This window comes from Microchirus variegatus (assembly GCF_963457635.1).
Source record: "Microchirus variegatus genome assembly, chromosome: 15".
In the NCBI taxonomy this organism is placed as follows: Eukaryota; Metazoa; Chordata; class Actinopteri; order Pleuronectiformes; family Soleidae; genus Microchirus; species Microchirus variegatus.
In genome coordinates, this window is record NC_139816.1 from 15,739,085 (window position 1) to 15,811,173 (window position 72,089).

The 72,089-nt window shown below is 40.0% G+C and overlaps 4 protein-coding genes across 4 annotated transcripts in view; 1 reads left to right on the forward strand and 3 right to left on the reverse strand.

Annotated features, from left to right (window-relative positions):
* Positions 1–1,244: 1,244 nt before the first annotated feature.
* tlcd4a (TLC domain containing 4a) lies at positions 1,245–16,814 on the reverse strand. The gene is made up of 7 exons (XM_083901565.1): positions 16,532–16,814; positions 11,809–11,978; positions 10,739–10,828; positions 10,099–10,157; positions 9,885–9,979; positions 5,842–5,915; positions 1,245–4,676 (listed from the first exon to the last, which is right to left on the reverse strand). Exons 2-7 carry the CDS (start codon positions 11,967–11,969, stop codon positions 4,358–4,360), a joined length of 798 nt encoding a protein of 265 aa, XP_083757691.1. The 5' UTR covers positions 11,970–11,978; positions 16,532–16,814; the 3' UTR covers positions 1,245–4,357.
* Positions 16,815–21,072: 4,258 nt separating this feature from the next.
* Positions 21,073–57,418, reverse strand: phldb2b (pleckstrin homology-like domain, family B, member 2b). The gene is made up of 25 exons (XM_083901663.1): positions 57,239–57,418; positions 50,349–50,405; positions 50,139–50,262; positions 49,287–49,385; positions 48,782–48,865; positions 41,741–41,860; positions 39,014–39,198; positions 37,149–38,342; positions 33,828–34,205; positions 32,937–33,098; positions 32,625–32,762; positions 30,801–30,929; positions 29,701–29,856; positions 29,488–29,598; positions 29,290–29,364; positions 27,978–28,124; positions 27,638–27,826; positions 26,888–27,031; positions 26,605–26,704; positions 24,906–25,056; positions 22,855–22,945; positions 22,569–22,715; positions 22,193–22,412; positions 21,815–21,900; positions 21,073–21,715 (listed from the first exon to the last, which is right to left on the reverse strand). Exons 1-25 carry the CDS (start codon positions 57,269–57,271, stop codon positions 21,575–21,577), a joined length of 4,461 nt encoding a protein of 1,486 aa, XP_083757789.1. The 5' UTR covers positions 57,272–57,418; the 3' UTR covers positions 21,073–21,574.
* Positions 57,419–63,501: 6,083 nt separating this feature from the next.
* plcxd2 (phosphatidylinositol-specific phospholipase C, X domain containing 2) lies at positions 63,502–68,803 on the reverse strand (the record flags this gene model as incomplete). The annotated part of the gene is made up of 8 exons (XM_083901340.1): positions 63,502–63,661; positions 64,931–65,061; positions 65,246–65,356; positions 66,720–66,875; positions 66,990–67,043; positions 67,653–67,772; positions 67,952–68,088; positions 68,701–68,803. The coding sequence occupies 8 exons, from the start codon at positions 68,801–68,803 to the stop codon at positions 63,502–63,504; spliced, it is 972 nt and encodes a 323-aa protein (XP_083757466.1).
* Positions 68,804–70,353: 1,550 nt separating this feature from the next.
* Positions 70,354–72,089, forward strand: part of mak (male germ cell-associated kinase) — a gene marked incomplete at its 3' end in the record, with an annotated part of 14,852 nt that continues 13,116 nt past the window's right edge. The window contains exons 1-3 of the mRNA XM_083902035.1: positions 70,354–70,439; positions 71,567–71,673; positions 71,870–71,975. Of these exons, the coding sequence (XP_083758161.1) occupies positions 71,872–71,975 (104 nt within the window). The 5' untranslated portion in view covers positions 70,354–70,439; positions 71,567–71,673; positions 71,870–71,871. The remainder of the gene's footprint in view (positions 70,440–71,566; positions 71,674–71,869; positions 71,976–72,089) is intronic.

Below are 72,089 nucleotides of genomic sequence, written 5' to 3' on the forward strand. Positions count from 1 at the left end.
GTTCATGTTCCTGGCCGTGTTTTCTTAACCTTATGAAGGTAAATTAAATACATACTCATATGTGTGGACATAGTTTGGCCAGTACACATGACAGGAGTAAATTTAGTAATTTAAGGCAGTGTTTGCCCAACCCTGGTCTTGTGGGAACACTGTCCACCGAGAAGATTTAGATGTTGTCCTGCTCCATCACACCTGATTCAGGTGGAAATATCTCAGTGTTCCCACAAGACCAGGGTTTGGAAACACTGATTTAAGATACTTAATAAAGAATAAGTGAATGGAGACCAGAATTACTTTAAGGATCATTTAAACCAAGTATTCATTCAGTGTTGTAATGTAACAAAGTACAAATACTTTGTACTGAAGTACAAAATTCACGAATCTGTACTTCGTTATTTACATTGCGAGCAACTTTTACCCCGCTACATTTCCTCTAACTTTCTTTGTTGTTACTCCCAAATAAAATCAGAAGAAGAGTTGGTAACGGTCTGTATTTATATAGCGATTTTCTAGTCTTGATGAGCTGCTTTACACGACAGTTTTGCCATTCACACACTGCAACAGGGGGTTAAGTGTCTTACACAAGGACATACATCAACTAGAAGGAGCCACATTGAGCTAACTAAGTAAATTTTATATCATTAAATGAGTACAGTAAACATCATATACTTTAAACACTTCTACTTAAGTAATATTATAAAAAGTGCCTCCAACTTCTACCAAAGTAATTTTCTGGTAAGATGCTTGTACTTTTACTCAAATACTCCTTTCAGGTACTTCATACAAGACTGGTATTATTGCACTACTAAGTAGATCATGACAGAAGTGTGACAGTCAGTTCAGATTTCCCTTTTTTGTTCAATTACAATATGACAAAGGGAATAATAGAGAGTTTTCTCTGGATGGTAAGAACAATGATAAGCGTCACATTTGACATAAAGGACTGTACGTACCGACTCCTGGATTCTGAACGTTTCTCCCTGATGAAAAGAGGAAAAGAAAAGAAAATGTGAATGACTATTATTTTCTTCAACGCATTCATAGTCAATGAATCCTCCACCTACTCACATCTTTTCTCCATACAGCATTCACAGCAGAACCATTGACACTGTGTCAACCAGCCGACAGCAGCGCCTCGCCGTTACCATGGCATCCATCCTCATGGAACAACATATAATTATATATTTTTTAAAAAGTACACATATGATGCAAGATGCTCATAGTATTAATGTTTATTTGCACTGCCCAGTTTGTTAAAAATTGTGTCGATTAGTATTCAAGTATTCTTACTGATTACCTCAGTGCTGGAGATTGTACTAAATATCCACTTTAAAATGTTCTATCATCATCTCTGGATTACATAAGGTGACACAGTACAAGAATAAAGTTTAAATAAACATTATGTACATGTACTAAGGAAAAGAACAAAATTCGTATATGCTTTTTTGTTGTCGTCGTCGTTTACAGTGCAATCCCCATGCAATAGGACATGCAGTTATAGAGAATGTGTGAAGACCATTTGGACCATGCTTGATGATACATACAGATCTTCACCTATATCTGACCAGGAGTGGTTGTCTGCTGCTGTCCACAAAAAAAAAAAACAACCAAAAAAAACAAAAACATAAAAGCTGCTTGTTTTCCTATTGACGCGTGTGAAACACTGACAGACACCACTTCCTGTCTTCTAAGATGTGAGAGAGTGATATACATGTGTAATGCAGATGACACACAATGACTTTACATCATCCATGATGGTGTGATCCAAAGAAAAATGACCATGGCTGCATTTACACTGCACAACTTGATGCTCAACATCTGATATCTGCATTTCCACTGGTTAACCTTTTGGGGGCACTCATCAACTACAGGGTGTGCATGGCTACTGACTTGAAAATTAATAAGAGGCAAAAAAAAATATTTTTGTAATTTAGAAATCAGCCAAATCAGTCCAACAGTTGTATCAATAGTCCTTCATCACACAGGTTGAGTCATGTGATCGTAGATAAAGCGTCTTAACATCATTAGCCACCGTCCCTTCTTTAAGGACGCTGAAGTCGCGTTGACAGGGGAATATCTGTTTACATTGTATATGCAAATGCACACATGAATAAAAAGCCAGGTTTGGGAGTTCTTGCAGCTTGTCCTTTTTTTCCCCTTGTGTGGTTTGTCCGACAGCTATTGTGCGATTTGCCAGAAATTTGAAGTAGGAATGATTAAGGCGTAAAACGTTGTCATTTCTACCCAGAAGTTCTACAGAACTAACTTTGTTCTTGCTCTTCTAACGAGGTGGGAATAACAAAAACAGTCCAAGTTCTGACGACATCTGAATCATATCTGATTTAAGCCACATGGGGGGGGTGGGGGGGGGGTGGAAATAGAACTGGGTCACTTGCACCATGCAGTGTAAATGCAGCCTTCGTCTGTGATTAATCACAGCACACGCTATGAACACAGTTGATGTGAACCAATGAAACATGTTGGCAAGTTGGCACTGATTGTTATTAAAAGAATTAAAAAAAACTATGATGACAACACATTTTTTTCTAGATTGGAAAAGTAATGGCTCGAGCACTGGCATGTATACATACAGCATAAGTAAAAGCATTGAAACTGGCAGCCTCTTGGTTTTACATTTGAAATTGATCTGGTACAAAGGCAAGAAACAAAACAAAAAAAAACAATCAGATTGGAAATGGAAAACACAGTTAAATCACAGTGCAGCGAGGACTCGAGTCACAAAATATTCACTGTGCAGTTACGGTTTGTTTTTACAAAGGCAACAAAATGAAATCTGAAACACACAGCAAGGCAAACTAGCAGTCCCTGTTTTCTGTTGTGACAGCGTTTGATGTACAGCGATAACGATACACCGACAGTGAAAATTCAAGTAGGTTTTTTTTTTTTTTTTTTCGTAAATCATCTGTGAATCCTAACTATTCATTTGAACAAATGAGACATGAACCCTTAATACCTTTGAGCGGAGTTTTTCCCGTATGTTCACTTTGTATCATGGTAGAAAAACTTTCAACAGACACATGGCAAGCATGAAAGCTAACTGTATAGCACAACACAAGCCCATCGCTCCTGAACAATTATAAAATATTTGACATGTGAAACACTGGTTATTTGTGATTTTACAACCAACTTAAATTTGCAGAAATCAACCAGGGAACACAGAAGCATGCAGCTCGGTGGCAAACGTTGTCTGGGATAAATAAACCTTTCTTGTGCCTAAAACATAAGAAACAGGAAGTGAGGTGAATATAATAAAAACATCTGATTAAAACTAGTACTTGATGGAACATTGGGTTCGTCTACAAGTTCAGTTTTTTTTTTTTTTTTTAAACATACAATGAGAATAAATATAATGCAGACTCTGAGATCGAATCTGAACAGCATATTCTTGTTTATATAAATAAAACTTTTCTGTTTGCATTCGGTGAAAAATCTGACTTGTACACAGATTTACAGGTCAGATTTTACTGTGGACTCCCTTTTCTTTTAGGAAATGACTTCTTGCACTCCTCAGCATCGGCGTAAAACCACAGTATAGACATTCAGTTTCCCTTTGAGCACTTGTGTAGCTAGTACATTACATCGTTTAACCATTTGTATCCCTGCAAGTCCAAAGAAACACACTACATACATGGTGCCAATGCCCTTCAACCCTACATGTTTGATTTATCATTCAAATGCGACAATAATTCACATTAAAGGCTGGTTTTTAAATGAAACAGCTTGAGTGATTGACATAAATGAGTGATGTTAATTTTTGGTGATTACACTACAAATCTGAATCAGGTATTTGGATTTTTAAGAAGCATGGCAAGAAGAAGAAGAAAACAAAAAAGATGCTCGAGTCTTCACCTCCACGAGGCAGCTCACAATGATTTTATGGCACTGACCAATAATGTGGAAAGTGTTCTTCAAGGTTCCTCTAAATCGTTGCTTCCATCGTCAACACAAATGCAAAGTGTTCATTCTTTTATTGAGCAATAAATATGTAAAGAACGGTAAACTTTTTTGACAACTTGTGGTTGGGCTAACAGTCCATTATCCCAGGACGACTTATTTTTGTGTCGTCGTAAAATTGTTTGAGAGTGAAAAAAAGAAGTGGCCATGCACACAGAGTATTGCTAAGACGTCATTTCATGGCTTATGGATGGCCGGTTAAATGGTCCACCAGTGCATCTTAGTGAACTCAGTTTCCCTAATTACATTCAGCCCAGTTATGTCACAAGTCCCAGATGTGCCACGACTGAAGCAGCTCGACATGTAAGGGTCCAAACTGTGACGTCATTTTGTCCCCGTTTGTGGCATTTCGCTCGCCGCCGCCGCCAACACCCTGGTTCCCTTAATCGGTCTTTCCGTTCTCCTGAGGTGCGTCGGCTTTACTCCGCTGAGCCGAGCGCAACACCCTGTAGCAGCCACGGGCAATCTTATGCATCCACATAACGTTCATGATGTCCAAGCAGATACTGGAGCCGATCCAAGCTACGCGGCCACCCCACGGCACAAGGTAGAAGGCCTCAGTGCCATAGACCGCATACATACGACTGTAGTAGACTGGCATGACGGCGATGCGGACCATGAAAAAGACTAAAGCCATGGCAACGCCATTTGCCATGTTGGGCCGGGAGGACTTGGGATAACCAAGTACCTCAAAGAACCAGCTGAAACACAACACAAAACAGTGTCTTGCAGGATAACGATATACACATTACTACGTTCAAGACAATCAATCACGAAAATGTACAGTTGCAATTATTGTTCGAGTACGTCATGGGGAAACGCAGCTTTATCAGGATTAACGATCTATGAAGGCTCAGCAAGACACAAAGAGCATGCAACCGTCGACGCCGTTCAGACCTGGTATCAACATTCAACCTGAAAGATTGGCCCACAAGTGAACATGTTTGTACAGGTCTGAAAGCTCCCAATACGTCCTCAGATCTGATCACAGAAGACTCATTTCGATACGTTTCCTGAGCTGCATCAACAAAATCTGTCCTCAAGACGGATAAGAGACCTAATATGCTGCAGCTTAGTTCACTTTGACTTTATGCACTTTGTTCCAGCAATTATTAAACAATACACTTGCAGTATACATGTGGTATTTTGTGGTTACTTTTGCGTCTACTGAGAGTGAATTATCTATGCATAATTGTCATATATTGTGCTTCAGTGTTCAATGTTTTGGGTTTCATTTCATGCCAGCGTTCTAAAAGGGTTGGGTTGTTTTTTTCACGACACACGAACACAATGGCTTATTTGGCACTGCTAGAAGATTTGGCAAATAGTAGGATTTAGAGAGAGAATATTCAGAGGGCAGTGAAATCTGCCGGGCCACTGACGGTGAACAATTTACGAGCAGATTTCGACACTCAAGCGCTGTCCTGCTGGGTCTCATAGAAATTGATATGCTAGGTTTGGTGATTATTATCAGTCCAAATCCAATTTCACCTCCTTACAATGTCAAACACTAACCTCGCAAGCGACAGAGGCTATGCATTAAACTGGTAGCTTTCTTCTTCTTTCAACCCAGATTCTGCCACTCTGAAGTCTTTTTGGCATTAATGGTGTCAACACTGGGTCACAAAATAAAACTTTTTGTGTACATTATTGTGTTATTATCCACTTCAGACACTTGGATCAATTCATATTATTTGGGGTCGGGGCTACGGGCGATAAATAAATATTGCAAAAGCTGAGCCAAAGTACAAGTCGATTGTGATTTATAAAAGGGAAACTGGTGTGGGACCCGAGTGCAGATTCCCATGTGAACTCATGTGCAGTTTTATAAATGAGGCGCCAGGTCATTAATAACAAGGTACATACCGCTGGTTCACACACGGTGTAGAAAACTCAGCGAGCAGACGGAAGTTAGCAAAATAAGGCAACATTCCTTGGCCCTGGAAGAACAAGGCAAGAACAGGAAGACAAGAAAAAAAATAAAAAGGGACAAGAACAAGACACAGAGTCATTTGAATCAGCAGGCATCGAGATGACGTACCATCTGCTCCTCAGGGCAACAATAGCATTTTACCAGTATATCAGAAGAAGAACAGCAGCAGTTTCAGTTCACTTGCACAGCAAAGATTCCAACAAAGCATCAACACAAAGTTATTCTTCATATTTCAAGACCTTGTAGGACATACAATATTTCATAATTTAGTTTAAATTCAAGATTTAATTGGAGGGAAACTTTGAGCTAAAATTAGATTTAGTCCCCAACAAATTAAGAGCTTTTTGACGGATCTATCTGTCAGGACACATAATTACTACTTGAAAATTTGCAGGCCAAAATTAGACCATCATCCATAATATCCTTTCCGAATGATTCATTCTCTTCATTTATTGTGAGCAGAAACCCATCAACTACACAAGGAAATGGGCACAAAGGCCCTGTGATGTACAAATTACTATCAGTCTGGTAATTGCGTGGATATAGGACAGACTGCCGTTACATCACATAAAATTAGTGAAAATAAGGCATTTTGTAATTATTAAGGGTTAAACATGATCTCGACAATAGACTCTTGACTAACATTGCAGACAAACACTTGTCTTCTCATCCTATTGGACAAAGTGTAAAGACACAGGTGAGATCTCAACTTTACACAGCTATTGAGCAGAAACAACTTTAACATCACAGACTTTAAAACACAAACAGTATCACCATATATACATTCATTTGGCCAGCCACTATTTATGGGAGCAATTAAAAGCCATGCAGAGTAAAAAAAAAAAAGTTAAATGTTCAACTGTCAAACACGTCACACATTTGAAGATGACGGCCTGAATTCCTCACAGTCCTGATTCTGAAAATCTGTAAACTCAGCACAAATTACTTTATTTTTGTTCTGCTTCACAGCATTTTAGCTGCTGCTGAACAGAGAGGACTATCAGAAAGCCAATGTGGTTTAAGGAAACCTGATCTTAAATGTTGACTCGACCTATGATACTGAATCGACTGTTGAACATTAAACAGTGATGCTAAAACGATGGAATTCATATTGTGCCATACGCAACATTAACTGCTCGGTCGGGGAAAATGCTTCAGCGAGTGCTGTCATTTTAAATGTTATCGTTTTTGTTTTTCCACACTTTCCACAAAAGAATCACAGCATTCAGTTTGAATAAAACATCTCAAAAACAGAATCCAGGGTTACTTGGCCTGTGGCCTGATTTTTAGAGCATGTAAAAGAAGACTTACCGTCAGAGCTGAAACAAAAGCTGGCCATTGAAACATACTTACTATGCAACATAAACAGGGCATATCTGCATTTCTGTTTCTCTACAACATGATGTGCACTCTTCATCTAGCATGATCATGCTGGTACCTCTAGGAACTGGTAAGTCCATACTGTGACTGGGCATTATATATCTGCTCAGCGCAACACAGCAGCAATAACAGCAGACAAGACAGGAATAAAGAAGTCCCCATCGAGATCAAGACCTGCTTTGGGTCTCTGAATGATTCACCAACACATTTGGTAGTTTTTGCATGAACAGGGATGACACGACCCAACTATTTGTCGGTAGTTTTTGCATGTAGGGGTTTGAAGAGGGGCTATTTATGTTAAAGTCAGCGGAAGGACACAGAGACAGACAAATACATTTGAAAAAAGAAAAGACAAAAAAAAAAAAAGATGCCACCACAATTGGAAGCAACTAAGAAGCGACACAACAACGAAATGAGAGCATGCATTTAACATTTAAACACCGCATATAATTTCATATTTTTGAGCATTAAACTGCACACAACTGTTAAATTTGACATACAAACGACACTGTTATTCGATCATAAATAGACAAATTTGACCAAGGCATTAGTAGATGACGAATCAATAATCAAACCACGCCAAAGCCATCATTAAAATAGGCTGATTTCCAATCCTAAATTAATTTAATAGGGCCTTAATTGGGGCATATACCTCAAGATATGAAGTTATGTATCGAGAAGTTACACCTTTTTGTATATTTGACATGTACGCTACCACATAAACACACTCAACACTTTAGCTCATAAGACAACATGTGACAAAGTGAAGTACAAAACTGAAAATGACATTTGGCATCTTTAATTGTGGCTTTTACGGCAACTGCAGTGATGCCTGCAGTTGTTTAATATGGAACAGTCATTCTGTTTCCCCACAGGAACTTCATATCTAGTCTGAGGAAACAGTCATGAGTGTCCAGTAACAGTATGGCCTACTTCATCTCTCAACTACCTAATTGTTTTAAATAGCAGCTTGCTCCGTTTCTCCATATGAATGGCTGGATTTGCAGTCGAATGCGATGGCGACAAACAAAATCAGTTGAAAATATGATGTGTAACGTCATATTAAGAGGAGAAATCTGTAAATCCAGCCAATGACTGGACAGGTGAAAACGAGTAATGTACTGTACATATAAGACTGCAGGCTTTAGACAAAATGTCTATGGCGCTTTACTCCTTTTTCTCAACATTAAAGGATATTAGCAAAAATAAATGTAGTGCCAAGTAGTCGTATAAAAACAGGTATTAAGAAGCAGAGCAATCTGTATGTCCTCATGAGGAAAAAACAGAACATTGATTGTAAGAGAAGTAAGACAATTCCCTGCAGTAATTCCAGGGCACACCTGACAGAATACATTCACCACTGTCTTAGAAAAAAAACATGGCTATTTTTTGATACACTTGACCATGTGGTATCTCACGGATGATGTTTTTGTTTTATGAGTGGCGTGGTCAGTTTTCACCCCATTAGGGAGTGTCAAGAGGAGTGTAAGAGGGAGAAAGAGGAGGCAGAACTAGGCTATGGTACAAAAAACAGACAGGCTGAAGGTACAGTCGATATTCAGGTGAGTAATTAAGAGAGAGAGAGTAATTAATCGTTTGTTGGCATGCACAGTAACAAGAAAGGAAGCCTGTCTGTGTAGAAAGCTGCCAGCATGCACACAGTGCTATAACAGTTCAGCATTCAGCTGCGCTTCGTTCAGAAAAAGCTTGCCTTTACGTCCAGCTCACACAACATTTAAGGAGGGGTCGGTAAAACAAACAGAAAGCACAGATACTTTAAGGGTAAGGTGAGGGAGGATGGGGGGGGGGGGTCATCAGCCGGTACCATTATTGAGCATTCCATGCAAAAAATACCATAGTCATTCATCTCTGTAATAATTATGCGACAGATCCTGGCGACCTAGAGGGTTTCAGATTGAACCAAGAGTGAACAGCACAGCTGAGTACACAGAAACAGCTCTGTATCGAGATAAGAGCCAACTGTCAAGCAGCACTGCACGTTATTACTTTAAACACAGTGTGAAATAGCCATAAGGTCAATGTCAGGTTTTCTTTTTTTTGGTAAGAGGGCCTTTACAATATAAACTACTTAATCTCAGTGAAACTAATTCAAAACCTATGAATATTGGTGTTGTTACTTATCCTAACAAATAATAATAACAACTTATCCTCACAAAACAACTTTTGTACAAGTTTTAACAAGTTGTTATTTTATTATCAGTAATCTTCCAAGCACTCTGAAAAAAGATAACCCCATAAAAAAAGCAACACACATCTTAATATTTATATATGTTAATGACATCCTGTTGAAACACAGGCATTTCTTTTTTAAAATCTATAACATTTCCTTCTCTGATGTGTCCGTGCTGTTTATAAAGCAGCACTTGCAAATATACTGGCTGTGCTTAACTCGCTTCGTGCATACTAAATAAAGCTATTTGAGGCAAATGGCCGTGTGGAAATAACCCTGGATACTTAATGAATAATGGCTAAATTAGTTAAAAACACCCAGCGTGACAGGACACAGCTGTTCACCCTTGGTTGTCTCCTTCCCATCTTGCCTGCACGTTCTGCTATTGGACAATAGGGCACTCACCAGTACATAGTAGTAAGCATACAACGCTGCCAGATGGTGAACTACAAAAAACTTGTCGCCTATCGCCTTCCAATAGTAAAATATTAGCAGCAGATCTGCAAAACAAGAGTACAAGGGGAAAAAGGAAAGAGAACATGTCACTGATGATATCACAACAATTACACTGTTTTACTAACTTTACTCGCATGCACATTCACCAGTATGTTTGTCTTACCAGATATGAGGTAGCCTGTTGTGATGGCAACATTAGTCTTCACCAGTGTAGGATCTCCCCTATTGAAAATAGACATTAGGTTTGACTGGGTTTGTGGAGAGAAAATGTCCTGCAGCTGCTTTCAGACATTTTCCTGAAATCGCATGAAGGAGTAAGCTTTTTCTTGAGTTCATATCCAAGAACAGCTTACATGTGCGATGTTGACAATCTTTCTTATTGGTAGTAGCAAAAAAGAAACATGTGAATGGAATGAATAGTAAGAAAACAGGTAAGTCCATCATGCAGAGATGTAGCTCATACCCCAACCACTCAGGAAATGGGGATTTGATTTTACACAGCAATCAACACAAGTAGGTTTCTAAGTTTTAGCCAATTCTATGAGCCAAAATAACCACGGTGATCGCATGTGTCATATGGTATTATGAATAAAATTCAGTGAAGACATTAATTCAAAGAGGAAACCTTCTGCACTTGTTTTTGGCTTTGCATATAAAAAAAGAGACACCAACCAAACTCCTTAAATGCACATCACAACATACTGTCAACTCAAGTAAAGAAAGACGGACTGACTATGCCACTGGTCTGAAAAGTATTGAAAATTAAAGTTAATACAATATGTGCTACAATACCAGAGACTCACCAGACTGGGTCTTCATTGACGGGGTCATCGAACCACAAGATGTAGAGGCAGAAGAGTCCCACCAACAGTGCATGAAACGTTGACACTGTCCTAAAATGGAAACCGGTTATATAGGGTTAGGGTGCTTTTGTTTGTTTGTTTGTTTGTTTGTTATAGTTGTCAAAGGGAGACGTCTGTATTCATGAAAAATGCCTTGGAGCCGTTTCATGGTTTTGCACCGCACTTTTAATCTTTAACACACACACAAACTCAGGCCAGTGAGAATCATAAATAAAATACAGTTGCAGGTTCAGGCAAAGTGGCACACAGTCATTGTTATGTCATTACACCACCTAGCCTGATTATCTGACCATAGATATAACAAATACGACTTCTTAGTGGATAATAACCCTGTCATCTGGCTTAATTAGTTAATCTTACATTGCTTCTGTTGCCAGGTGCCAGCTAACTTTGCACTTTCTGCTTTTCTTTTCTTTTATTCCAGATTGGGTGCAGAATTTATACATTTATTTAAAAAAAAGGACTTGGGCCCTTTCCTGCAGCTTGTGATGGTGATGAGATGAGAGGCACACGCCAGCCTGTATGCAAACAGCACTGCAGAGGGAACTGGACATCCCCTCACTTCCTGTGACAAAATAGAGACCAACTGATCCTGTTACCAGGGAGAATGCAAGCTTGTAGTGCGAAGGAACAAATTCTCATCATCTCACCACCCACCACAATGACTGCATGTACATATGATGTCAGTGGTGGGGAAAAAAAATAGTAGGTTGCTATGCAGAATTGGTGGATTTCAGTCTGTAAAAAACAAACATGGTTTAAGGTGGGTAAAAGATAAACATATGATGTGTAACATTTCTACATAAAATTTAATTGAAGTGTACAAAACGGTCAATTTCATGCAGGTTCCTCCAAGGTACCAGAACCTTGAGGGAGTGCCATGTGACAGCCAGTGATTATCTTTGGACCCAGCTGAAACGAATCCCTACAGATCAACATGTGAGCCGCGCTCACCCCTCCCTTCTGTACATAGCATGTGAATATTCAATAACATCAAACTCATAAGTCACCTCGAGTTCCATTCCACCTTCTGCTTGTCACTGAGGCCAATGAAGCCTGGGCTGATGCGCGTGGACATCCAGGGACTGACCTTGTGGAAGAGCCATTGGAAGGTGAAGAAACTGGTCACTGAGATAGTGAGGATAAGCTGGCTGAATGGGTCCATGGCCATCCAACCCAACTGTGGGAGGAGGGACAGAAAGTGGGACAAGGTTAGAAAGTCGATTCAAATAAATATCCCACAAAAAAATCTGCATAAAATCAAAGGCTTTGAGTTAAACATCTAAAACCTGTCAGTGGGCAGCAACCGACCTTAATCAGAAAAGATAAATAACACATCATAAAACAGTGACAGTCCAAAGTTTTGGACTTTTTTGTCCCAACTTTGGACTGCTACGCTATGTGAAATTATGATTCTCAATTAATCGAGTCCTAAATCTTTTATTATTGAAAAAACATTCAAACTGACTGTCTGTTGACAATTAATTTAGTAATTGATTAATAATCTAATAATCGCTAATAAAGCTTCTTGGAGACATAACCTGCATCAGGAAAATTTAATTTGGCAATGTATACTGCCACTTCATCTTAAATTAAGTCCTACTACTTAAAGAATGAAATCAACATTCCAGTCAGTCGGTCTATTTCTGAGACCATGTTTACATATTTTGAATGTCTTTTTTGCATTTTTAAATCAAATGTTTGGAGAATTCAGTGTTTTGTGTGTTTGTTTTTGTTGAAGATACATCTCAATGTGTATCATCTAATGGTCCCAACACGTCACATCTGATAAGACCACAGCTGATATGTCGTGGATTTGGCGTCATACAGGCCACAGATTAAATCTTTGTCATTTTTGTCATTCTTGTCATTCGCACATTGACTGCAATCATACATAGGCTTATCAAATGGCAACTTGGTAGCACACCCAACGTGGAAGTGTATGCTCACAGTTTAAATTATTCGGTTGATGGTGGGTGTAGCTACAAAAGGAAAACAAAAGACTGCATTAGGGTTGCAATTAATCAATTCATCTATGAATATTTTATCTTTTAGAAATAACCGATAAAAACTGAATTATTTTGGTTTGTGGACGAAACAAAACATTTGAGAACGTAATTTCAAGTGAAGGGAAACCTTAACAATTTTCTGACACTCAAGAAAATACTCCACAGATTGAATACATTAGATAATAGAAAATAATCAGCAGCTCAAGTGTGTGCACACTTTGAACACGTACACAGTGTTTTGAAGGCCAGTCACAGAGACTCACGTTATGAATCATCAGCTAATTAAAATGAAAAAAACAATTACTTGTCTGGTAGTTTAAAAAAAAAACAAAAAAAAACATTAAGTAATTGTTTTAATCCCTCTTACTTACAGATGACTTAAATGTATGATGCTTAAAAATACAACACACGTTAGAAACATTACTGATATAAGAAAAACCTAAGTCAGTTTCACTTAAGTAACACATCCGTGCACTCAAACCTTATTTGTAAAGCTGGGTGCTGTGCTAAATCCTCAGAGGCAACAATAGAAAATCACGTACAGGACACAAGACATGTAGGACAGACTCTTATGGTCCATAAGAACAGCTTCATCCATCCACCTGCATGTGTATTCCAACTGAGCAGCAGATGCAAGAACATCCTGGACAAGAAGGAGAAGGTCTAGAAGCCCATAACTTTACTTATCTTTGCTGTAATCACACCATCTCCGTAAAGAGCCATCAACCGTCATAATGACGGATCCGACATTGAAGAACATTAAGACTGAAAGCGGCATAAGCTACCAGTGACCAAAAGACCACACACAAGAGTTCACTAATTACAACCATTTTAAAATCTCTGCACTGGACACGTCGGACATGAACATGAATCAAGATCCTTTATTGGTCCATAAGAGCCTTTTTTTATGGCTATATCCCTAAATAGTACTCATCAGATATGTTTCAAGTCGATGACCCTACTGTTAGCAGCCTTTTTAATTAAACCAAGAGTCAAAACCCACAGTGAAGAGTCACTTTACAACTCAAAGGTCTAAAGGTCCATGTCTGTGGAACAGTGTCCCCTTAGACCTAAATCTAAATACGGCACCTGGGTATTTAATTTTAATTGAAATTCATGTATGGGTTAAAGCTTCTCTTTTAAAGTGTTAATTATAATGTATCTTAATTATCATGAACCCCAAATATTGACAGTTGCAAGACAAAGATCCAAAAGTCATACCTCTAACACACATTGTAGCCTGTAGACAGTAAATGGAATGTCAGCGACAAAGGACCAGCGTAATCACACCACTTGACTGATTTATTTTGACTGCATCAGTCCATGATATCAGGCCAAGTTTGTTACCTTTAGTGATACATTTAGATTTATAATATAAACAATAAAAACAAAGCGCTGGCCTTGTTGATTATATTCCTTATTTTTTTCCCCCCTGCATTATAAAAATAAATTCTTCCGGGTTATTAGTGTTGCTTACGAGTAAAGCACTGTAACCAAGAAGAAAGCCATGAGGAACCAGAGGCCCTTTTCACAGTGCTTGAATATAGCATGCTGCAAGGCAGGCATCGTTTTGACTGAGGAGAGATCTAAATATCTGACTTTTGTTATGCTTACAAAGCAATGGCTGTTTTAGTTATAAGCAAGCAAGCTCCCTGGAGGACACTGTTGCCAAGGGCAAACAGTTACAGAGGTCAAGTGCAAATACAGTCACTTGTGAAAAGGTTTGTTTTCTTTTACAAATATTTCTTTGTTTTGAACCCTGAATTCAGAACAGACTTGAAATTAAAGTGTCTTCATAGACTATGGTTATGTAAAGGGAAATCACACACAAACTTATTTTGGGATATAAGAATGCAGTCTGTTTACATTCCTTTTTTACTTCCTGTAGTTGGTGAAAAAGTTGTTGTGACACATTTGGTCCAATCAAAATGAGCACCACAACTAGGGCTGGGACAATATACAAAAATTATTACACAAAAAGCCCTCAAAATAAGGTGATAGTAGTGAATTTATCCAGACCTTATTTTTATGATTCTTTTTACTTTAGAATGTTCTTGAAATAATTATACATAACAAGTTTTTTATATTTATAACATATATAACAAGCAGCTTGTTTTTTCCTACTCGGTTTGTGGCTGTTTGACTCATCAAGATGTCAAGATTTGTACACTCTTAGAAATAAAAGTGCTAAGTAGAACCATCGAAGGTTCTTCGGCTTGTCCTCATACGAGAACCCTTTTTGGCTCCAGGTAGAACCTTTTTATAAAGGTTCCACCAAGAACCATTTTAAAACCCTTTATTCAGGAAAGGGGTTTTAAAGGGTTCTCTGGATCAAATTGGCTCTTAATGGAACCATTAGTGTTACCAAGAACCCTTGAAAAACCCTTTCTTCAGGAAAGGGTTTTTCAGAAGCAAATGGTTCCAGGTAGAACATCAGCCCTTGTAGAAGAACACTTTTGGAACCCTTATTTCTAAGAGTGTATGATAATAGACTGCCACAGTTGAAGACACACCGGTCGCAATGGAGTTAAGTTTTGTTGTCGCTTTATCAGCTGACTGTTGTGGGTGGACCGTACCTGACCATTACTCTGGTACCCCAAGAGAAGGCTACCAAAAATGGAACAGTTGGGGGTGGTTACTTTGGTACTATTCCTAATGCAAATGCAAAAAATATGTGCCATACTGTACTGAACCGAACCGTTCCACTCGGAACTGCAGACTGTGGTCTTTGCATAACAGAAAGTATGTTGTTTGTCTTAGTTTCACTCGTAAGCTTCCACTTCAAATCACTTATTCTGGCTGGTTTGACCATTCAGGCTCCTGTAGAAACATGGCAGCAAAACATGGCAGTAAAACATGGCAGTCTCCATAAAGCAAGGCCCTTGCTAAAAATACATAAAAGTTCTATTCAGTGCAAAAAAAAAACAATAATACACTTATTCCAACAATGTACTCGTGTACAGTACATTCAATTTCCCTTCTTAAATGTTAAGTCTAATATGTGGAAAGCATAGTTTAACATCAGGTTAATTATGACAGGAAATGTTGCTATTGTCCCATGCCACGCCACAACATGAAAAAACACACTTTCTCATTGGCTCACTGCATACATGCAGGCATTAGAGCAGGTGTACATGTGCGTCCTGCAAACATTAACATAGAATGATTGAGACTGGAAGATTTAGCACCGCTGCCAATGCTATCAGGTATTCAGTATATCCCGCTTGGTCCCACCTTAAATAAACTGTAGGCCAAGGTAGACATTTTCTGGGAAATGATGTTTACATACACTGAGTGCACTGGTTACTTCCTGGAAGCTTGTTTTCGTCTTTTAATGTTCCCATAACGACTGGCACTAACGTTAAAATGCGCTTGCGTAAGACGTGTGGTCGTTTTCTGTTTGTTTATTTTCCGTTTTCAACGACGAAACGTCTGAATGTATGTAGTCTGTCTTAAACAACGGTGCCAGTAGCATCGCCGTCATCTCAAAGCATGTGTTCCGGGGGTGTCATCACCTCATATGAAGCAGGGGGTTAGCTTAGCACAGCATAGCATAGACCCCCCCCTCCTTCACACACCTACAAATTCAATTCACGCCGCAGTGCCTGTACAGCTGCTGCGAAGTGTTACATGGGAAATATAACACTGGCCTTGTGGCGTTGTTGTGCACCAGCCGTGAACACGAAGCAAACACAACACAAATAAACAACAAACACGGACATACCTTACGACTTTCATCGAGATGGTTTGCGCCTCACTCTCGTCTCAGCTGCTTATGATTCCCACGGTCGCGTGCAGAGCCGTGTGTGTTGTGTCAAAGCCACAGCCATGTCGAATCATTTTTTTGGGGAGAGAAGGGTGATAAAACACAGCTCACCGCTGCCGCCTCCTCCTCTGCTCACTCACTCACTCACTCGCTCTCACACAACACATGCACACGCTGACGAGTCGAGGGGGTGTGCGGACGGACTGCTGCTCCCGGGTTTGCGGTGTTTACAAGGAATCCAGTCCGACAACAACCGTGCATAACCGAGAAAGGTGCAGATCGTGAAGCTCGGTGCTCGATTGCAGAGACTACCACTAAGGGGGGGGGGGGGTGGTTCTGTGTGTGTGTGTGTGTGTGTGTGTGTGTGTGTGTGTGTGTGTGTGTGTGTGTGTGTGTGTGTGTGTGTGTGTGTGTGTGTCCCACGTAGAGATCAAATTTCAGTAGTAGCACACACACACATTCTTGTACAGCATTCTTAGTGAGGACACTCATATGGACATGCATCCCCCTAGCCCCTTACCCTAACCTTAGCCATCACAACTAAATGCCTTACCTCAACCCAAATAGAAACCCAAATGTAACACTAAACTGAAAATCAAGTCTTGGAGGCCTGGAAAAGCCTTTTCTAACTTGAAACTTTCTATGATTTATAGGTTTCTTTGGACCTCACAAACATACACACACACGTTTGCACAGCATTCTTAAGGACACTCATAAACTTAATGCATTCCCTATAGCCCCTTACCCTAACCATAACCATCGCAACAAAATGCCCTTAACCTAACCCTAAAACCAAGCAACAATCCAAGAGCTATTTTAAGGAGCCAGTGTGTCCTCAAATTCCCCAAATGTCCAAAAAGTGTTTTGGTCCTCACAAAGATACCCACTCAAGAAAACACACACACACAGTGGTCCGAGCCTATTTATAGCCAAGGCTTGTTGACTGAACTGATCCAGGATGAATCAGATGGGATAGCCACTAAAGCAAACTGAAGCCTAGTCTTATTATCAATAAATCTGTTAATGCCTTTAAATAGATCCCTTAACTATACCCTTAAAGCCTTTACACTAATCTCATCCTATGATACCCGACACAGCTCATAATGCCGAATGACCTAATAAGTGGACTGCAATCACACTCCACCAACATCCTTATTGGTTTCTTCTTCAGTGTTAGAAAATACCCAACAGCACTTCCAGCTTTTATTGTTATGTAAAGCCACTGATGATATTGTCCAAGTCCTTCTTCAGATAACGCCTGCAGTGCAGAGTCCTCCTTGACTCATTACCAGAGAGCAGATGACAGATTAAATGACCAGAGGGTGCACAATATAAAATTACATCACCTATAAACTGTATGAGCAAAGTAGCTTATTTAGAGCACAAGGATGTGGGCTGGTCAACGTCACCAGTGACCTGATTTAAAGTTGTGCAGAAGGTGTCACTTTATATGTCACACGCGGTCACCAGAGTGTTCACAACTGCAAATGGATAACGTGAGAACTCTTTCATCCCCAGACAGATTTTAACAGGACGTTTTCCTCTGTGAAAGCTTCCCTTTGTGTCCTTTTTGCAACATCTCTACTGCTGTAAAACATTAACTTTATGGTATTTAAACAAGCACATGTAAACACCACCCTGACGGCAGTATGTTCAACAGACACCTGCTGTGAACAGCATTTTGTACAGTAAAGTGTTGGCAGTGTTTGCATACTGTGTTTATTCTGTTTATACTGTCGTCTTGAGGGTGATATCAGTTTAACATGTAAACATTTTAGTTGCATGTAACAAACTGGTTGGTCAGGTCTCGCAGTTGAAAGGAGGTAAAGGCCAACGTATCCATTTACGACCTATTCTCATGCAACTCCAGTTTAAAGTGCCAGCACTTGCAACCCAGAATTTCTACTTCGCTTAGTAGTAGTAGTAGTATATATATCCATCTTCTACTGCTTTATCCACATGAGGGTTATGTGTCAATATCAGCTGACATAGGGTGATAGGCCTATTTTAATGTCCATTTTAAATGTCCATAATGTCCAATTTGCCTAATCCCCATATTGCATGATGTTTTGGGGCTGTGGGAGTAAACCCATGCACACATGGGGAGAACATGCTAACTCCATGCAGAAAGGCCCTTGTTCCAACCGGGTCGCAAACCTGGGTCTTCTTAATCAAACAATATGTATGTTATGCGTATAAATGAACTGACAACAAAAACACAAGTGGACAACCTGAGAAAGAAAAACAACACTGCGATTACATTAACATTATCCAAAAAAGAGGTGGGTTGAAGTTGTACAAAAACCCACCCCTTCTTCATGACGTATTAACGATTACATGACTGTTTCTATGGTGCTGGCAATTTATATATACACATATATATATATATATATGTGTATATATATATGTATGTATATATATATACATATACATATGCATGTATATATATATACACATATGCATGTATATATATATATACACATATGTATGTATATATATATACACACATATATAAATATATACATATAAAAAGAAAAACACCTTCACCAGTGAACACCTAGTGATAGTCAAAAACCAAATCCCTATATCAAATTTTTAATATTTCCCTGTAGTAGATTTTCTTCTTTGCTTTAAATAAGATCATCATTGCCGTCTGTGATTCTGTGACCCTTTAAGTCTCAGTAACTTTGTTAAAATTACTCTTTTCAGTTGTCTTTTATGGGCCTAGAATGTCATTGCACATATTTAATTCATGCTACATTCAAGACTTATTTTAAAACAGATATCATGCTCCGTTTATCTGCCAGCTCAGTCACACCTGTAATCAATCACCCAGTCATTAAAAGAGGACAGTTAAAGCAAGGGCCATATCATTTTGCTGAGCAGCAGCGCCCTCTGTTGTCTCAAGTGGGAGCTGACCAAACTCCTGACTCGCATAAGTTAACTTGTAAATGATCCTTATAACTCAGTGCTACATCAAAACGGTTTCAAATGTCAGATAAAAATGGTTAATTATGAGTATAAAAACAGACTTTTTGCGTCTTCAAGCTGCTGTTTGAAATCACACACATATTTCCATCACAGGTCAGTGATACAAATGTTATCAGGATTTTAAGTGTAAGTTACATTGGTATTTGTTGATCACTGTGAAGAAGCTTATTGCAAACAGAGATCTCTGTGATAAAATGTTGTCAGCGTGCTCAAAAAACAGACTTCTTAAAACATAAACAATATAAAAAGAGATGCATACATTTTATTGTTCATATAGAAATACAAAAAATGCATGCACGGGTAATGGCATAAATACAGTATAATAGGATCAGCATTAAAAATAATTACATGTAGCACAGTTTGTTCGTTGTAATATTGCATACATTTCTAAAATTCGGTTGTTTTGCTTTTGTCACACGTGCTTTTGAGTAACATGTAGATAATAGACGGAGAGGGGGAAATTAATTTAACATTTTTTTTAGCATAACGCTGCAACATAACAGAATGTCAAAAAAGTAGCGCGGAATAGTTTTTAAATATAATGTAGTCTCTATATATTGCACCGCATGAACATGCGCTTTGGTCGGCAAGACAAAAGAAAAATATGATAAATGCACCAATCAGAAAACAGATATTTTTTTCTCACGCAGTATGATTGAAGCAGCTTTAGTGATCAATGAGAATCAGTTCAACGAGAAAACATCAATGAATTGAAAGCTAATGAATCAAAGCAGCAAAATAATGCACAGATTGTACCATAGATCATGTCGAAGCGACACATGAAAAGACAATTTTAACAAAGACCTCTCTCTAAAGACCATTTCTGTAGGATTTCTCACCAAAAACAGTGTGGTATTTTAAGTATACACGTACTAGGAGCTCTTAAAAATATAGACAATTCATATGATAAAATATATGAAAATAAAAAGGCACAGGCTGGAGTCTTTTTACGATAAGAGTTGTTAATGGATAATAATAAAGTCTTGTTTAACTACTTTTAAATTTAACTACAACAAAATGTACATATATCAAAATAAATCATTTATCTGCTTTAACTCTAAATGTCAAGTTGTTTCAGCGTCGTTTCTGAGCCTGTGCAATAATCCATCTTTAATGACTGACTCAACTAAAACATCATGTGTATCATTATATCCCAATGTAAATATGCTGTGGCATGGATTAGTGGTGTTATTAAGTCTTTAATAATTGCACCTCAGAGCTTCATTAGAGGCTCAAAGTAAATTATATATGCATATAAAAGAGGCACTGCTTGAGTGCTGTTTGAGAATATATGTATATACTGTATATATAAAATAACATACAATAAGGTTATGTGATATAAGTTCTGATCTTAAAATTCCACAGTAATGATACATATAATTCTAATAATATACATCAACTCAACAACCATTACTCGGATTATATGCATTATTATGTCGTACATGTAGAATGGAATAAAAAAAAAAAAGACAATAAAAATCTGAAAAACCCTTTCATGACTTATCAAAAACGTTTAACTATGTTAATACTGAGATGTTGATATGTGGACATAATATAGAACTCAAACTAACTAAGATAAAAAAAAAGGGGTTTACAGTGAGCTCATATTGTCATAAACGCAGGTCAACATTTCAATTGTAAGTCACACTAAACAAATCCTTGAGATACAATGGAGCACCGCAGTGCACCCTAGCACCAGTTTCCTGAACTTCATGTCTTCGTTTTGGACTTGACCTGATTGCAATTACATTGTCAGAATGACCATCAAATAATTCACATGGAATGGTCAACATAAAATCGGAAAACCCCGCCCATTCTGCAAACGATGCAGATAAAACGTCACGTTGATATCTTTAGTTTTAACTAAAGGCAGCGGTCTCAACAGAAACTGTGTTCATGATTCAGCATAGAAGACAACACTATCATCATCATCATCCATTCAGATGTTTCAAAAGTCCATTTTTAGAAAAAGGAATAGATTGGCAAACCCTGCCACCCATAACACCACCACTACACCATGAACTGTGTGTATCCCTCTGCACCCGTGACAATGACATCCATCCAGATCCTCATGGCCTCAGGAGAGGGAGCAACCATGTAGTAGACTCTGTCATGAGTCTTAACACTGAAGGTCAAGGATGGGTTTGGACTCTGAAGGAAGAAGACACCAAAATGATGAATAAAGGAGGAAAGAAAGAAGCGTGGGTGAGTAAAAATTTGAAACAATAAGACAGGAATTACATAACATACCTTATGTGCATTCTTCAAGTGATCATAATACACTTCTTCAATGGCTTGAAAGTAGATGACTCCTTTCAGTTTGACTTCATGCTTGTCTGCAGACGATAAAGTAGGGAAACACAAAGCACAACTTACTATTTATTTCATTTAGCTTCAAGATTTTTCAGAAAACTTAACCAATATGAGAATATGAAAACATTTTAAAATGTTTTTTGAAACCCACATCTTTTCTGTACCATCACATGAATGAATACACACATGATAAAGTGCCTCCTAAGTTCCTCCTCATTGTCATGCAACATCAGAGCTAAAAGCAAACTATTAAAAGGACATCTTTGTTTTTATGTGGGTACAAAGTACACAGTGTGAATGCATCTCCTGTCCTACCTGCATAGTAGGAGAGTGTGCGTCTGTTGCGGTCAAAGACAAACCAGCGTTTCTTCCAGGTTTTGATTTTGCCTCCCATCTTGACCAAGTAGCCTCGGCAAGTCTTTTCCGAGATGGACAAGTGGAAGCACGTGTCTGCGCTGTGGCCCGCCGACTCAATGTGAGCCCGCAGGTCAAAATCATCCTTTCTCACTGGTAAGTACCGTGTTAGTGGCCGAGACTGAGGGGGGCAAGAGTGGATGGGATTGTTAAGAAGGAAAGGTTTCAAGTCATCATAATATACAATTCATTGAAACCACAGAGATGGGTTTGCTTTATCAAAACAAGCAAGATGTTCACTCCCCTTAATGTATTCTGCCCCGTTTGCCATTCTTACCTGTGCCCTTTGTTTCTCTCGCAGTTTCACCTCCCGGTCGATGAGTTTTTGGCGTCTGCTCGTCTCCTCCTGTAGCCGTTTCTCCAGGTCCTCCCTCCTTTTCCTCTCCTCCTCCAGCGCCTGCTTTCGTATTTCCATCTCTTGCTCCTGGAGAATAATTTGATTACATGCCAATTCAGCAAGGAATTTAGTTTCAGTTGTGTCCCCGAGTACCATTTTGGAGGGAAAACTGTATATAGTCTATATCAGGCCTGTCTCTACCAAGAAAACTGCAACTCAAACTGACCTTGTACTCGAGAAGGCGGTTCTTTTCTGCCTGAGCTTCTCTCAGCATACGCTCCATCTCCTCGAGCTTGGCCACATTTGATGTACTGGCACTGGAGCAGAGAAACACATATGACACACATCAGAAACAAAAACACAAGGATTTTTTTTTTTTCATGTAAAATCCACCACCTGGTGCACAGTCACAGACTTTTGCATGTTACATTGCAGTCAGTTTAATGAATAAAATCTACTCCAGCAGCAGTGGACACGACAAACTGAATCTCTTTTAACTTTTTGTCCTTTTCCCCCTCACATTACACTACACAACATACAGATATGCAACATTTAGTTTTGTTTGTACCAAAAGTTCCTTAGATTGTGAGAATACACAGAAAATAAATACATTCCGGTAGGATAGATGTGTTAAATTTCTGTCGAAATGACAAAGCACTCTCCTGTGTATTGATTTATCATGCATATGTGCTGAATCAATGAGGAAATACATTAGGAAAGGAGGCCTTGATGTTAAGGGTTTCTATGAATAGAAGGCTTCTTTTCTCTTTCCATCTGCCCACAGATCTTCAACGTCTGTCTTCAGTCGAGACGATCGTCTGCTGACTGACTCCAGATGATCTGCACATGACACGACTCCGCAACTTACCTCAAAGGAAAAGGATTTGTGTGTTTTTTTGTGACATTAAACTAAACAAATTCTCTCTTTTCTGGTACCAAAGGAAAATATACAACGAATCTCTGATGATATCACAAAACACTTTAATCAGTGGTAGATTTAGAGTAGAGTCTAAATAAATGATTCTCCAGAAAGAAATCAAGAATAAAGAGACGAAGGAGAGAACCAGAGGATTTAAAGTTAAAGAAAAAAAGTGAAACATTTAATACACTTCATGTTAGAATAATAATGACCTCACAAAATAGACAAATGAATCAGCATGTGACAGCTATTTTAGTCTAGTACTTTGCATTTAGGCTTAAACTAACACAACACATACTTTTTTTTGTAATTACTGTGCCTTACTGCAACATTACTGTATTATTCAATCTACTTTCTCCCATTCCCTTGTCTTTCTCTTACCTCAAACGATGAGAGGGAATCGCATTCATCATCACTGCAGACTAACCCACTTCAACTCTAAGTGTTTGGATTAGTTAAGAAGAACTTTATCTTGCTCCAACACTTGTACCTCCAGAAAATGGGACACATCCCGGACAAGATGACAAAAAAAATCCAGTTCTATCGTAAAACGACTTTTTTTTTGTCCAGCACTGATCCAGGTTACACCACACATCATCCAGTCCAATGTAATCAGGTAGAGCGAAATCTGGCTGAAGCCATACAGAGGATCACAGAGGCAAGGAAAACTTGAAAAAAAGCGGGCAGATCAATCTGCAAGTGATTTAGGACTTTGCAAAATCTATGCGCAGAGGCAAGACCATACCATTGCAAGAAACAAAAGAAGGGGAGGAAGAAAAAAAGACAGATGCAACCACTGTAAAACGGGGAGAGAGGAAAAGCATGCACACATGGTTTTAGTCCAGACGGACTGAACCCCCAAATGTACCTCCATACGAATACTGGTTCATCTGAACCTGAGGGGGTTGACTGTGGAATCGCATGCACACACACACACACGGAGTCTTCATGTTTTCTGTCATGTGTAACCTGACCCTGAAACACAACTAATCAAGACTTCCCCTCAACTCACAACACGCGCAGTTCAACAATTCCTAAGAGGGTCCATGAGAGGTGGGAAAACTCTACACATTTTTTACATTAAAATCAGTTTGGGCTCACTTTTCTTATCTCTTTTTGTCACTGTCGCCAATTCCCTTTTATGCAGTCAGTGTTTCATATTATGAACACAAGGGGACATTTAGGTGCTTTTGATTTTTAAATTTCTGTCTGTCTCACTTTTCTCAAAACCCCTATATCATACATCAGTTTGAAGAACTTTTACACTTAAAACCAGAAAAACCATACCACCAACAGGCTTAATCATTCCCACAATAATACACTATATGCATTAACACACGCCAGTGACACACACTTACCTGGAGACATTGTCAGGAGAGCAGGCAGAGATGCTCGTTTCAATGGAGTCCGTACTATCCACACTCATTGTGTCAAATGCCTGGTTGTCACGGTACCCATAGGCATCGAGGTAGACATTTGTCTGGGAAGCTGCTCGAGAGCCAGGCTGACCTGAAAATAGAAATGCAAACAAATGAATAATAAAACATTAACAAACATTAGTTCCAATATCCCTGCTCATCTACCTGTTTTTGTCACATCCTCTGTGACAACAGTTTGCCCAGGCGGCTTCAAATTTGAATCAAAATGACCCGCCACTGTGAAACAAGCTCTTTTACATTCAGAGGAAAGTAAGATCCACACTTTTCTGTGCCCAAGCAATAGGGCTAGCAACTAAATGTGGCGCTACGTGTGATTAAGACAGTCCAAAGTTCTCTGGAAGGAAAATGAGACATCGTCTGGACTAAAGGGAAAGAAAAGTGACTCTGGGTACAGGAAGAAGCAAACAACAAAACTGATGCTATCTTCCACATGTAGCAGACCCACCCATCTGATGAGCTGCATCAAGGGACCAAATGGACTGAGGGACCAAATACATACTGTGGCAATATAAGGCAAAAAAATAAACACAACTTCCTAAAAATAGTCAAAATATATAGCCATTCAACATTTATTTGGAACAGATTAAAAAAGGTGGATGCTCGTAATGCTATGTAAATATAATTTTAGAACGTATACATAATAAACTTGGCATGGAAATGAAGTGAAAGGTCCACGAGGTAACTGGTCGTCCTTTTGATCTTTCAGCTGTAAACTCAAATGTATGTAAACAGTGGGAATAATGATCGTAGTGTTGAGTGAGGAGCAGAATATTTAATGATGGGAAATTACATGCTGGTCGTTTGTGGTCGGAAATGTGAATGACTTGACTTTTTGCCAATGATAAACTGTGAATACAATGAATACGTAAGACATCCATCACTTGATATAACAAGTCGAAATGTTCACACACTTAATAGCACAAAGAAAATGTTCTTTAAGCCTCCACTGAATAATCACACTGCTGTTGTAAACAATACTCTAGTACGTCCCCTGATGGAGCAGTTCTCCTCCACTTACATTCCTCCAAATCTTCACCGACAAGATAAACAAAACACAATGATGTGCACTCCCACACATGAAAACTCTCTCAGGGATATTGTGACCATATAAGGTACATCTTCATGTCACGAACCCACGTTGTGGTTGTTAGGGGGCGAGAGAGGGAGGAACACAAAAGTCAGAAACATGACAGTGGTGTTACATCTACTTAATCCACCTTCATGTACTATCTTCAACCTTATTGAAGGATGGGTGAGTTTGTGTGTGTGTGTGTGTGTGTTCTTGTACTTGCGGCATACTGAGGACCAGTGAGGGTTTTTAACCAACAAAGTGAGGTCATTTTTTTCTTAGGTTGTAAACGTGCTATACTGTGTTTTTAACAGAGGTCCTCAATTCGGTACAAAAACCCGTTTTCAAACCCTGGTGTTTCACACACTTTTTGCTCTGGGGCTCCACCTGCAGACATTTTATGGTACTGCACCTAGAAGTTCTTTATAGATGTCATAAAGTAGATATTTGTAATTGTGTTGATTTATAAAGTGGAAATGCTGGTCCTCACTTTGTCAGCATCACGGTCCTCAGTATCCAACAAGTACAAGAATATGTGTGTGTGTGTACCTTTATGCAAAGACCGAGATTCAGTTTCCTTACTGGACAATGAGAAGATTCTTGGAAGAATGCTCCCACAACTTGTGCTCTGCACCAATGGTGGATGGGACTATGGAGAATCCAGAAGAGACACAATTAACAAGTAGAACTTCATTTAAATCACAATAAACGACAATTATTTGACTGTTTTCAAACAATTAGTGACAATTTCGTGACCCCAAACTCCGGCCATTCATATCTTCTCTCTTTATTTGTCTCATTCATGCACACAGACTTGTTTACGTGCATGTACCTTGGAGGGGTAATTGCGTCCGAGCGTCGCACACGTGAACTGGCGCGTCATGTTGGGAGCGGTTCTCTTCCTGGGTAATGTGTCACTGAGGTGGGACCCACCTTCTCTTTCAGACCTCCTCTTCTCCTCCAGCAAACGAAAATGCTGGGAAAAAAAAAATCATACACACAAACACATAAAAAAAGAAAAGTCAGTTATATCAATAGAATTATTAAAGGTGCATTATGTAATAAACCACGGATTATATCTGAGCTACAATAACGGAGAACGGACGAAACCTAAAAAGACCTCGATATTTTGAATTTGAGTATAGTAACCATTTTTGGTCAAATTCTTACATACGGTGCCTTTAATTATTAATTTGACATAGTCACACTTTTGTAAAGTCATCATTTCAAGTCCCTGCCTATGAGTGGTTTTTAAGATATCTTACTTTGGTGCCCTCTGGTGGTCGAAAAAATACGAAATACAATCAGGCAAACCTGATATGGCAAGGTGCAAGCCAGGGAAATTCATTTTTCAATAGATGACAACTTCATATATTGGAAATTCAGTCTCTTAGATTGACACACTTTTATAATACATCCAAGAAAAATATCTAATTTGAATCTTTTGCTTGTCATTGTGACTTTAATGTGATTAGTAATGCCTGTGTTTACTTTAATTTTGAAAATGGCATTCCATACTAAAACTAATTTAACCCATACTATTATTTTTTGACACTTTCTGTATAATTACCATTCACATTACCTGCCTGAGATGCTGATGGTGCTTTTTGAGAGGAAGAGGAGGTGGGGGAGAGTCAGGGAGGGGAGAGGGGTCACGGTATGACACCATGTTCTCTGGCCAATGCACAGAGGGGTTTTTGGGAAGGGGGCAGGGATATAGATGAGAGGAGGAAGAGGAAGCACAGTCGGCAGGTGAGGAAGAATAACAGAGCTTAAAAAAGAAGAAAGGAAAATGTCAGAAAGCAGAAATAGGAGAAAAAGAGGGAAAGAAAATAGGGAGAAGAACACTTTCATAAACACTGTGCATCATCTGCGTCTGTGTATTAAACAAGACTCCAGGCTCTTTGCACAGCTACACACACCTCATCCTCCTGTGGCTTCGTGGTATCGTCATCATGTGAGGAGTTTGCCTCGGACTCAGGGTGGACATTGGTCAGAGCAGGGGCGGACTTAGGGTCCCCCTTACGCTGCGAGTAAAGCTCATTGATTTCACTGACTGTGACATAGCCCTGGAAAGTATCAAGGAGAAACGGAGGAGAGAAAAGGGGGTGAGGTATAGCATGAAGTGAGTCTGCCATATTAATATGTTACAGCAATTAGTTGTTAGAATGATGCTTCTGTGGCAATTTTAGTTTACAGGTAAAACAACAACAAAACAAGTTATTTTGACACAGTTCTGTTAACAATGATTACTTGAAGCAAACAAGACGATGTCCACGGGACTATTATGAGTCAGTATATGATGTGCAGAGAATTATTCTGTCTCAAATTGCATTGCTTTCATTCGTGCTTTCATTCAAAACTTTTCATTGCATGGACGTGACATTTCAACAAGAAAACAAAAGGTGACAAGGAAGCAACTGAAAGAAGGGGAGGAACAAAAGAAGGGAAGGAGATGTCTCCATACAATCCTACAGATTATGGATTTGGCCCAATCCGGATTGAAGTTTAATGTATAAATTAAAGTAACATCAAACCAAATACACTCTTCTCATTAAAGTAATTGTCAGTGTTTTGACCACCTCAGCCTACGTATGTGTATATGTGAAATATTTAAACACAGAGGTGAGTGGCTCTACATTTACACTGAACTGATAGTTAATTAAAATTAATTATGTGCAAAAAATTGATGTTAGGTCCAAATTAAACCAAGCTCTTGACATTCACAAATATCACATATTAATAATTTACGTTTAAAAATGTAAATTATTAACCATGAACTTCAGTATTTGGATTAAAAAATACTCTGAAGAAGGCTACAGCTGATATTTCAGCGTGCCACATACATACAGAACAGGTTATTTAAATCAATATTTAATATTACTATGAATATATGGGAATCTATATGTCACTACACAATGTGAAAGGAATTGGCTTGAGATCAGGGACATTCTGAAAGGTTTAAACAGTCAATTTGGACAAGCAAAACAATTACAAAAAAAAGTATAATAGGTTTGTTATACAAATAGAAGAAAGGAGGTTAGTAAGAGGAGAGAAAATTGTGGCAAAAGGTCAGGGCAACAAGACCTAAAAACCTGACATGCAGGCTGAATCCAGCAAGGACAGAAGGAAGGCCCAGTCATTAAAAATAATGAGTGGATGAGTGGACTTTAAAAAGTTCAAAGAGGAGCACAGTTGTCATTTTCTTGTCCGTCAGCTGTCAAGTAAACCTACCTCCCTCAGCGTGAAACCCCGGCTACCGGTGAGGTCGGCATATTTTCCATCCAGTGTGGCGAGTTTTTCTTTTTCCTAACAGAAAAAAAATGGAAATAAAAGAGATCATTTAAAACAAAACCAACAATTTGCTGTTGGTCTTTTATGAAAAAATTATATTCAAACTATATACACATGCAAACATGGATTCCATTGTACCCTTTGCAGCATTGATTCAAGGTTGCTCCTCTCCTTAATGAAGCTTTCCTTTTCTCGCTGAGCTTGCTGGGTAATCTGTGTTGCCTGCTTCTTCAGAGTTAATAGGCGCTCCTGAAGTTTTCAAATAGGAAGACCAGCTTATTACACACATATTTTTTTTTTTCTTAAAAAGGGACTGTATTGAATTGATACATTTTTCTTTGCGGCAGCTACCTTGCGTGTGACTGTGCTGCGCTGGTAATCTGCGATCTCCCGCAGGAGTTGCTGAGTGTGTATTTCCTTGTCCTCGTCCTGCCTGCTCTCTCGCTCCAGCTGCTGAAACTCCAGGTCCTCAAAACGCTTCGTCTCTGCCTCGAGCACCTCGCAGTCCTGACAGACACAAGCAAATTCACAATGCACAGGTAAACAAGCAACATTAGTGGATGCATGTAAACAGGACAGAACAGAACTTCATGTATGTGATACGTCTATATTAAAGGGTGTAGGTCAATTGTCAACAAATTGCCCTGTAACATATGTTTTGCTTCTATTCATTTTATAATGAACACATATTTTTCCAATAGCTTTGAAACAAACAGAAAATGGGAAGCAGTCGTCATTCACGTATGACCAAGCACCTTCTCATCCCTTAATACGCTGACAAAAGGAACCAGTCTCATAGATGCTTTATTTTCCATGCAGACTACTGATGTTTTTATAGTGTTGTCATGCAAAATGTAACACACCACAAGCATTTCCCACTCAATACAGAGAGCCACAAAGCGCTGTCACCTTCGGGTATATGTAAAAAAAAAACCCCAGAAAAAAACAGTCAGTTTACTTCTGTAACAGAACCTTCAAACACCTTATACTCTCACAGATTCAACCCCTCTGAAGACACATATATACAAGTAGACACAGACACCTATAGAGTTAGACAGAGAGAAGAATTATACCAGTAAAAGATCAGTGGTGGAGGTGGAGAGCAAGTCCGCAGAGAAAAGAAAATGTAGGCATTTTCAAGTCCACAAGCATCATACCACTCTCAGTTCATGCGAGTCTGTCCATGTGAACACCTGCCCATACACAAGATAAACTGAATGTGCACATGCGAGGCACACACGGCTGCTTCTTTTGCTGCTTATGTTCCGTAACCTTGGTTTCATGCTGCCCTATGTGTTGTGTTTTCCTTGAATGGACCCACAGGTTCACACACTCCAAAGTCTGAGATCCACTTTTCCCATTCACCTGAATGGGGAAAAGTACTCTCAGATGTTTGGAGCCCAGGGTATCTTCCTGTGCTTGTGTGCGTAAGGTGTTGAGTGTGTACTGACCCTGGCTAGCTGCTCCTGCAGGGGCTCCTTGGTGGCCTCAGGGCAGCTGTCCAGCTGGGAGCGCTGCTCACACACAATCTGAGCCAACCTCTCTACTCTGCCCCTCTCTGCCTGCAGCAACTCACACGCCTGGCGTACAACACATGGACATACACAAAAACGCACACACACACACGCCCACACGACGACACATGTACCATGTACATGTTTTTATGTACATATAAATACAAAGACACGAACACACACACACACAAACGACAGAGAGAGGATGGCAGGTTAGTTGGACTGGGGGAGCCACAGTTAATTACTACGACGACCAGGCCAGCGATATGAGCTAAGAGGGAGGGAAGGGGAAGAAGAAAGCTGAAGAAAAAAAATCTAACATAGAAATGGATGGGTAGCAAGGGGTTGAATAAAATCGAAAAATGGTATCTAATCTCCAAATGTCATTGTCAGTAGCAACTGGACATGGAGTTTGTCTTGAAGACATTTTATCACAGAGGATAAAAAAAGAGGATAAGTTGCCTGATTCAGTGACATTTGGAGAACCGTGAATGAAATGATGAATGCTACACAGACTAGTAAGCAATGTGTCATTAGTTTTCTCTCCTGCTCATTTTTCCCTGTTTGTTTGAGCGAAAATGACCGAGGGTGAGAAAGGCGAGTATAGATATATGGGATGTATCAGCAGAGGGTACACTTATAGTCCTCTCTATGAATACAATGCATTTATACAGACACTCACACACCCCTGGAGCACTCGGCTTCAACCTCAACCTCAACTTCAACAGACTTTTACACACTTTTACAGACTTTTACTTCTCTTTGCCAAGCACACAATGAAAACCCAATAACCACAGTGGGAACATGCTTTTGGAAAGTTTTGTCAATGTATAAAAATTCTGAAATCTTTCGGGTTCTCCATATGGCATGTGGGTGGGATGGATGTAAGCCAAATGATGACTAGTGACTGGTGTTTGCTAAACAGTGAGTCTTTCTTTCATTGGACAAGAGAACTATTTTCTCTCATGCCCTCAAAGTCGTTTAAATGCTGCTGGGTCTGTAATATGCCTTCTACTCAAAGTGGCTTCTGTCCGAACTTGACTGATCACTGTTGCCGAGATGGCTGTCCTGGAAAATAATCCATCACTTGTTTTACAACCTTACTTTTACAGGTCTATTCCTTCCAATATTTATTTTTTGAACAAAGTACGTCCTATCCTTTCAGTTTGGTTTCCTCACATGTTGTTATTGTGTGAACACTGACAAAATAGCATCATCAAAACAAAACACAACTCATTTCTTTAAAATGGTTAAACATTTTGAAAACCATCTGATGCCTCTTTAAATGTAGATGGATACAGATGCATGAGAACTTCCCTGAGAGCAGTGTGTGTAAGATGGGATCACTTGGTGACTGTAATACTCTGGGTAGCATTAACAGATATATATTTGGAACCGAGACAGCATGAGAAGGATTAACACCTATCAGTTGGTCACATGACCCCTAAATATTTGAGGATCTTGGAGCAGCACATGTAATTTCAAGACACAGACACACTTGCACACAAACTTGGGAAGCGAAACACATGCAGCTGATTAAAGTGCATGTAACCAGGGGTTTTAGAACATTATTCACCATTTTTATGTTACGTATTTCCTTTCTGCCCAATCCTAAAATCACCTTCCATTGACTCAGAAGCTAAATTAAAAAAAGGTAGAGTGCAGAAAACAAAAATGTTTTGACCCAGCCGACTTTTTGTATAATCCTTATGAATCCCAACTGACTCTTAGTTGTTCTTCAACAGAGCATAGCATGTATACCTTTTCCTTTTCCTGTTGGGACTTGGTCTCGAGTTCAGCCATCTTGTTGTGAAGTGCTTCCAGGGCTTCTTTTTCCTGCTGGAGAGCAGCTACCTCCGACTCCTGTTCAGCCTCCACAAGGGCTCGTTCAACCTCCACCTTAGATAAACACAAAGTATTAGTTTATTTTTACTGTTAGTAAAATGACACATGAATACTTCACCTAAAACAAAATTTGTGATTGACAGATTTAATCTGTGAAAAAACTTTAATTTCTCTTTAAATTAATACAGGATTTAAATAACAGAAAATCCTTCTGTCGTCTTGCTCTACCTCTCGCGCAGATTCGTCTATTTGGTTGTCCAGCTCCTTGATTTTTCTCTCCAGCTCCTCCATGTTGTTCAGCACCTCGATCCTCTCCTCCTTAACTTGCCTCACCTCCTCCTCTGAAGGTCTGGAATCCTGTCTGCAGTGCCGCATTGCATCCTCTAGAGCCTGCATCAACACAGATTTTTACCAGTGTAAACATGTATTCAAAACTCTCTGAACCATTATTGGGTTAACTATTGTCACCACCATCAATCTTCATAATCATATCAATGTTCATGTTCATTGTATTGCTAAAAAACAAGAAAACAGTACTTTGCCTGCTCTAGTTTAACAAACGTTCTGTAAATAAGTAAGTGTATACTGAGACTGAGTGTTAAAATAACCAATCCTTGTCAACGTTATGTTACTGTCAATGAATCCTGAATAATCTGATTAAAGAAGCTGACCAAAGTCAATGAAGTTACTCTTGAAGTCTCATTTCATTTTCAGGAGATGTGTTGCATGGTGATGGAGAAACATTTAACTTCTGCCAACAAATTAAGACTCTACCTCCAATCATTTAACCACAAAATGACAGAATAGTTACAATTACTGACAATTTCAGTTATGTTCAAAATGCCTGTTTATCACTATTGAACAGCATCTAACAGCATCTTTGTCCCAGTGGTTTCTTCACCTCCTCAACAAAAACGCCTCTATACATTTCTTTAAGTTTAAAAGTGGTAGACTAACAATAACAAATCTATATGGCAGAATAAATTCAGGTATCAAGACACTAAATTTAATGCTCGAAATCCACTAAAATATCTGATATCATTACTTCATGCGTACACAGGAAGCATTTCAGACATTAGTAATCTACTTCCATCCAAACAGACATCCTATTGCGCATACCTCATTGGTTCTCTGTGTACGTGGAGAAGGTGAGGGGGCAAAGCTTCGCAAGCTGACAGTGGGAGATTCTGCCCGATTGTCTCGGTGACCGCTCCTGCGCCTATGTCGCAACTGTAGCTCTTCATCATAGAAGCCATTCTCTGAAGCAGGAGAGGCGATGTGTCCATTTCCAGAGGTTTCAGTGACAGCTGAACAGTCGGAAAAGACAGACGGCGTGTCGTCGTCATCGTCGTTCACTTGGAGCTTCTCCAGCTCCTGGTTGATTTTACGGAGATCCGCCACTGCTGAAGTGGGACTCGTAGTCGTGGCACCTCCATCCCGGTCAGTCTGGCCCAGCTCTGAACACAGAGACAATATGGTCTCTAGCCGCTGTCGCTCCTGAGATAAACACACAGAAGTTAGATTGTACACCGATCTGGTAAAGCAGCTTATTTCTATTTTTGTTCATTACACAATTCTGCATCAGGTAACTTACATTACATTACTTTTTGTACAGTAAAAATGCATTTCTATTAGAGTTGTGATTTAACTGCTGAACACCAAGTCTGTTATGTTCCATGGTATGATAGACTTCCAAAAGCTCTACAAAACAAAGTTTTGATTGCTCAGGTTACCTGGAGAAGCATTGCAGAAATTTGTCAGCCTTGTTTCGTCCTTGTTTAATCCAAAATATACTTGGCAATATCATTTTCTAGAGCATCATTCACATCTAATTTTGTGAACTATTCACATACTCTCAAAAATCTAGTTCTTCTCAACAGGGAATCCAGGAGCTATATTTCCATCTCACCAAGTTCTGCCTGCTTTAACACAGACATACGGGAAGCTACGTGAGCTGCAGAGTCAAAATATCCTGTCGTAGCTTCAGCAGTAACTTCTCTGGTGGGAGCCTTATTAAGTAAGTAATATCAGAGAGGGAAAGAGGGAGGCAGTAAAAATGGAACACATGACTAGGATGTGTGTGTATGGGTATGTGTGAGAGAGAGAGGACGAGTGAGCTAATGAGGAGGTGAACAGCTGTCAACTACGGTCGGCAGGGTACACTTCAACAAGCCATGACTATGAACATGGGAATGTGTCCGTGTACTGCCACTCAGAACACAGGACACTTTCCAAGGAATTGTACTTGAATCTGAACCAGGTGGCGTTTGGACAATGGAAGACTTGATGGAGGCACGTGTTTGTTTAGAAAGGCTGAAAAGAGGTATCAGGAAATGCATTATAGCACTACACTACTACTACACATGTATTTATGTTTATTAATAAGCCAATATAAATATTGGGTAATATATATTATAATCTTAACTTAAACAATTACATTTGTATGCATACGGCCAGGTGTGAACAAGTGGGCAATATGAACCAGGAGCTGAGACAAGTGTCAGTTTGTCACCTTGCTCTATTCTAATGGCCACAAGCCTCTGTGGAACCCTTATCGTAATCAGCTGTCAACTAGAGCGGGACAGATGGAGAGGGAGACGGAGAACAAGGACTCCTATAAAAAGATGAAGAGAAGGGACAAAATGGAAAGAAGACAGGGAGCTCGTTGACAAATACAATATGAGCTGGTGATTTGTCCCGTCTGATAGATAGTCGGCAAAATGAGAAAATTCTATTTTGCTATTCAGATAAATATGACAGTCTGTCGAAACTCATTCATATGGCTAAATGCCAATATGTTACCATGTTTTTGTCTTTCACTGTAGGTTCCCTGCACTACCACTAGAGGGCAGATAGTGCTTGAGAAATGTCTGCGATCTTTTACATCATACCAGACCAAAGAAAATGCAGCAATGTGGGGTTAAATTCATTTTCTTTCATGATACCAGGCAAAAGGAGCAAAAGGCTCTGGAATCCAAGCAGGAGAAATGGGTCCATACAATTCCATCTTGATTTTATAAGTATAATATACAGTAACTGGAGGTAAGCTGAAAACCACTGTTTGTACAATGGTTGGGCTGTCCAGCATCCAGAAAAGTATTCCTTACAATTTAAGGAGAAGACACTGTTCACTTAGTAGCATATGGTCATTTATATGACTCTCTCTTTCTGTGTGAAAGTGAGGGATACACGTTATCCAGAGAGGGGGAAAGCAGAATTATGAGCCCACTTGTTATTACACAGTATGTTGAGCAGCTGTATATTTATCCACCTGCTACTTGAAAACCCTGCTCTCTAATCTTCTTAAATTTCACTAACCAACAGCTGACTGATGTGTTCTGTGGCTCTTCAGTGGACCGAACCGCACTGGGCGGTTTTCCAGATGACTGACATAAACACACACTACGTACACGCAAACACACACAAGAACACAATCCAAGCACAAGGTTAAGAATAGTCCTGTTAGAATCAGTCGGGGAGCAAAGGCATCTGTGAGAGTGGTAAACCTCACTGTGTGTGTGTGTTAAGCTCCCTGGGAGAGTATGTTTGAGGAGACAAGAAGGAGATCGGTGATGAAGGGAGGTATTCCCGACATGCATTCCTTTTCTTGCATGATTTGCCAACACTGCAAAACAAAACATATATTCCTATCTCCTATCAGTAATCTTGAAGGCAACAAACTGTCAGTCAGTATATTTACATGAGATTACACAAAAGAAGAAAAAAGTCAATATATTGGGTTTTTTAGACTAAAACAGAAAAATACATGTTAGACTGACTGACGTTGTGCTAAATCGAACCAAAGTCGTTAGAAGTTTAATTACTATTGTGTGTGTATATGTTCAGCTGGACCCAGCTGGTCACTCCGGGTATGTTCCACACTGCCTGCCCCCAGACTTTGACCCAGAAATAATAGAAGAAGAAAACAAGAAGAACATGACAACGTCCAGATTAGTGAGTTTTTTGGACTGATGGGGGGACCAAATGTATGCTTTGCCAGCTCAAAGTATTAAATATTTGAGAGTTACTGGTTAGTAGACAGACATAGTGTGGCGCTTGGTACGACATTGGTGCCAACAAGCTGCCAACTAAAGTCGTTTTTAAGACTGTGTCGTCAACTGGAAAATGCCCAATACTGACAAGCTGACAGGAGCATATTGCCACCTACAGTCAGGGAGTCAAAAACACTTCATTCAACAAATTGACCCCCCCCCCCCAGTGGAATTAAATTGCGTATTTGAGTTAAAACTCAACTGTGGCATGAAAAACATCCCGTAGTGAGTTCTTCCATGTGTAAGCCAACTACTGATTTGTATTTACAGCTATGGCTGCAGTCTATATTGTAGTTTCTATCAACAGTGCACACCTCTTGTGTCATTTGGTCAGAAATAAAATGTGGTTCTGTACAGAGACAAACAGTAAGTGCACACTCCTACTCACCAGTCTCTCTACCTCCTGCTCTCGCAGCCTTTCTTCTTTTTGACGATGGTGGTAGTCAGTCAGCTCCTCCTTCCCACTCAGTGAGCTGATACTACCCCTTCTTTCCCTGAACCCCCCTGGTGGAGTCACCCCTGCCTTTCCAAATGAAGACCTCCTGTCACCAAATCCCATCCGAGGTTCCAACCCTGCCTTCCCAAACGACGACCTCCTCTCTCCAAGACCTTGGGTACCAATGAATTCAAGATCTGCCCCTCGCCTCTCCTTGTCAACCAAATTGTAGTCTTGGAAGCCTCCATTGCTGGCAGAGCATTCCGTGTCTGAGGAGACGGAAGCTGTGGGGCTGATGGTGCTGGAGGAAGTCAGGCTGAGTTTTTTGGCCACACGGGGGGAAGAAGAGCCCCCTTTGGATGGGAGGGTCACATCAGGGGGTGCTACTGTAGAGGAGATGGAAGAGGTGGTAGACGGCAAGTTCTTAGTGGAGGAGAGGGAGATGGACACAACACCTTCTCTATGAGCAGTGGTCTGTATTTGATTCATATTGGAGGCTTGTTGTGTGGAGATATACGAGTTGTGGTTGGCGTCCTGGCTGTTATTGTTGTAGTTGTCTTTGCTATATTTGTAACTTCCACCAATATCAGACCGTCGTGACGGCAGTGTCGACAAGGTCAGCACTCTATTGCTGTTGTCATGAGGAGAGGATGAGGGGCAGAGGCGTGGCAGGGAGCGACTGTGCCCTCCTCCCAACAGCCCGTTCACCGAGCCGGCTGAATATTTTCTTGGCCGACTGGTTGGTGATGGCTCTTGGTTTCCACAGCTACGACGTCCAAGGCGGGGGCTTGAGGGCATGCTGACTGCGCCTCCTGCCGATGGAGTGCGGGATGATGATGATGAGGGAGGACGAGAATGGAGGGAGCTTTCCATTCCAGCGACAGAAGATGAAGAGCCGCCACCATTCCACGTGGACAGCAAAGAAGAAGAGCTCTGGTTCTGCAGTCGCCGGTTATCGTCCTGGTTGCGGCCCGCTGAGCTGCGGGAGGAGAGATAAGAAGAAGGGTCGGATCGACGTCCCGGGGGAAGTTGAGGAGCAGATTTCAAAGAGAGGGGTGGACGATCTGTGCCATAGAATCGCCTTGCTTGTTCCTGATATGCTGATGAAGATGTGGTAGGACTTGACACAGGTGTTGTGGGTGGAGACTGCAAGATAGAAGAGAGAAAAGCAGTTACATGCAATAATTTTGTCAAATATGTATTGCGCTTTCAATATTATTTAAAGGTGCATTATGTAATAAATCTAAAGCAACTGGCCATAAAATCAATCCTCCTAATATGTCACAGAGACTCGGGATTAATGTTCATATAACATGAACTCACCAACAACAACAGCACAGCCAAAATATTTGCATTAAGAAAATATTTTGCAGACTGCAAATCATGTTTATGTTTTGAAATCAGGTTTTGGCATGTGGCATCACCTAATGGTGTCTACCAATCATTGCAGTCAGTAGAGTCTCAGCTGCCGAGGGTTGCCAGTTAAGTCAGAAAACGACACCTAAAAGACCTCTGTATTTTGAATTTGAATGTAATAACCGTTTTTGGCCACATTCTTACATATAGCACCTTTAAGAGAAGCAGATGGAATGGCAGAAAAACACAAAGTGAATTATGGTGGAGCTTTGGTAATTTTAATTTGAGGGCTAAATCCTTTGTTTCCAGTTAAACACTGTAGTTGAGCCCAGGATAGTGGATAACCCCTGGTTAGCTTAAAACAAACATCCAGGGTATAACACACAGACTTTGCAAGCCATGCGAGGCATGCGACAGAAAGCAGGTTATTAAACCATAACAAGAACTAAAAGATGACTAACCTGAGTTACACTGAAGTAAGAGGGGTTGGCGTTCCCATTGGCTCTCAAGCTGTTCTCCAGTGCAATCTTCTTGCGCTGCAGGGTGTCCATCAAGTCCCGAAGTTCGGAGGCTGACCGCATCCCCCGAGCACTGCTGGTGCCACCTGCAACTGCATAGCTGTAGTCGCTGCTAAACTTCAGGTAGTCTGGGAAGGACAAGAGATAAAATTGGATATAAAATGAACGGATGAAACAGGACAGGGCAGATACATAAAAGGTAAACAAATAAAAATTACATGGCAGATATAAAAAGAAAAAAGATATGTACGACGACAGGACACGCCACACAAGGGCATAAAGAAAAAGACGGACACAACATCCCTCTGTTTAATCTAGAAAATTTAGAGAGAGAAAAATCAGTGACAGGGAAAAAAAGAAAATGAGAGACGAAGGAAAATGGGAGGAGCAAGGAACCACAAATGGAGGCAGAACGATGAGAAAAATAGCAAAAGTTGTATGTGTACCTGAAGCTACAGCTATTCTTGTCTGAGGCCCTTGGCAGAGCAAACTCAAACCAAACAATCCACAACTGGCAGCAAATCCCCAGAATAGAAATCAACACACGCACACACACTCAGCAAATACACTGTTGCCAAAACCATCCATCTGATCCAAGACAAATAGTTTAACGAGGGTTCAGTTCTTTACTACAGGATTTGGAGAAATGAAAAAGACCACAAAATATATTGGAATACTCCCAGGGCCCCCCACCCCCACCCTTTCTACAGCCTTTTATTTAAAAGAAGTTGTCGGTTGTGAGGGGGGTTCCATTTCCAAACCTCCTAAATTTAGCTGGGAGATAACCAATGAAACCACCTAATCAGCCAAAAAGGTTCTTTTACTTTGTATAACATCACTAAATTCAGCAGACGCTAATTTGATTGATAGCTAGAGCTCAGGTTATACTCCCAAAATATGACCATGTCATCAAAAAAGCAAGGTAAAAACACTTAGGTAGGGAAAAGTCATGTGGGAGGAACCTGCCCTCATGTTTTTTTTAATCATCTGCGGCATTATGTGGAAAAGGAGCTATTACAATGTTCAAACTTGGACCACCCAGTGTTAAACAGCCACACACAAAAGCTGTAGCTCCGCCTGAGAGAAACACACGCGTGTGTGTGCGTATGCTGACAATGTACATGCATGTCGAAGGTGAAGTGTGAATATTAAAGCTACTACTGCCGCTTTGATGAGTTATACTGGAAGGAACATTAAAGAGTACCGAAAAGAGCACGTCATGTAGAGAAATGGGGCAGAAAATGAGAGCCATCATAAGATCGAGAAACACACATTGCACGCACGGACACAAATGCAGGGTGTTTGTGTCCATACATGGGCAGATTTATGCTGGAGGTCTGGTTTGCATCAGCTCTCAACTAACCTTAGTACAGTGAGTGCACGGTCACTCCTGTTTTGTGTGAGTCTTCACTTTTAGGTGCACATTTCAGAGTGGGAGTCTTGGCAAACTTAAGGGTAGTGGTAAAGAAATTTGGCAGCCTAATAACAACAATAATAAAAAAACAGAAGTGTGTGTGTGTGCATTTCCATAGTCATCTGTGAAAAACTATCTTTGTAAGGACATTTTGACCTTGTGAGGACATTGGTTAGTTAAATGGCTTTTTGAGGATTGTCTTCGGTTTGAATTGGGTTTATGTTAGGTTTAGGTTAAAGTTAAAATTAGGCAAATGCTGTACAAGAATATGTGTGTTTGTGTGTGAATATGTGTGAGAGAGATGCAAGTCACTTCAATGAAAACATCCTAGAGGTTTGAAGAGACCAAGGTGCATTCCATCTGTCTAAGAATGTGAAGCGCAACGATTTAAGGTATTATCGTGCGCACGCACGCACCCACACACACACACACACACACCTTGCTCACAGTCTGATCAATCCCTACAGAGACGAGAGAGTCCAACTGCATCACCATGGTAATTGAGGGGCACCACATGACAGAAACATTCCTTTATGTTTTGAATTTAAGTTTTAAAGTGCGTGACGGTGAGAGCGTGCATTCTGGAAAAAAATTTGGACGTTTCTGAAAGAAACACCTGCCCCCATTTGAACCGTTTCTCTTTCAGCGAAGGAAATTTCGGATTTAATGCATATTTTAACATCTCTTATGTTGTGGATGACGTATTATATGTGATGCCAAACCAAGTTTTGGGAAAGTGAGCGTCTCCACTCATCCAGACATCGCTGTTACAGTATCTCTTTTTCTCCCATGGCAAACTTGAACTCTGCTTTTATAATTCAATGATCTTTGTCAGGCTGTCTGCATGTGAGCTGAACCTGATTCTTCTCAGTGTACAGATTGAGGTTGGTTGAAAGGACAAGTGAGGCAGAGTGAGTTAATTATTTTCTTAATTTGCCACTTTGAATCACAAGAGACTTCCATCTACATACACCCGTCTAGGTCTGGGTGTAACATTTCTGTGTGGATTGATGTCAAATCACGGGGGGAAAAAGTTGATGAATGACCAGAGGTCAAGAAGGGGTGAAAATCAGTTCAGTGAGGATGAAAACTGAGGAGTCTCTTTTTCTGTAAAGATGATGATGTGGCAGAACAAAGGCAGAGAGGTAGAACAAAGAAAAAAAGAACAGTTTGTAAAAGTGCAGTTCAGCGTTCAGGCAAATGGTTCACCAGACCTGCTGTTGTGGGAGTCTGAGTGTGTGTTTGTGTGTGTGTACCTGTGTTGTAGGCCAACGCAGACACGGGGCTCTTTTGTGGAAGCATGCTCTTCATTCTGCTTGCCTCCTCAGGGTGGTTGAACCGGAAGAAGTAGGATTTACCCAGACAAAGGGAATAACCTGGGGAAAAAAAGAAGGTTAAGTTACAACTAAAATCCCTCGAGATTAAAGATGAAGAATACACAATTAAGCAGAGTAAAGTATAAAGAGTAGAAAACCAAAACGTCAGGGTAATTTATTGGCATGACAGAAAAAGAAAAACAATCTCAAAGAGCATTAAACTAAACCTTGGAGAAGTTTGGTATATTATGCACAGTATGCATCAAACACTACATATGTGGACTTAGCTATAGGTTTTGAATAAGTCTGAGCCTGAAATATTTATTCACAGCCAGACATTTGCCTATGCTCACGGACAGCCAGCAATTCCAGACCACGGTGTTGACTCTGGCCATCAATTAGACTCAGAGGGCCAGGTATTAAACAAGATGTCAGGGTCACAACCTCTGTAATACACACAGCCAGCCACAGCTGTCCAAATACTTGAGATGGAAAAGGACAGAGATGGCCATACACACACACACACACACACACACACACGCAAGCCTCAGAGACCTTTAAAAAAAAGAAGAAGAAAGAAGACATGAAAGTACAGACCGATGACAGAAAAATCACAAGACTGACTGAGGAGCAATCCGCCTTCCTCCATCGTTTGTCTGTTGTCTTTCCCATCTTTGCACTCTTTGTCCTTTCCTTCTCCATCCATTCAGATAAACATTACAGCAAACCCCCACAATGTAAGCATGTGTGCAAAAGGCTAAAACAAGCAACTTCTTAATCGCTCCATTACAGTTACATCACATTCCTTGGACCTGAAGTTAGACAAAACCACTGAAGCAAGCGGGGGATTGGGAAAGGGTGAATGGAAAAAGACTGAATGGAAAAATGTCAAGACTTTTCTGGGTTTTTTTGTTTCCCTTTCCCTCATTCTCATCTCTCCTTGCTTGTTCTCCATTTTAAGTATGGTTTCACGAGCACCTCTACAAAAAAACAGTGTTAACAGTCTGATTTCAGATTATTATAGTTTACCCAAAATAGGTCATACCTGTCTCGACACTGTGTCAGTGCCTCAAGAGCAGATTTTTTTTTAAGACCTTCAAAGCTGCAATTTTCAAAGCATGAAGGGAGACCTGGGCGCTGCGGTAAAGTGGAGTTAACACCACACACAGATGACAACAGAGTAAGAAATGTTTAGTCTGCACAGCTGCACTGAAAACCTCTTCAAATACGCTTGTGTAAACACCATCTTGCAGGTTTGGGCAAAAACTGTGAGGAAGTGGCATCATGACAAGAGCGAAAAGATGTGTAAAGACAGAAACACACACACACACTTCACCTTGTCAGCTAGTATGAGTAAGATATAATAATAATAATATGCTTCTTATTGCCAGACATGAGTAACGCGAGTGTTTGTCTTCATGTGTGAGTGGGAATATGTCTTGTAACAGAGTCGGAGTGACTCACACTAACTCAGTATTTTTGCATGATGGCAAACACAGCAGCATGCACGCGTACATGTACGCACTCCCACACACACACACACATTTAGCTGGCTCTTGTAAAAATCTAATTTCCTATCCTCTATGGCCTCACCATGTGCAACCCCCAAAGTGCGTCGCCCTCATTTGTTCACGGCCCCCACCTCAACTGCTCCTTGGCTTACAATCCCCCTCCTCACCTCTCCTCCCTGTCATCCTCAGCAAGAACAAATACTCACAGTCAGAGAGCAGAAAACAAACATGGAGGTAAATAGAAAACATATTTTTCTTCCCAAAATAAAAGTGATCTATTAAAAAGGGCAGCTGTAGTCTCGTCTTATTCCTTATATACATCGGTGATAAAAGTACAAAGGGGACACTGCATCCTGTCACAAAACCTAATCTAAACTGTTACCACGCTGACTTGATTAATGTCTGCTGTCCTACATTACTTATTTTGTAACCAATCCACAACAAAACACATTTAATCTCATTCACGTGTTCACTTGTTTACCAGCAAATTGAGTTTGCCTCCCACATGGAAGCATGCCCGTCCCCAACAAACACACACGCATTGCACAGACCTTATTGAATAGGAGTATAAAACTTGAAATTAGTCTGTATATACATTTACAGGATAATTGAAAGTTTGTGATCTACAAAGTCAGACCTCAGAGTCTTTGAGGACACAGATGTAAGGTCTACATCACGTCTGGAGCCAATTTCTGTCCCTGTGTATATCTGAATGAAGTGAACTACACACTCTCACCACAAAGTTATGGGAGAGGAAACTCAAAACTGTTGCTCTGTTTGGTTAACATAAGTGGAGGCACTGCCAAATTAAGACCAATGGGTCAGAATGAAAAATAAACAAATTACAAAGATCACATGTGTGAAACTCAGTGTACCTACTAATTGGTCAGCTTTGGGTCAACTGTGATTACCATCAAACGGTCAAAGTGCAGTCAAAGAAATGATCCTCCATTTCCTTTAAATGTCCGGTTTGTTTGAAAAACTGCCCATCTTCAAAGCCTCGATTCGGAAAATCAGCATGGCACTGAACTAAACCTGAACTTACAGAGCCACGCATGCAAGAGATGCACATACAAACACACACATGGATCCCAGTGGGTGTGTAACTTGGCCTTAAAACCACAAATGGAGCATCTCTGGGGATGTGGGTTCAGCAATATCACCATAAAAAAAAGTCCAGACAGATCTTTCTCAGGGGAGATGATGTCGACTAGTTCAGTCACTCATTCACACTTTCACCACACACAAACTCACTCAGCCATTTATTTTCCCCTCTGTCCTACTTTGCAAAACATTGGTCTAGTGACCTAAACAACTCCTCAGGATTGGAGACAGCCCACATCAACAACTTCTAATTCTAAGTAAAAGAAGAGCAAAGACAGTTTGGTAACAAATTATCTATCTTTCCATTTACTTCATAATGTAAAAAAAAGTATGCTTCAGGCAGGCAGAAGAAAGGCGTGCGTTCACAATGGATCCAGAACAATGAAGCAGGGTTTGTTTTCAGGTGTCAGGTATCCTGACCAATAACAATCTTCATGTCCTGAGGCTAGCGCTCTCTCTCTAGTTTTGTCACATTCACTCACACTAGTCTGTGATCCTGGAGTTAATTCATCACCTCAAGGCATGTAGTGCACCTAGATTATTTCCATTAAAAGGTACTGCATGACAACAAAGACAGAGGGTGTGATGGAGCACTACCATGCCAAGCTTGGCAACAAATAAAGAAATAACTTCCACCACTTTGTGGGTTGGATTGAATTAAAGAGCAGCACTGATTTACAGCTATACTCCTGCTGGAAAATATGCCATGTGAAGCAGAGCTTTGCAGCCTACTTCTACCATTTACTCAAGAAAAGAGCATCGAGTTAACTCATTAAGACTGAAAACAACATGCGTGTGTATGTGCCATCACATGTTGTATATGCTGTTGCCTTTAAGGAAAAGTGAAAAACAAGTAAAGTCTGACCTAATGGATCACTGCTACAGTGTCTTGTTTCTCACCTCTGTGAATAATAACTTGAGCTCTTTCTATCTGCTGAAATGTATATAAACTGCAGCTGATCTATAGTGCCAGATGGGGTTTGACATATGGGCTACAGCCATATCTAGCTGCCTGCAGTGAAGCCAATCTGATTATTTTTTTAAAGTGAAGTCAATAACATCTGCTGATTTTCAAAGGTTGTTTGTCCTGGCTGACAAATACACAGCTTATGCTGCTCATTTAGGCATCAATGATGATACCTCCTACATTTACCAATAGGCACATGACTTGACCAGTTCAAAGAGCATGTCAGGCTGATAAGAAAAAGACATTAGATGTGTTAGAAGTATTGGTCATTCCCTTAAAAAAACGTTATGTTATTTATAATATACATCACACATTGCAATTGTAAATATAGTATGCATCAACTCTCTTTGTGATGAGAACATTTAAACATATGTAGTGTCTTTGAAAGCACTATATGAATAAAATGTATAATAATGTTATTAATATTGTGTTTTATCCTATGTATCTTATATTTTTTTCCCTTTTTTTATAATTTCTTATCTTTTTTCATTCTTCAGTTTTACTGTCTTTTTACATTTCCTCCATAGGGAACGAATAAAAGTGCATCTAATCTTGTCAAGATTAATCAGGCATCATCAGTTTCACAGAGTGAGAGGTGTAAAGTGCCAACATTAGCATATTTACTGCATGCACATACTGAGTTAAAACAGTCAGACAATACACATTACAGTTGAACAGTGACGCTTTTTCCTTCACAAAACTGTAGGTTACAAGTAAACAGTAGCACAAAATAAACACTTAGAAGAAAAGTATTTAGACGTGCGTGTGAAAACAGCGGCTGAGTAAATGCTAGTCAGCGATAGAGAGGAGATAAAAGAAAGCCAAAACATACCTTTTGATTCCCATTCAGTGCGCACTTATCACTACAGAAAAATCAACTCTCTTCCTAATAAATTACTGTAACTAAGGTCAAGTCAACAAAAAAGAAACGAAATAAACAGATAAACTGCACAACATCCAGTCACTGAGCTGCCGCAGCTCTCTCCTAGACACCGAGACGAAAACCAAACACTCTCCACTCTGAGGAGAAAAGTTCACAGATTTACCATCCAAGAGCCAGAGTCAAGGACTGTACCACCTACTGAAGGGGGAGGAGGGGTTTAGAGGTTTAGGATTTACGAGTGAAAACAATTTTAATTACAAGCGAGAGACCCAGAGTCTCGCCTGAACTGCGTGTCTCCAAAATAACAAGTAAAAGAGTAAAGGGCACGACTGATAGTAATAAAATAGCTAATGTAACGCGACAGTTCAAATTCGCGAACACCCCCCCAGTCTCCAGTTGGGTTAAAAAACCATGAGACAGTGAGGTATTCGGTGGACGCTCCCCCAACAGCTTTTCTTTGTCTCTTACCTATTTTCCTTCTTTTTCTTTAAAATAAAAATACCTTGGACGAATGTAAGCCCAAACCTTCTGGACAATAAAACACTGACTTAAATCTTACTGAAAGAGCTGGATATAATATATGTGGATGATAATCTGTTGCAGAAGCAACAATGTGACTACAAATATAAAACAATAGATAGGGAGATGGATAGAGAGTCTGGGTATGTTAAGCACATGAGTTTAGACAAATAGGGAGGAATTTGGAAAGGGAAGATAACAGAATACAAAACACACACAAACCTCTGGGTAGACCTTTGCCCCAGCAATCCCAGTCGGGGGTCTGTCCTACTCTCGTTTCTTTCAAATAATTTGTTATTTTCATTCATTCAAGACACAATATACAAGTACCCAGACAGTGTGCCCACTGTGAAAGTGGCTATTAAGAGTAGCTGGGATATTGAGTTTTATAGGCTACCTAAGGTCTGCTGACACATGAACTGAAATGCAGTATGCAGGAACAGATCAGAAACAGATGCTATCCACTTAATAGCTTTTGCTAACCACATTAGAGAGAGCATTTAACAAGGTAGTAGTGTTTTTTTTGTTAGTGCTAGTTATTGGTTCAGTGACTTTTGATTGTGATTTTTTTTTCCTTCCCTTTTACGTTATATATGAACATATTGCGTAAAGCGAGTGACTTCTAATTGTTGAAGTGAGCTAGTTGTGAAGCTGATGTGACTCCAGGTCAAATCCCAAACCTAGAACAGATCACTTCCTAAACAGAAGTAATCATCTCCAGACTGTGGTGTAATACTGTCTCTTTCCCTCTGTCTCCCAGTGCAAGGTTTTTCCCAAACCACCATCAAAACCACTTTCAAATCCCCCCCACGTTCTGTTTAAGTCCTTTCCTCATCCCCTGCTACTTCACAATGCCCCGGCCTTTTGCGTGTCGACATGCCAACATGATGTCAATACTTGAATCAGCCAGGCACAGTTGGAGGATAAATAGCTTTGTCAATATTTAACTCGGAATGATCGGGCCACACAGGGTACAATGGCAGAAGAGAGAAGTGTACACAGAAGGACAGATACACAGAGAGGGAGGAGATGCTGGAGTGCACGTTCCTCTAAAACAACAGAGGGGAAGGAAGAAAGTGACACAGAAGGAAATGATATTAAACACAAAGACTCGTGACTGTAGCTGCAAAAATCCAGGAACAAGAGTGAGAAAGAAGACAGACACACACACAGACAAGAGATAAAGTGATAAAGACTGGTGGGGAATAATGAGACACGTGGGCAGGGATAGACAGAAAGATAGGAGAGGAGAGACAGTGGAATTTGGGAGGGTGCTATGTGTGTGTGTGTAACTGGAATTCCTTATTTTGTGGGGACCTGAATCTAAATCTGGGACTTGTCTTCTTTATGGGGACAAAAATGCAAGTCCCCATGATTTTAAGGTAAAGACATGTTTTAAAGTTAGGTTGAGGTTAGGTTATGGTTAGGGTCAGGGTTAGGATCAGACCAGTAGTAATTATGGTTAAGGTTAGAGTAAGTCTCCAGGAAATGAATGTAAGTCGATGCAATGTCCTCTGAAGTGATGGAAACCAGTGCGTGCGCGTGTGTGAAAGCGGGCACAAGTGTGTGTGTATTTTGCCAGTTTTCTGCAGTCGAATACATCAGCATTGAAGAAATAGCGTATCCCTCCACTTTCTGGCTCATTGTAGCAGCTCACTGTTGTAAATCATGAGGAAATTAAACCCAAAACAGAAATGCATGCACGCGCGTGCACACACACGACTATACATCTATGTGCACATACACACACATACTTGGTGTTTCCATGCAGAATGTCATTACAGCTAACTGTACCCACATGACTCATACACACACTTACGTAGAGGAATGCACATTACCCAAACCACAATTTAACCTCTCTCTCTCTCCGCCCCCATTTTCTCTCTACAGTATGCACAAACTATGCAATAAAATCAGCAGTTTGTATTCACCTTTTCTATTATTGACCAGTAGGGGGCAACATATCAAAGCCTGTGCTGTGAAATGCTGTTTCTTACCCTGAGTGAGTGGTGTAGGCAGAGAGACCTGGACTCCATCCAAACTGCAAAGATGACCACAGGGATCCAGGGTCACCACACCGCCTGTTACAGTGTAAAGACAAAAAGGCTCAGCTTTACTGTAGGCTTGCGTTCATTTCATACTGTCCACGACAAATGACACAAAAGTAAACACGTGACATCACGTTGGATTGTGTTGCACTTTTCTTGCAATAACACGTGGTTATCACCCAGTGAAGTGGTTTCACGTCAGCTCTTTGCAAGTCTGATGAGGTGTCTTCATATAATGTATTCAAAGTTTGCTTAAAAGCAAGATATTTATGCTAAATTAAACTAAGATTAAAAGCCCTGTCAACAATTGAATAAAACAGTTGGCTATGTGAACAAGAATGAGCTAAAATTTATAACGTTCACATTATTTAATATATTTTTTGTTTGTAGATTAAGGAGGGAGTAATTGGCCCATTCATTTAATTAAAGAATGTAGAAAACACTTCACATTAACCTTCATTGAAGATGAGACAGTGCTCTGCTTCGATGCCAGGCCCTTGGATCGTGATATCTTGAGGAATCGGTGCATCGTCCCGGCCTATGCGGGTCACACCTGGAACATAAAGAAGGACATGCTTGACTGGAACAAGTCTGCGTACAAGTAATTACTCTTTGACGGCATATTTGACAAGTGGAATCTAACCTAATGTCTTTGTGAACCAACACGGTGGCCTGTGATTTAAAGGGTGTGGCATAACTATCAATTTTAACAGGTTATTCTTCTTCAGTAGACACATTGTGGGGGGAAAATTAGAGAGTTCTACTAAAATGGCAGGTACAAATAGTTGGCATTCCTCAGTGAAACGGAAAAGCACAACAAGATGGGAGACTGTGAAAGTGTGTGGTGGAAGTTTATACAACAATCTCTTCAACTTATTATTTGACCACTATATTTCAGAGGAGTATTGTGGATTTTAGCCTTTAAGTTTATTGAAATTGCAGGTTTTGCCCTCTACATAAGACAGAGTCATGAAACCACACAGAGTGAGTCATCACAGCTGCTTGGGTTGTTGGGTTAGTGTAGTTTCATCATTTTTGCATGGTTGACTGTGGGAAGTGGGGTAGATTGGTTTTCCTAATAAAAATAAACAGACTTAAACCATAGATGTGAATGTAGTAACTTGAGTTAATAATGATTTTCAGTCCTACTGTGTGACTCATTGTCTGCCTCGACTTAATAATGAGCCTTTCCCACTTCTCACATATCAGTAACAACAAAAATCAGGTGACGGGTCGGCAGACAGAGGGGAAATGATAGATATGAGAAGGAAAATCTTAATTTGAAGAGTCCAGGAGTAAGACTTACCTTCTTTCAGTGGCAGCAGTGTGATGGCCACACTCAGTCTCCCACTGCCCAAGCTCACCAGATGAGGCGTAGCTGTCTGGACCTTCAGCCCCTTTCCTGTGTCGATCATGTCCAGAGGTGGAGACTACACATACCAGTCACAGTGGAAAGATCAGTCTTGCACACCGTCTCTGTTTGTGTTTGGTGTGTGTTTATTTTTTTTTGCTTTACCTTCAATTCAGCACGTGCCATCTGATCTGATTCTGGTTGGAGCAACATCTCAGAGTCCTGCAAGTGAAGCGGTGAAGAGGGAGAACAAAATAAAAAGCACATCATGTGAAATTGTGGCAATCTTGACACACAATGTTGCTTACATCAGTCACGTAAATTATACAGAGCTGCACAGATATGTATGCCCATACATAGCAACACTAAGAAAAACTCCCACATGAGAGGAACTCTCCGTGTGAAAGTCGTCCAGGGAGAACAAGCCACTCCAGATGAAAACACAGGCTCGCTGTAGCAAGAACTGGTGCTGGTAGAAATGTTCCATGAAAACACAGTTGTTGTTTTTTAACAGTAAGATCAGGACAGTAAGGTCCCCAATAAAAAATGCATTGTGTGGGAAAGATAACTGTACTTAGATTACACTTCTTTGCTGAAATGTTATTCATTTAGGTGTACAGATGTGCAAATATGTTGATCACTTGGTTAAGGTTGAGGAAAACTGCATTTAAAACTAAAGAATATTCGAAAAGAACACGTTAACATACACACTCATGACTCCTGTTGATAAATAGTGTTTTACCCATTAAAAAGGGTGAATGCTATGAATGTGATCCATCCTGCGATGATATTTAACATAATATGTTAAAAAATGTGTTTGTACACAGCTAAAGTGCAACGTCACATTTTTTTTGGAAACAGGGCATTTAGATGTCTGAAAGAAGGAAAGATCTAGGAAGACGCAAGGGAGCTGGAGATAGAGTTGTGTAAAAACAACGAGAAGAATGAAAACAGAGCGAGATAAAAACTGCCTCTATACAGAAAACTGTGTGTTTGAGTAAACACACTCACATCCAGAGTCAAGGACAACCCCTGCCTTATACCCTACAATTCAAACAGCCAAAAACAATTCTGCAAGCCTCTATTTGTGTGTGTATAAACACCCAGCTGGAGGAGTTAAATGCTTCTCACCAAAGCACAGATGATTGCAGCATACAGGAAACCACCCAAACCACATCTCTATAAGCACCTTCTATCATCCCTTTCCTTCCTTTCTCTTCCATCGCCTTGTTATCCTCCCCACACTCACTATCTAATTTCTTTAATTTGGTTTCCCTTCCTGTTGCTTAAGTACTCTTCTGCTTCTTCAGCAACTGTTTACCCCCTCGTCGTCTATATATTTTCACTCTCTTTGCGCTGCGTCCCTGTGCCTTTTTGCGCGCCTCTCTTTTTTCCTGTCTTTCCTCCAATCTACCAGCAGAGGAAGCTCAAATTAAAGCCGGCTCCCTACCACTTCCTCGAATTCAGTACCAGCTTCCTTTCTGAGCTCACTTCCTTTGCTGCTTTGACACCCTCATTGCCTTCTTAAACACACACAACCACCACCTCCACCCATATATCTCTACTCACACAAGCATCCACAAATAAAGTCACACATCAGCTCTTTTTGTTATCACATGAAGATACGAGGCCCTGCATTCCACAATGGTTTTTTTTCTTTCTTTCCTTCACTGGTGTAGACAAAGCAAACACACCATATATGATGGCAACATCAGCTGGACAAATGCTGCGAAGACCACGTGAGATATTGAGGGAAAAGTCAAATGTTTGAGTTTGTTGTGAGAAGACTTTTTCTTCCCTACCTCTATCTCCATTCTCTCCAGGTTCCTTGACCTTTCCCTCACCTCCTTTTCTCTATTTGTCTGTTCCACTTCATTGTGTCTCATGTCGTTCTCTTTCTTTGTACAGCCCCCCCCCCTCCCTTCTCCTTCTTTCTCCAGGTGAACTTCAGCCTGGGCAGGTCAAGACAAGTCTCTGGCCTTGTTTTGCTCCAGCGCAGGGAGGTGTGTCAACCCCCCCTCGTTCAAGATTTCCAGCTAAGATTTACCGTAACGCCAGGTTCAAACACCAAACCTGATGCTCTCAGGGCTTTTGGACTATACTGGGTTCAAAATCTATGTCAAACAAGCATGACTGGCAACTGATCTGAGCGTGTGTGTCATCATTATCAATAACTTCACCACAAACAGAGGCGTTTTTGTTCAGGATTAAACCCAAAACTGCACAAATCCTACTTTAGACACATATAACAACTTATACTGACGTTTAAAAATCATACTCAGCCAAGTCCATTGCACAGCGAGGACGGAGAGATGGATACAAAGGTCTTTTGTGTGTGTGAACCAGTGTTCAGTGCAGCGGTGACGCATGTGCTTGAAATTATATTAAAAGATTATACTTAATGGCAGAAACTCAGCAGTGCTCTTGTGCAACAATCTGGGAAAAGAGGCATTCTTATGTAATCAATAAAAGGAATGAGCCGGTCAGATCCAACGAAAATACACGAGGTATCTTCAACATTTCATCACAGACTCGCTCGTTTTCAAAAGTTGTTTCTTCCTTTTATGGAAGACTTTCAGGCAGCAGTGACCTACTTTTACCTATAATCCCAAATCTGTTGCAAATCTGAATTTGCCCTTTGAGAAATTGAAGACCAGGCAAAAATAACTTTGTTAACACACAATGGGCTTTTAAAATCACAAGGACTCCAGCGGAGACAGCGCATGCACCCACACACTGTCTTTGATCCCATCTGTAGAACAGCTGAGTCCCCCCCCCCCCCAAAAAAACAGCATTACTCTGCATCTGCAGGCAGAGAAAGGGACAAGAAAAATATGGAGTAATAGAAAAAGGGAAAGTGATGAAAGACAAAAGAGGGGATCCATGAAACGCGAAGGAAAGACCCTTCATTCCCAGGCTGCTTCAAGTTATACTTTTATTTGCTTCATCATCTGCTTTCATCTCTCTGTCTACTCCCTCCCCTCTCGTGTATTTCCGCTCCATCTGTTTTGTCTTTTCCTCTGTGTTAGTTTTCTCCCGAATTCTCATTTTTTGCTGTCTGTCTGTAACGAAGTCTGCATTTTCTTATAAGCACATGCCAGGACATTTGCCATTGTGGTTAATGTCACAGATATGGATTGATCGATCGCACTTACACGTGTCACTCTGTGTGTTTTACACACCTGACTACACTGCTTAATCTCTTGGAAGAACATCTTTCTTTTCAATCGGTTAATGAGTATGCATACCAAACATATGTCTCCTTCACATCGGTATTTCTTACTTAGATAATGGTTCCAACTTCAACGTCAGCACAAATTAACAGGCAACAGGGAAACCATCAATATTGCTGTTTTCTTATTTTAAGACTGATGCCTGTTGCTGACCATCTGCTTCTTCGGGGCATGTGGCATGTAGCATGCGGCTGCTTTATTGCTGCTTCAGCCTGAGGCTTGTGGGTGTTTCAAAAGCAGGCACCTCTTCAAGACCATGGACACGAGCTGGCTATGAACTTCACAGTGAGATGTGGACGGGAATATTGATGCTGCAATAAAGGTGACCTTGATGTCTGACCACCAAATTCTACTCAGTTCATCTGTGAGTTGACCTGAACATTTGAACCAACGTTGGCACAATTCACTCTATGTGTTTATGATTATATTGTTGTTACGATGCTAATAAAGAGTTTGTTTCTGAGGATAAAACTGCCTTTACTTTTGACCTGTCACTAAAGAAGACATTTCCTGAAGGAGTTGTTGAAATACGGCTATTGTTAAAGGTGTCAGTTTAATTTACTACCCTCTTAAGTCTGTATTGGACAAAAATGTTCGCTTCCAAAGTTCTAAAAACTGTTATGCATAAATCTCTCAAGCATGTTGAGGATTTTAACCCTTTAAATGCCATTTCGATTTCTATGTTACTCATTTCGTGTGTCAAAATCCTGATAATTATTCAATGTTTGATCATTTTGATCAGGACTAAAGTTGATCAAAAAAGCAGACATCTCAATTCATCTGAACTATTTTCATGGCAGTTTTTGGAAGTGGACATCTGTGTCCTGCCTTAAGAGTATAGCAAAACATTTTCACATTTCCAAAATTTGTCAAGAGAGAGACTTTCTTCCAAAACCTGTGCCATATGCGCTACTTAAGTCAAAATAATGGTCAGATCAAGAGGAAGAATTTGCATAATGAAGCCTGAGGCCTAAACAACAGAGCCTTCAAATGTCTGTACTTATTATAGTAAAAAGGGAAATCAGGATTCATTGTGTGGTGACAAAGTCCATCTAAATGACCTTATCTATCCGCTTAACCGCTGACAAGGTCAGTCCTCTGTTTTTTCTTTAACATAACATAGCCAAACCTTTACTATAGCCCATTTACAACATGCGAGGGTTATCTTTATTTTTCAAATATTTCAAAATTGAGGTTGTGACACAGTATGGAGTTATTTATACAGTATTTTTATTTGAGCTGGTTAAAGTGTCAGTGGATTTAATGCTGTACTGCACAGTGCCTGTGTGCATGTCTGGGTGTTATCATGTGTGTCTGCTTAACCAAAATGTGAGTATGGAGTCTCACGGTTATCACAGGATCTCCTTCCCATTTATCGTTGTCCTTCTTTTCACTGATACAAAGCCAAAACAAGTCTTCCTGTCTGTTTTCCTCCATCCCTCTGTTCCTCCCTGACATCCCCTCCCCTCCCTTACATTCCAGTGTTACCCTCTCCTCCTCCCACCTGACAAAGCCCAGTATTGTATCACAGATGCTTGATAATACGGAGAGCTCACAGTGGCCCTCGTATGGAGCGAGTCTCTGTCTCGATCCCACTACACTTGTTGTTTTGTCTGCAGCGTCTTAAACGAGACTTTAATTAGTTCGATGTGTCGACACAGACGACAATAATACACACTCCTCCTCCACTCACACAGACTATAAAACACTGTACCTCTCAAATTTATAGTTGATCCACAAAGGATTCAGACCCCCTCACTTTTTTTTCTCCACACTTTGCCCACATAACGACGAAAAAAACGGAGCTATTGACACTTACACTCTATCAATTCACCCTTTGGTTTAATTACAGCCTTCGTGACAAGCTTGGCACATCTGTATCTGGGGATTTTTTTTCTTTCTTCATCTCAAGATCTGGCACGTTGGATATGGGGACGGCGCTTGGGGTTCAAGTCAGGGCACTGGCTGGGCTGTGCAACAGGTTTCCATGACCAGTGCCACTGTTAGCATAACAAAAATGACAAAAAGGGTGATCTGAAAACTTTGAGAATGCATGATGATTTTCTGTCTATATTGTAAATATCTAGTCCAGGGGTCTCAAACTGGCGGCCCGGGGGCCACATGCGGGCCCCCAATCGATTACATGCGGCCCCCCACTTAATATCATGTTATAATGAAAACATGGCCCACGACCTCACCGTCTTTTAAACACAGTGTGTAGCAAGGTGATAGAATATAATATACGTTTCCTAGCAATGTTTTTTACAACAGTAATAATAAGACATTTGGTCATGATTATCCCAATATTAAATATATCATATACATTGGTTATTATTTATTATCCTTATCTTTACTGTCTTGCTGCTGTAACGCTGTAAATTTCCCCACTGCGGGACGAATAAAGGACTCTCTTATCTTATCTGATACATGTTTTAGGGAGCTGTGTATTGTTGTTGCAAAAGACTCAGTTTTTAAGTTCTCTTGAAAGTCTGCATTTATGGAAATGACCATCAACAAATGTTTTGGCTTCAAAGACACAAGAGGAGAAACATGAAGGGGCAGTGAAGTGGAAGAGGGACAGTACACAAACGGCACCACATTAGTCATGTAGCTCAGGGTCAAATAAACTTCCACTAATTGACTGAAAAGGAAAGATGACGGCAGATTTATGGACTCGGAGATAAAAATAGACGCAAACCAAATATGTGGGAGAGACGAGGAGACAAAGGAAAAGGAAATGGATGAAATCACAGACTATAAAAAAAATGTAGGAAAGCTGTTCAATAGCTGGCCTTGACAAAAAATAAATGTGATGCAATACTGTCAAGATAGCGCAAGTATCCAAAGATCTGTTACTGCTGTGTTTGTCACACTCAAGAGCCAATATCTCACTTATTCTGATAAACACATAAACAGTCCTTTGAAAGCGCTGAAGGTGTTCCGTTTGTAAAATGCTCACTTAAATACAAATACTTAATCATTTTTTAAGTCAAATTATCTTAGCAAAAGTGCATAGAACAACAACAACACACCAGATGTTTCCATTCCAGGAGTTTATAAACATATTTGTATGGTGAGTTCTTTTTTTTTTTTTTTTTTTTTAATATTTTTTTGGGCATTTTTGCCTTTTTTTTAATGATAGCATAGTATAGAGTGACAGGAAACGGGAGGCAGAGAGATGGGGGGGAATGACACGCAGGAAAGACCGCTTGGTGCGGGATTCGAACCAGGGTCGCCTGCAGCGAGGACTCAGCCTCAGCATATGGGGCAGGTGCTCTACCAACTGAGCCACCGCTGCCCCATATGGTGAGTTCTTATAGAACATTCATGTCCTGCTGATTTCCGAAGTCTAGCCAGAGACAGCGAGACAGGTATAATGGCTTAAACATCAGTGGATGCAGGACTTCTGCTATAAAACCACACTGACTCAATTTAATACAATATCCACAGTTATAATATAATAACAGATATGACACAACATAGCCACATCATTATTTATCTATATCTATAAATCTGACAGAAGTGGAACATAGTAGGACTAAACATATTCATGCTTATTGACATAGTTTAAAGGTACAGTCCTCATGTGGTTAGGGTTATTGAACTTATAGGAGACTGGAAGTGCATGTTTAGTCTACACCTGCAGCTTTATTTTGTGTGTTTATGATGGAATTTCATAATATGCCTTTATTATTATGGGGACTTCAGAGAGAATATGAACAGATTCTCAGGAAACAAACACTGCAAAACTCAAAATCCACATCTAGAAATGCATTGGGATCATTTAGCACTTGGTTTCTGGGATATTAGAAGTGGACTCACCATTATAGAAGCAGGATTGGCCACTTCTGTCATAATGACTTTGTTGCGCAGCAGCAGCAGCGAATCCAAGTTCCAGGATTCTGTGGACAGAAATGATCCTGTCACTTCTCCCTTTTTATGATAACAGTTTCCGTCCTCATAGCAGATGCACGCATTACAACCTCTGGAAAGTTTAGGAAAGAAGTGATTTTCCTGATTGGCACATGCACACGACAACACACTTCAAACAGAACTCCCACAAACTCCCACAACACACACACACAGAACCGTCAAAGCCGGCGGCTGCAGCCAAGTGCGACGTGTAGAGGAATGCAACAACAGCTGGAAAGTTGAGCAGGAGAGGGAACAAGGGGAGGGAGTCTCCCTCTCTCTCTCTCTCTCTCTCACACACTCTCTCTCACACACACACTGCACAAGGTGCAAGTGTTTACTCACCACCTACACTTGACCTGTCATTCTAACTGCTTCAAAGGGAGAAGTCTTCAGGCTGCTGAAAAGTGAGAGAAAATAAAGAGGGTGAAAATGAGAGAGAGAGAATACACTCTTTCAAACTTGACAGTAATGATAATCAAGCATGATGAGAAGAATGTTTGACAAATGATATTACAGCAGGAATGGGCAATTCGATAATATTCACTCCGCCCATCCAGACTGTAGGACAAACACATCTGGCAAATGTCAAGTCACACAGCAGGCAATCAAAGGATTGATAAATCATCATTAAATATAGTCTTTCTTGCAAGAAAAGTGATCCAAATTCAGAGAACTTTTCTATGCCAGACCAATGATAGGGAGTTTATAGTTCCAGAGTTGGAGTTTTAGAAGCTCACATTCTTACTATTTATGGATTATAAAAAAAATTCTTTGTGATGTGGCTCTTAAAGGGCCACTTCACCCAAAAAATATACGTTTCCAGAGATAAATGTGTTATTTGATCTCATTCCCACAACAACAGAGGAAAGTTGACATCTAAATTATTAAATGCCTTCAAAGAAAATAAAAGCCCTACACTGTTATTCAAGTCAAGTCAAGTCAAGTTTATTTATAAAGCACATTTAAAAACAACCTCAGTTGAACCAAAGTGCTGCACAGTTATTTGAATACAATATAATCACACACAATATGATAATAAAAATAAATAATAAAACAAATTATTATTCACTGTTTCTGTCAATTATAACAAGTTTAACAACAACAAAAAAACAGGTCAAATTGAATCCAACTCCAATCCAGAACAGAACGTGAATTAAACACACATTGTAACCGTTTTAAGTTTACTCTTCATTTGACCAAGTGGAAAAAAATGGGTGAAACAGCCCTATAATTTCATCACACGCACATACACACACACAGCCTTTGTGTCCCAGTGCATATCTCACAGGTGCAGGTGCACAGCAGACCCGGCGTGACCGCACCTAGGACAAGAATGCACACTTGTCCAGGAGAGTGTGCATTTTATGAGCCAAGTTTATTGGCTTTTTTGTCTAAACTGCAGTTATTATGAAAGAACAAGTGAAACTGAACTTAACGCTGAACTTAACTGTTCCATTTACTGTAACAAACATGCATATTTCCTCCCTGACATATACTGTTCTGCTTTTTTTTTTTTTTTTAAGTTGTGTGCACCACCTGAAAAAGCTCACCTGCATGTACAGTCATGCATGGTCTGGAGTCACCATGCAGGCATGCTGGCACTTCTGAAAAGGAAGTAGGTCTCATTATTTGGCAGAGGTTCATCCATTTTACAGTTTATAATACAGGTTTTTATAACGACGACAACAACAACATGCATTACGCACAACTGGAAGATTGTAATGTTGGGTTGGAAGTATAGCCTATGGGGGCGTGTATACAGCTGGTGAGACAACCTGAGAAAGAAAATCCATACATACAAAATGCCTCCTTATTTCAATGGATTGTTTTATTAAGAAAATAATATATAACATATTCACATGTCCTTAATATGCATTTGCAAGTGTTTTCTATCATCAAAAATTATGTGGTTGTGCTTGTTGTTGGAAAAAGTAAAATGTGAAAAAGTTTTCCCACCCCCGTTCCCAGCCATGCAGAACTGACGCACAGAGACCACATCTAATTTGTACTGCATGTGTTCTAATGGTTGTAAAGCACACGCATGCATACATAGCCATGGAATCAGCAGGATTTTATCTCCCAGGAACCACAAGGGTCTTGCTGTAAAAACAAACAGAGAGAGAGATTGTGCATCCACAGTCATGCTCCACTTTCTCCACGACGCTCAAATCAACTGCAAAGTCAGCAAAACAATCCCAAATGTCAGGTCAGGTGGGTAAACACAAAACTTGACAGGAATAAAAAGTGTCATGACGTGACTAAATCAATGAATGCGACCAACAGGTCCTTATCAGTATAAACATCTCACATTTAACTGTTGTAGAGCAATATGCTTCTTTTTGTCCCCATTTTAGGTCTCACCTCAACATTAGCAGATGTATTTTTGGAGTTGAAAGTCTTAAAAGGGCAAAAGTTTAAGGATGTCAGAATAAATCAGCCGTTCCCCCTTAACTTTCTTTCCTGTCAAATGTCTATTGAGAAGCTATTAAACCATTATGCCATCCATGGATGCTTTACTGAGCTGGTGAGCTTTCCCAATGACTTCATCTCAGAGCCTGTGGGTTTCAGAGGGCTGCTAAATGCTTGACAGCATTCCTGAGTCAATTCCACAGATCCCATGTGATCCCGAGAGGCCAAGTGAGAAAAAAAAAAAACGGCGTAGCTGTTTATAGAGAGATTCTACCCGTCGTAAAAGGAATTTGCCTTTTGAGCCTGGTTTCATTCAGATAAATTCTCCTGCTTACATTCAGGTTTTTAAACAGCCATTACTTTAATGCTTACATAATTTTTTTTTTTTTTTTTTGCAAATGATCACTCATTCATCATCTAACAGTTAATTTATTCTCATAGGAATCTCTTGTTACATCACGTCTTGAGCATTTGTGTGGGAACAACTATTTTGAACCACTTGCTATTAAAAACATCTTAATGACAGATAATTGGAAGAAACCGACACTGTCTGTAGCTGACGGGGTTTACAGTGAAGTGTGCTTCACGTGTTTAATCCAGTCTTTCTCTCTTTCTTCACTCTCCCTCGACCATTCTGTCAGAGCAGCAGTGTTATAAGATACTGCACAGTGTCATTTGTTTTTACAGCTGTTTCAATACTGTAGTCATCAGGGTCTAAAAAAGAGCACAGATGAGTTTATAGGTTACTGACCTGATTGGTTATATGGTCACTTTATATCAGGCAAAGGTAGAGACATCAGAAAGTATTCACTCTTTCACATTAGGTTTGACTTAAAGACAACTCGTCCGTAAGAAGATAAAGGTTTCTACTTGAAGCTGCAGGGCAGAAACGTTACTGACCCGATTTTACTGTGTCTGTTTAGTCTTCATGTTCAGAAATATAGCAACAATGAAAATATGTTGCATCCAAAATGGGCTCTGTCAAGCAATACTATCAGACCTGACTGAGGGAGCAAGATGCATCCTGTCAAACTGCTAAACAACCAGATTGAAAAACAAAATCAGTAAGTTTTCAGGGATCTCAAATTCAAAATACCTGAGGGCCACTCTGCATCTTGTCTAGTCAGACGGGGCCAGTGAAGTGAAAAAAAACTATGGGCTTGTGAGCAAAATGAGCTTAAAATTATATCACAATATTCCAGATTTATATTGCAATAATGGTTTACATTGCAATTGATTGAGAGACTCCAACTGATCCTACTTTAAAAGGGAAAAAACAACAACTCCAAACAGGCTTTACTCATAGCCTAGTGTGTACAGTTTGGTAATATATTACAACATATATGCATACATGGTTGGATTGTTTCTCAGAGGCAGGAACAAAAAGACTCATCAGTTTTAAGGGAATAATGCAACAAATACAAAGGTCATTAAGGAGAAGATGTCACCTGTCATATACAAAACAATGTCAGTGATTGTCGATTAGTGGTCCAGGCCGAAAATCCAAGCTAAAGTGCCACTGAATCTGGAGAGACCTGAAAATGCCTGTTCATATACTCCCTCCCTGAAGGAACTTCCGCGAATCCACCAGGAGGAATGATAGAGAACACTTACAACTACTGGTGGTTTTGCAAAGTACTAAATTAAGGGTCTTTGTGGTTAACAGGAAAAACACCACACGTCACTTGTCACTGGATATGTGCACTGCCAATAAAAGATATAAATAAACATGCACACAATAAACTGACAAATTATTTGGATCTTGCCACCATTACAGGCTGACATGATTGCCGTTCATATTCTTGCACGTCTTACAGCATGCAATTAAAACATCACTGCCATTTTGGAAACTAAACATTTGCATTATTTAAGACTGGCAACGGCACCACATTTTGGTTGTGATGAAAGCAAGTGAAATCCGCCACTGATTTATGGCACAAGCCTTTCTGCAAACTGGATTGTTTGCAGTAACTGGAGGACGTTGTGAGGAGTGGACTGAAGTGTTGAGTTTGGGGCATGTTGAGGTCAGAGAAAATGACCTGCGGTGTTGTTTAGTTGCTATGACACGATACTGCAACATCGACCGTGATGATTGTGGTGCCCAACAGGAACCAGCACGGGTTTTGGGATGCTGTGTGTAAAACTCTGTTCTTTCATGGGCACAAATGCAGTTTTATGGCCATAATGGCTTTATTAAAATCACTTGAGCTGCCTTTGAAGCCTTAATGTTGAAGTGAGAGGGAGAGCAACAAACAAACAGAAATGCTCTCCATCAGCTGTGGCTCCTTCTCGCTGCTTTCTCAGTTGCCTGCCATGGTTTGTGTAATTACCACACAATTTAAGTGTGTGTGTTTGTGCTCACTTTTTACTGCTCGCCGATCACACTTAACTGTGTCAACAATGTAGCCTGGACAGAGCAGGCGATTTCCGTTTAATGAAATTTACCCAGGGAGGAGTGAAGTTTAGGAGGTTTTTATGTAATTTACGAGGGAATTTTCACATTCTGGTCGTCTGTTTTTATTTATTTTTCAAATGCATTTTGCTCTCGACTTTCCTTTCCACTCTACAAATGCCTCTACAGCGTGTTACATTACTATCGTCTTCTGCTCTCTCTCTCTCTCTCTCTGTCTGTCCTCCGACTCTAACCACAGGAATGCAGGTTGACTGTCACTGCACTCATGTCTGTGTCACACATAGTAATCACTGCGCCCACAAGGAACACACACAAACACAATAACACACAACCAGACAGACACACAAAAAAATGTCAGACTACGATACGTGGGCCTTGTTTTTCCCTACTTCTCTTTCTTCATAATAGTGTATGTGTTCTGTTTAATGGAGCCTGCTGCTGCTGCTATATACTATTTCTATTACTAGAAATGCAAGACATTATATCTTTTAAACATTAACATTTATATTTGTGTATAGTGTACGTATGGGTGCACATATTTTATGACAGTTGTGGCACAAGTTCCATTCGGCACCCCATATGCATCCCACTGCAATTCTGTGAAGTGCCAGCGTTCTTCAGCTGCACTATATAGTCAAACCATAAGTGTTGTTGGCACCGTGGAATCCTTGAACGCGTAATTCAGCTTAAATTAGCAACAAAAAGACCAACAAAGACTGTAACTTCTAATTTAATCTCTGGTTGAAGAGCCAAGTCTCCTCCTGGGCTCAGCTTTTATAATTATTACTTTCTTTTAAAATAAAATGTTAACAAATCCCACATTATTCATGTTAGACATTTCCTTTCATTTACTCCTGACGCATATAACTTTCAGATGTAATTAGCAGCCATTTGTTCCAGTGGAACCATCCAGTAAATAACTGATTCTGCACTGTAGTAACTATAAATACACATTTCTGTTGTATCTCAAATATCTAAATAAATACTATATTTTAATATGTAATCCTGGTTTGCAACATAAATTAGATTATCACAACATCTGAGATGTTGAATCTTAAAAGATTAATCCCCTGGTCATATGATCATTGTCCAGGTTACTGAGAGCTCTGACCTGGGTGACATTGTGATATACGTTTCCACTCACTCTGACACCGTATCAGAAGGAGTCTGCTGCAAAACTGTGACCTTAAAGTCAAGCTGAGTTCCAGAGACGCTGTTTCATAGGTCTAAAGGTCACTGGGATCAAACACATGTGCATCTTAATGTGCAAGTCAAACTAGTGGTGTTATGATGAATTCCCAAGTGTCCATGCACTGAATGTTAGCATTAGTCCTGCTGTACAAACGCGTCATCTTGGTTTACGCTCCTGTTCAGACAAAAGCTGGTTATTCAGTTTGATGACGATGTTGGCAAAGTCGGTGAGATCCACAAAGTCTGACGTGATGATGTTGACACCGTCCACCCCCGGCCTCTGAGCCTCAACCCAGGACATGATGGTAGGCAGGTTTCTAGAGCCACAGAAATGAGGGATTGTTTTCATGATGACAGAAAATGAGAAATGCTGTACTTGAATACAATCAAATTTAGGTCAGGTTGCTGTTCAGCTTATATGTGCACAAAAAGCCGTTGATTGATAATATAGACATGGATTTGATGGTAACAGTTTATATCAAAACATCTTGATGGGAGATTGGGAGTGGTGTTTGTGTCTGTCAGTGAGAAACAGTTGTGCCACGATTGTCTCCAAATCAATCCAGCAACTTAATTTTTGTTTTGGTTCCAGCCATGCCCATGCCCACGCACACACGCACTGTGACACTGTGACTGCAGCACTTTTAACACCCTTGAATTCTCTGCGAGGCTCGAGCCGCCAGCAGAACAAAAGCAGGAAGTTTAGCAGTGGCGATAAACAATCCCATTTCCTCGGAAGTGCAGAATTAGGCCACCTCTTGTCTCGCCACAGCAACCATGGTGGAGATTTATGCCAGGGTATCAGCGCCTGTTTCTCTCAGATTAAAAATCGTGGTGAGTATGCTCTCGAGTCCGAATTTCCCTAATCATTTCCAGTGAAATCTTAGATTTAGCTCAATGACTGGAAATGCTGCGCAAAATGACTCAGTCATTGTTTGGGAACTGTGTCACCGCAACAGTTTGAGCATTAAAGATGATTCCAGGTGAAAAATAAGTGAGTTGACAGAGTATTTTAAACCTTAAAGGAAATAAAAACTGAGAAATAACAACACAGTGATACACACAACTACAACAGTACTATTACACGTCAGTGTGGAATCAGGTATTTGTTTTGTTACTTTCAAATGATTGTATTTATCATTGAATTCCATCCTGCCATTATTCTGGTTTCCCTTTTCCTTTATACACCTAAGTGGCAAACCTGTCTTGCAGACGTTTCCTATACTGCCCTCTACTGGCTAGAATTTAAACTAAAATACATAGAAATGAGCAGAAAGATGCTGAGCATTCAGTGCTTGTGAGTTGGCAGAAAGGGTGAAGTAAGGGATTGACTGAGGTCATGTTTACCATCATAGGACATACTTGCTTGGATTTAAATAAAGGCTTGGTTCAGCTTAAAGTGGAAACACGTAAGGACAGAAAAACGGCACATTCCCAAAGAATCTACAATTCCAAGATGCTTACAGGCAAGCTTAAACTTTGGGGCGTGCCAATTTTTGGACCTCCGTGCATTTGCAGTATTCAACTCAACTCAAAACATCTGTCTTTTTCTTGTAACCACATACAATAAAAATGTAATGACTGACCTCTCCACCAAGTAGTTTCGTAGCCCCCAGACCAGGCCCTTGGCCACGGTGTTGACCTTGGGTGTGAGGATGGCCTGTGACACATGGAAGGAGCCCTTCTTGTTTCTTTCCCTCAGTGTGGTTTCTAGGAACTAGACAAGAGAATGTTAAATGGAAGAAGTCCCTTATAAATACTCTTATTAATTATATGTATATTTTGAATCCATTGGTCACAGACATATGATAACTGATTTAACCCTGAAGATATTTCAGTGTAACTTGTTGTTAAAGCTTTAAACATTTAAGCATGAGTCTGTTAGTCTATTGTTTTCCAACCTGTATGAGCTTGTTGGGTTGAGTTGTGTTTGCCCACGGTGCAGGGATTTTAGTGCCAGGCCACATGACTGGGTTTCTCTGACCTGAGGGGTGATGGTAGAACACTATTACCTGAAGAGAGCAGGGAAAAAGAAAAAGAAAGAGACATTAACATTGAAATACAGTTCAGATAGACAGCTTACCAATACTTTGCATAAGCTGGTGAAAAAAAAAGTAAACTTAAAGCACACAGTCTTTTTCCTCCAGTCCTTCAAGACACAGAATTTGAAGTCAGTGAAAATGACTTAAAAATGACTCTCGCAAGAACGGATTAAATTCACTCTTGGAAAATTATTATTCTGGGCCGTAATAATGCATTGGACAAACTAAACAGAGTCTCGTGAGAAGTGGCGGTTCTCAAAGTAGTACATTTAATAAGTTTCTTCTAGAACTGGATGGAATTGATTTAAATGTTCCTGTTTTAATGCGATCTTTGCAGACAAATGTGCTCTGACATGCATGTGTTTGCAACTTTAACACCACTCTCGCTGCATGTTTATCCAAAACCCCCCACATCTATGCTCAATATAACTGGAAACACAGACTTTTCCCATAAAGCATGTCCATTGAAACAGTCAACATCTGAGCAACAGACCCGCTGAAATAATACACTTGTGTTTGATATAATAAAACCAGCTGACTCTTTACTGCACTGATTTATCAGTGGATAGTGTGAGAACACTGAGGGTTACAAAGCCTTTTTTTCAGTGACAAACAGAGTAGGGGTGAATACTGTGCCCTCTTCAGCTACAAATCTCTGCCTGTCTCTGCTCTCTCTCTTTCTTCTTCTGCCAGATTCAGATTAGGGTCATATATAGAACAGATAAAAATATATAGTGCTATCTGGATGAAAATAGACGAATATAGTGAAGGACAATGCAGATGCAATGTAACGCAATATCCACATCTTGTATCTTATTTCATCCTGTGATCTTTCTCGTCACGCCAAGGATAAGACCACACACACACGCAAACACACACACAAACGGTTGTTTGCTGAACCTATCATATTCATGTATGCACAGCAAGAGAATAGTGAACAAATGGACAAAGACTCTTGAAAAAGACAGATTGTTTATCTGCCATCGCAAAGAGAAAGAGAACTGTGAAGACAAAAGGTGAAGGAGAGAAGGCACACTGGACAGCAGACCAAGTGTTAATAGGATAATGTTCACCACTAATTCCTGCAGGAGAGTTTACAGGCTGTACAGATAACCTGAATGTAAGAGTTAAGTACGCCATCCACAACACACCTGCACATCACTTTCACTTCCATATCTATAAGGACATATCTGGAGTATGTTTATGGTGTAGGCACTCGTGCAAGTGACAACATTCACCTGGGAATTTAGAAATAGTTTGTGGCACTGAAATGATTCCATAGAATGGCTTTTTACAGTAATGCTGTACATCCACCCTTCATTGTTGCACCTACCTGATGTTTCTTCTCCCACAGGTAGTCCAGAGTAATGCTTTCCACCACACGGTTGGTACAGAGCTTGCTGCCAAACACGTCCTGAAGCATGCGGATGAGGCAAACGTGATGCTCTACATCCATTGCATAGTAATGGTTGAAGTCCAGAAACACAACCTAAGAGAAAGAAACATCATCCTCAAATCTTAATCATCTAAACCCCACAGATGACCGTGATCATCATATTTAAACATCATTGATGTTGAAACTTATATATTCCGTTTTTCTCACTTCTTTCCTGTGTCTGCCCAAGAAGGACTTGATTTCTATTAGACCATCTCTCACCTGCAAAAGTTGTCACAAGGTTATATTTTTTTCCATGCATCCTTAAATGTAATAGTCTACTGGAATAGAAAATGGCATTAAATTGCATTTTAAAATAAAGAAACTACTGTTACAATCGTATGAATACAAGACAAGAAGAATGAATAATATGAATAAATATGACACATTTACAACATTACAAAACACCAACAAACAAAACAAAAGCAATTATTCTGTATCCAAACTGTTGTATGTTGTATATAACATATGCTGTCATAGTTGTATCTCATGACTAATCTGACTGAATCACATGTCAGAATGTCTAATTTTAGAGAAGGCATGTTTAAAACTAAGTCCACAACCTTTGATCTCTATTCAATACCATTGCAAATCTTACTGACATCGTCTGCAAACAACACAACAACACATTTACTACTCGTGATCAGACAAAAACAAAACATATGGACTGCTGAAATACTTATAATATAATAAGTATAATACTTATGAATAACATTTTTTTGATGTGACAGTTGAGAAAGAGAAGTATACAGCGGACAACAGTGAGTTGGAAAACATAATAAACCAACCATGGTGTATGTGTCAGTAAAGTGTACTATGTCCTCTACTCACCTTGTGTCCAAAGAGGCCATGGATGAAGTAAATCTCATTTCCTGGTTCGCCGGGTTTGGAAGAGACCCTGAGATCAAAATAGCGAATTCCAGCATCCAGCTGCTCCTTAAACGTTAGGTTCTGAGAACACAGACCACATCTCATCATATGTGCATTAAACCAAAAACTGGCTGCAAAGCCCAAAATATCTGTAGGCCTGTAATAATACACACAGAATAACTTTCAGAACATGCCCAAAATATGTTATTTTACAAATTATCTGCAGGCTGCTGGAATTTTGGGTGATTTGGGAGCTGCACCTGGGTCATGGACCACTTCACCATGACTTTTTTGGCTAATACGCTGAACATGGTGGCCAAGTATTGGACATAAGCCTTCTGATCTGGGCCCACGGGAGCATGCACATCTACCCAGAAGGTGAAGGAATCATGGGATCCTATAAACAGAAGAAGAGGATGATGAGAAATAATATCAATAAGGAATCAAAAGGGAATGTGGTAAGATGAGGAAAACTGGAACGTTGCAACATAATGTTTTGGAGAAAAATAGCATGGGAAAATTGGGAATGAAAATAAACTTAGTTTATTATAGACATGTTAAACAAATACATTAGCAGTGGAATATGGTAAAATGGAAATGCATTTTGATAAACAACAAAATGATAACAATAATTCAATATTAAAATGAACTCGCTAATTACATGAAATGCAAGAACGAAAAGGATGTAATGTAAGACAGCATACACGGACAATTGAGAAAATGAAGTATTGCTTCCACAAACACACATACACAGGACTCAAAGATATAACACATTCCATAAACCCTTATCTTAACCTCAACAAAGTTGTAACCTTCAAAAAGCCCATTATAGTTCTGAGAACCAGCCAAAATCTAACCACAAACATTGGCTCGACTCAAAATATGTTCCATTTACCCTTACCCTAAAATGAACCATCACAACTAAATGCCTAACCCAATGTGTACACACACGCACACACACACACACGTGCGTAGGGTAAGCAGAGGACGTCTTTACGCACAGACTCACCTGGCACAGCGAGGTGTTTGAGTGGCATGGCGCTGAGTTTAGACGGGAGCGACCCCATCCAGTCAGCGTTGACGTTACCGATCCCCGCAGGTCGCGTCTTCATGTCAGAAAAATGTCAACAAATCCCCCACAAGGAAAGCGCACTCCGGCGCAGACGCGCTCCCGGTGAGATCCCCGCGTGCTGCCAACAGCTGAATACAACCGCAGGGCATCCTGAAATGTCAGATTATGACATCTGCTGCCAGTAGACGTGCCATAAATGAGTAAAGGTGTGATTTCCTCTCGCTCCCCGGGTTCTCGCTACAGATGGTGCATGGCTTTGCGGTGCGTCGTGCTCCAACCGGCAAACCGTGGAGCCGTTGACAAGACCAGCGGGTGGTTAACGACCGGGATAATCCTCTTAGAGCGAAATCCCACTCGTGTTAAACCCCGTTCTCCTGCTTTTTGGTTTAACCTAGTCTGTGTGTGTGTGCAGAGACCACCCTCTGACTGTACGTACACAAACACACAGAAAAGAGACACATTGAAAAGTTGGCATAGTGCTGGAGAAAGCCACGGTATGACAATAGCAGCTCATCAACTGGTGGTGGCGCTGGTACTTAATTGGTGTGAGGCGAATAAAATGCTCACTAATAATCACTAGTCTATAAACAGACAGAGGGAGTGCCCTGAATGATCAATTAGTTAATGAATAAATTAAACCACAGCCAATTAAATAAATAAATAAATAAAAATACTCCAGATATAATTAAATGGGAACTCATTCTACCCTTGCCCTTATTTCATTATTTTTTATGAATCCAGCTTTTAAATAAAAAACAACAACAGAATTATTAAAATAAGATTTAATTATATTTATTAATTTCAACTTATTCAACTAAAGCATGGCAACAGGTTTGAGACCCCTGAACTAAAGCATGTTGGATTAAAACTAGAAAATCACAAATAAGGACTTCAAAATTCTAACCTCGGGAATACATTTTGTTTTGCCACTGAATTTTTGTTTTGTACATGATCATATCAATAGATTTTAGGAATATGATCAGTTTTGATGCCACATTAGAAAACAGGTTACTTTATTCTGCACAATTCAGACTCATTTTGGATCACAAATACATTCATTATTATGTATAAAACAGAGGCTTTTATTCGGAAATGTCTATATTTCTATGAAATATGTAATAAAGAACATTTTAATAATTTAATTATGTTATGTTTGATGTCATTTTAAGCTCATTTTGCCCACTCTGACAAGACAAGACACTGAGTAGCCCCAGGTCATTTGACTTTAAATGTTTTTAACCACGACACCACAGCGCCATCTCTTGGTCCAGCTCAGTCACTACAATTGTGTAGCACTCATCCCAGACATTTTCCCTTTCAGTCACAGAAAATAAAAAAAAGACAAAAAAGGTGTCACATAGCTAGAAATATTTATAATCGTTGCATCATAATCATTAATTAATTACGTCATATTTCAACACCTATTTGATTTTACACTTCCCCGTCCGTTTCACTAAGAACACCAAGTACCGGGATGCATTGCTCCCTCTCTAAGTCACCATTGTGTGTACGTTTCCATAGGGAACGGACACGCGCGCACGCACGCACGCACATACACAAACACACACGCGCGCGCCTTATCGTAAGAGCCGAGGATTAAACGCTGCGTGAGTTTTATCTGTGGAAACTTGGTGCTATCAGCAGAGACAGACAGCGACACGAGCAACGGAAGAATGGTGAGTTTTCAACAGAGACGCAGAAAAAAAACGAGAGCGAGAAAGAGGCGAGTCGAAGAGTGCTGTGGTGTGTTTAATTCTGAACCGAGCCGAACCAGACCAGACTTCTACTCTAGACCTGCTTATCATCATCATTATTGCTATCTGTATTATTCTTATTACGTGAACGTGCCTTGTCTGATAAATTATATATACATTTTTTAATTTCTTAAACTTACTGAACACAATTTAAATGACTTATTTATCCATTCAACCAAGAACAGCCCTTTATAGGGGAGACCTTGTGAAGAGCGCACCAGGGATTACAAACAGTAATCCAACATGAATGAAGAGACCAAAGTAAGTTCAAACAAAGCAGGTGCACTTGGACTCTTAACATTCAAAAAAACTCAACGTTTTTTAAGGGGAACTCGATTCTGTTTCCTTTTCCCTGGCAGTACAGTGTCCATGCATGCAGGAATTGTCCTTGAGTAACTTCCTCGTGTCACGTGACCCCTGCGTAGGCTACACCTTAATTCCCTTTAAACCCCTGCACAACAGATTGCCATGTGTGAAAGCCTGGTCTCTGCTTGTCATCCTGCTCAGTGTCTCACTGACAGATGGTTATTAACATAATATACTAATACGTCACATGAAATGTGATGATTTCTGATCAGCAAAATTAAACTGTAGTATGATTTGGCATCAACATATTTTTTTTGTGTGTGAATGCCGGTAAAGACACAGCAGACAGTAAACGATACTACTGTCCAGTGGGGGAAAAGTCTATATACTGCAAAACAAAAACAGTCAGGTGCTTGGGGATGGAGGTGGATGACGGTAAGCATTGCAGTGATGTAACATCCTACTTAAATCCCCAGTGACCTAATCTGCCTCGGGCTGCCTATGTCATCTCCTTTGGGTCGTTGTGTTAGTTCCTCTCACTCATGTCACACACCACCTCCTCCTCTCAGAACAAGAAAGAAAGAGCAGATAATTTCTCCTCAGATCGTTTAACCATTCAAGGGTATTTTGTAATTCTGTCTTTTTTGTTCATATTACATATTATATAATATGTACAATATATTATATAATATGAACAACACTATATATTATTAAGTCTGGGTGTGTGTTTCTCTTCACTGAAGGCTTGCAAAGTAGACTGTTGACTCTTGGCTGAACTACATGAGCAGGACCCAAACTGTCCCAACAATGGACCGGTTTCTGAGAGACGATTTATGAACGTGAAGGAAAGGTGAGCATCGGTCACATTAATATGCACAACAGTTGAAAAGAAGTCTTTTTGAGAAAAGAGGCTGGTTTCAACAAATGTCTAGAGCTGGAAATAGCACAGGACCTAAAACTGAAAAACAAATCTACCTACTGTAAAGGTGCTTCACCTGACAACTTTAAAAAGGTTAAAAATAATCTGATGAAACCTTTATTTCCAGAAATGATGAATCGATATACAACGCTGAGGCAGCTGGGTGATGGCACCTATGGCAGCGTGGTGATGGGGAGAAGTAATGAGTCTGGAGAACTGGTGGCTATCAAGAGGTGAGAATTATGACTTGTTTTTAACTTGAGGATTTAAATATCATCTGTCCTTGATTGACTTTGACAGTGTATCGATTAGGGCTGCAATGATGAATTAATTGTTAATTGATTACT

What these genes read in the sequence shown, in the direction of transcription:
- phldb2b (XM_083901663.1), bottom strand. Translation starts at nt 57,271, where the DNA reads ATGACAGAAGTGGCCAATCCTGCTTCTATAATG. An exon ending in TGGCACGTGCTGAATTGAAG is followed by an intron (nt 50,263 to 50,348) that starts GTAAAGCAAAAA and finishes TGGTATGTGTAG; the next exon opens with TCTCCACCTCTGGACATGAT. An exon ending in ACTTGAAGAATGCACATAAG is followed by an intron (nt 21,716 to 21,814) that starts GTATGTTATGTA and finishes TTCTTCCTTCAG; the next exon opens with AGTCCAAACCCATCCTTGAC.
- tlcd4a (XM_083901565.1), bottom strand. Translation starts at nt 11,969, where the DNA reads ATGGCCATGGACCCATTCAGCCAGCTTATCCTCACTATCTCAGTGACC. An exon ending in GTCAATGAAGACCCAGTCTG is followed by an intron (nt 10,158 to 10,738) that starts GTGAGTCTCTGG and finishes TATTTTCAATAG; the next exon opens with GGGAGATCCTACACTGGTGA. An exon ending in AACAGGCTACCTCATATCTG is followed by an intron (nt 9,980 to 10,098) that starts GTAAGACAAACA and finishes CTTGTTTTGCAG; the next exon opens with ATCTGCTGCTAATATTTTAC.